At 35.1% G+C, this 72,089-nt stretch overlaps 1 long non-coding RNA gene across 2 annotated transcripts; it reads right to left on the bottom strand.

Annotated features, from left to right (window-relative positions):
* Positions 1-32,423: 32,423 nt before the first annotated feature.
* On the bottom strand, positions 32,424-44,418 carry LOC122156068. 2 transcript variants are annotated; one of them, XR_006167376.1, is made up of 3 exons: positions 44,378-44,418; positions 33,761-33,836; positions 32,424-32,759 (listed from the first exon to the last, which is right to left on the bottom strand). It is a non-coding gene; the product is annotated as an uncharacterized LOC122156068 (long non-coding RNA). The 2 variants fall into 2 exon arrangements; XR_006167375.1 differs by lacking the exon at positions 44,378-44,418 and adding an exon at positions 42,100-42,139.
* Between the last annotated feature and the right edge of the window lie 27,671 nt (positions 44,419-72,089).

Genomic DNA, 72,089 nt, shown 5'->3' with positions numbered 1-72,089 from the left:
CTTGGTATTTTAAACTTCAATCATGTTTTTGAGGTCATAAACCTACTTATGAATGGTTTTAATAATATTGTTATATATTACAATGCATTCACTATCAAGCTGTAAGCCATAATTTTCATTTTTCTTTGTTTTCACTATTTTTTTAGTATTTGTTGCCAGAACAAAATTTCCGTATGTTGGGAGTTCAACGTTGCTTAATGCTCATTAGAGACAAAGAGAGAAGAGAGAGAGAGAGAGAGAGGAAGAGAGAGATGTATATATATATATATTTTCTGTACTATATATATATTGTATAGCAACAATGCTTTTGTAAGTCAGCTCCTAGTTTTAATACTTGTTGCAGTCACTAGACCATTATATTTCTTGAAGGTGTCATATGCCTTCAAATAGCATCATTTCTTTTTAGTAAGTAAAACACTTACAAGGAAAGGTACAACCATTTTCAGAGGATATAGTTTATTAACCTTGATTTGTGTGTAATATGCACATTTCTTCTTGTCTTATCTTACAGACAAAAATATTTCATGCTATGACGTACAACATAATGAACACAAATTGCCTCCATGGCCTTCTAGTCATTCTGTTTTCTCTAAATTTCTTCATTAAAGAATTTATTTTTCAACTTAGGAAAAATTTCTGACTTGAATGCTTATTTGCAACATGTCTTACTTGCTGCAGGAACTAAAGAGAGTTTCCTTCACTGACCATGGGAAAGAGCATCTGGCTTTCAGCTTACAAGATTATTAAGTGCATTTTACAGAATGTTGTCAGACTTTATGCTGCTTTTCTCAAGCTCTAACTTCTGAAAGGGTATCATGTTTTTAAAAGTAAAGGTTTACCAATGATGAGACAATTTCCATGTCAGAGTGCTATTAGGAGACTGCTAAAACTGAACTGTAAATGGAAAGACCTTGATGGCTGAAACAGTAATTAGCTACCAGAATTCATACAGGTGGAAAGATACTATAGCAACCATCTGTCTATCATTCAGTTAAAGCTTAGGTGGTAACTCCTCTTAAGTGAATTTAAAAGGAGGAAATCAATTCAAACTCCCAGGATTTCAAAGATTTGTGGGTGAACATTTGTAAAGAATTGGAAGGATAGTATCCAGTTCTTATGTCAAATCCAATTGCATCAGTGACTCAGTGCATCTGCAAAACCAGAGTTTTATCCATTACAGCTGATCAAGATTTACCCAGAAGTACAAGCTTTTGAATTATTGCATATGCACACTTGCAGAATTGCCTGTGGTTTCAGAGAAAAACATATTCCAAAATCCCTACGCAGCAAAGTTTGACAGAGAAAGACCTTTTGCAATCAAACAAAACTTGCTGAAGACACAATTTGATCAAAGGATTTGTAATATATCTCTTTGTAGTTTGAAGACAAAGGGACATTTGAAACATGATGAATTTTAGTACAGTTTTTTTTTACCACTGATCTGGCAAAGTAGTAGGGGACAGACAATATACATTGCACATCTGCTGCAGCTGACAGAAAAACAAAGAGATTGAACATAGTCAATGAATATGTAAACTACATGGAAGTTTGATTTTTTATCCAATTTTGAAAGTACAGGCTTACTGTTTCCTTGCCTTCAAAAGATTTTACGATGTGCATTTTCAGTAGAGTTTCTTAAATCTAACTTTATTGTACTATCCTTAAAAAGCTTACCAGAATGGTGCAGCATTTCAAAACCCATCTTCAGTTATCTTGGTTTGAAAAACAGCAAAGAAGACTTAAAGGAAAATTCACTGACATGCTAAACTTGAAAAGTTGTTCCTTGCAGTTTTTGTGGTATCAAAAAGAAAGGAAGCACATAGACTAGCTTTACATCTGGTCTGTTAGTCTGATATTAACCACTTTATTTCCCTTTGTTATGAAGAAGCCTCAAAGTTACAAACAAAACTGAGAATACTCAAACATAGGTCCTTTTAATCTGAAGGTAGATTAAATTCTAGTTTGTGCTTACAAATGGACAGCTCTATCTTTTTTGCTTAACCAGTAACACAAATTCTGTAGAACGTAGGGATATAAACTATATTTCTTGTGTGATATCATGTAGCCAGAAGACACCAGCTCACCCAGAAGCACTTCTTTTTCATGTAGATAGTCGGCTGAAACATGTAAAAGACAAGTTGACATCAATGCAAAGATAAAACAGAATAGTGATAATAGTAATAAAGACACCAAGAATGTTTCAATTATTTTATTAGGGTTATTTTTAGTAAAGAAAACTTGTTAAATATTTCTAATAACAATAATGGATTTCCTCTGTAAGATTCTATTTGTTGGAATAAAAACACACTCATATTTCAGGAAAAAAAAAAAAAAAAAAAAAAAAAAGACCAGATTTTTTTTAATTTGGAATGTATGGTATTTTGAACAGTAATAATACAATAATTAATATTTTGGAGCAGAGAACTTAAGTAAAGACCAAATGAATGAACAACAACATAACAGAAATTAAGGCTTTCTGAAAAAATAAGAATTATACCCTAATTTTTCCACAAGGTATTACTTTTTTTTCCCAGAGAACATTGTTTGTCATGAGTTTTCAGCTAGACTTCGGAAAGAAAAACAATTCACCATTTGCTTTTACATTTTGTGTGTGTGTATCTGAGCACTGAAATATAATTGTGTATATCTTATTTTCAAGATACGATGTAAAAGTTATTTTCAATGAGACTATAAGTTGAAACATGTATGCTTTCACTAAAAATCAAACAATAAATCAGACTTTAGAAACAAAGCGTAACTTAAGTCATCTTGTAAAGCAGATTGCACCTTCTACTATTTCAGAGAGAGGAGTCCTTTAAAAAAAAAAAAAAAAAAGTGTGTTAGTGTAATTACAGAACTGTTTTATCCATTGCAGAGCATAACTCCACAAACACAGCCTTTTGTCAAGAAAAAAAGAGGTCTTCATAAACAACAATCCCCATGATGTGAAAATAAGGATAATATTGTTAGGAGTTATGCTGAAGGTTAGGAGACTTCTATCACTCAGCTTTGCAGGTAGCAAACTGATTTAAAAAAAAAAAAAAAAAATGTTGAAAGAAAACTCTTGTTAGAAATCAAAAATATGTATGTGGGCTTACTTTCCAACAAGTTTTCCAGTTGTCGTAACTTGTGTTGTCTGTGCAGTAGTTATTCTGTTTCATTTTAAAAGGAAACAGTAACTTCTATTCCTTTTCTAGGTCAGAGACATATAAAAATTGTAACTAGAACTAGAAATGATTCTTTTTTTTTCTAGAACTGAGATAAAATATCAACAATTTTTTCTTCCATTTATGCCAGGAAATGTTACTGTCAAGACCTGAACTCCAACTCCCACTCAACGTCTCTGAGATACTAATAAATAAACTATTCAGAAATGTTGTTTAAGACATGTAAAAAGAACATTTGGTCATTAGAAAAAGTAGAAGAAGATGGTATGGTTAATATAAGGGTGGAGGAAGAAATGTTTTGTAACAGAAGACTGGCTCTGGAAAGGATGATGTTTATAATTTGATAACAGTTCTTTGTATGGGAAAAAATTCTTAGTAATCTTCACTAAAAAAAATACTGGCTTTCATTAATAAATTGTGAGATCTTGGTAGTTATGTTAGCATTTTTACTGTTTACTCTACTTTTATGGAAGGAGAAAATGAAAAAGGAAATATAACCAGTATGCTTCAGATGAGTATTTGGCAACTACTTAGCAGGCATTCCTACAGTGCCCTCTTGTGGTAAGAGAGCTGTGGGTTATTGAAAACATCTGTGATAGGAATGCAAAGACATAGTACTTACAAGGCTTGATCAGAACTGCCAAAAATTTTTTAAGGCTCCTATCCTGATAATGTTTCAAAAGACCACAAAAAGAACACAGATGCCTTCCCTGTCAGAAGTTTCATCTTAAACTTTGTCAAAGATGAATTCCTGTTAATTTACAACTGTCATCATCATATTTAGCTATGAACTTTGTTACTTAATGCAAGGATTTTTAACTAATATTTAAAAGCTGATGTTTAGTAATACATTCTGTCCATCAATCTATATATTCATTTCTGTTGATTTATAATTATTTTAAATTTCACTGCTATCTTCACTGTTTCACTTGTAACAGAAGAAAGAAGATATGTAGATAGAAGAAAGATGACAGGCATCGTTTAATTTCCTATGCCATTAATCTTATTAATAAATTGATTTCTAATACTTCTTGGATCCACACTGGCTTGTCTTCATACAATCTGTTCACTTCTTAGAAATAAAGTGACAAGAGGATCTGACAGTATTCCATGTGAAGACAAAACTTTTGTAGTTCAGATGCTATTAGCTACTTAAAAATTATTTACATGTGTACATATTTTATAGCATTTCTGACTTGTCGAGTCATTCTCTGATCATAAATGACATGGATATTTCTATCAAGATAATAAAACAGCCTTGGTGTTACCGTAGCTAATTTTAACTTGAAACTCAATAACTTCAAGCTAATTTAAACACATTTGCTGGAACCAGTTAAAATTCTGAACAGAAAACATATTATTTTTTCTACAAATCTAGGTGAATCCCTGTGGAAAACTTACCATATTAAGTAAAGCATGGTTAGATTGTTAAATCTGAGCTAGGAAACTAAAGTTAATTACAATTCTAATGTATCTAATTTCTAAAACAACTGGTAATACAGTAGCTGTTCATGTCATAGTCAAGTCTTCCTATTATTTTGTATTGACAGAATATATTTTTCCTAACAGAGCTTTTGTGATTTATTTATTTTTTCCTGCATCTACATTGTGCTTCTCCGTTTCAGAAACACAGAAGTTGGAAACTCCATCTTATTCTTGGTTTATCTAATTAAGTCTACCCAGGTCAAAACCTAGAATTTAAATCACACAGAAAATAGATCTTTAAGGCAAACCCATTAAAGACTAAGCAACAAAGTCTTAATATCAGGTGAGCTTATTGATGTGCCTCTATTGACAATACATTTTCAAGTTTCTAAATCTGTATGATAGCATTAATATTTTTCAACAACTGTTTGATCTAAATACTTTGATAGCGTAATTTCACTGAGTCTTACACAATCAACTAATTTTACACCTTACTTCATTTCTGATCTTTACACTGAACAATCCCATTTTAAGTACAACATTTGAAGAAGAAAAAAATGATTAGTATTTTATGACAGCTGGTCTGCAATATAATTCCAGCTTTTCAGTGCATGTGCCTAGCACAACTTTCTACTCAATTGCTACCTATTACAGTCTGTAATTATAAGAGCAATAGATGATACTTCTTTTTTCTCTGAATTAATGTAAAACAAAGCAATATCCATTGCTTTATGACATTATAATAGATATGTTTATTATTATTCTGTATTCTAAATGTGTTTATGATAACTGAGAGGAGCATTTCATTATTATTAAATTATAGTACTAATATGTATCCTAGGTTTTAATGTTACACAAGAATTTATCAAATACTTCATGTACTCTAATTTTGAATAGATAATACAGCATAAGATGATGAAGAAATCTATTATATATATATCTATATCTATCTATCTATCTATCTATCTATCTATAACAAAAATCAATTAACTTGCTGTCAGGATCACCAGATTAACTCTGGCAAGCAAACATTACCTTCTGTGCTTTTTCTTGCTCCTTCTGAAACTATTCTGACCCTCCCTGTAGATCTTTTTGTAAGCCGCCTGGATACAGTCCTTAGCAACCTGTTCTCAGTGTCCCTTCTTGAGGAGGAGGATAGGATCAGAAGACATTCAGAGGTCCCTTCAGACCTCAATTATCCATGACGCTGTAACTATGTACGTTATAGTTATTATATTCATTTTATTGTGGCTACATTTCTGATGCTTTTCAATGTATTTCTTCCCCATGTTTAAAGTGGCAAATCAACTCCTTTTAGTAAACATTTTTTTCTTCTATTTCTTTTTCCTTTTTTAAGCTATTATCATTAATATCAATATTATTAAACAAAAAAAAAAATTCTGATGTATAGATTGCATGGGTTCAGCTTCAATTTGAATTAAATTTGATTCTAAGAAAGGAAAATAAAAATGTATCTATTAAACTTGCAAACATGAAAAACAGCTAGAAATATGAATTATAACAGAATTCTTCAAATTCACATTTTGGATGACATACCTATATAAAACAGGCATACTTTTTGGATACTTAGTAAAATACAGATAGTTGAAATTTCAGTTAGTCATCCTGATGATAAGATGAGATTTAAGGTTAAAAGCATTTTCCTAATGAAAGAGAAATTGAAAAGAAATTTAGGAAAGTATGAAAACTCAATATAGTTAAGTCCAATACATGAACGCTGAAATTATAACGAAAGAGATGAACTTTATTACCACTAGGCCATTTCCCATTTTTCTACAAGTAGTAATAACTATCCTTTACGTACACTTTTATGTGATTGCTATACAAAGTCTACTTGCTCATTTCACATAAATACACATATTAGTATACGTAATGAAGTGCAACAATGTGAGCTATTACTGAGTTACCCATGTTATGCAAAGTTTTAATATATAAGCCTGCATAAAAACAAATGAAATCAATGAAATAAAGCAAAACTCAGCCTTCTAACAACATTCGTTGCATGTTTTTATTTTATCTCTTTTGTTAGTGAAACTGTAGTAAAGAAAACATGCCTGAAGACTTGACTATACCACAGACTCTAAACCATGGTGATCAGCATACATGCACTGAGGATGAAATGTCTTTTGCTTTCATCAGTAACCTTTCAAGCAGAACAGAGGGTCATGCTGACACCTGAAATGAGCAAGGAGATGAGGCAGTCTACACCATAAACAAAGTAACCTTGAGATCACATCCTGCTTGCATCTTCTTTACATTTGAAATACAAGCATGACAGTTTGTATCATGATTCTTTGTGTGAAATGTAAAAATACCACAGTGTATGGTTCCTTGGAAGACAGAGAATTTACTCTGTTCTTGGATGCACCTACAGGTAGCACAAGTGAATAGTAATATTTTCTCATCAATATTCTCACTGTATTCTCAAAAGACCCTGATTTTCTTTATGGCTGCATTTTATTGCTTCTACTCATTATTTCTTGTGTTTCTTCATTTGATACTATTTCATGCAGCTAGTAGAACAGTTGCAAGAGAATATCTAATAGACATCTGATATTCTTTGCTAAAGCACCTTCTTCTTTGCAGCGGAACGTGCTATTACCAGTGTGTATTCAGTAGTATCATTTCTAGTTTCAGAGGGATACAAAAGAATGCCTTCTCTTATTCTTCTCAAGAGGGATGCAAAACACGTACAAACTTGTCTCTTACAATGCTGGGTAATGTTTCACAGATTTAAAAAAAAAAAAAAAAAAAAAAAAGTGACCTGCATATTACATTAATGTTTGACAAAAATGATTGATAAAAATCATTGCCTTCCCCTTTCCCCGGTCACAGGGGAAGGGAGACCTCATGGTAGCCTACAGCTTCATAGAGGGGAGCTGAGGGGCAGCACTGAGCTCTGTTCTCTGGTGACAGCGACAAGACCCAAGGGAATGACAGGGGACTGAATCAGGGGAGAGTCAGGCAGGAATATTAGAAAAAAAAGTTCTTCACTTATAGATCGGTTGGGCTGTCAGGCTCTTTAGCAGTCACGGCACCAAGCCTGCTAAAGTTCAAAAAGCATTTGAACACCACTCTCAGATGTAGAGTTTAATTTTCAGATAGTGCCATGTGGAGCCAGGAATTGGACTCAGTGATCTCCACGGGTCCTTTCCAACTTGCAATATTGTATGATTTTACAGTCTGAAAACCTGCATCTTCAGAAGGCTGGGAAGGTCCTGTCCTTGTGATGATACTGATTTGGAGATGTGCAGTACCTGGGAAAGCTCAGGAAATGATTTTGCAATGCCGGAAAGATGAAAGTGGAGATAATGCTAGTAATCAAACTGAAGTTTTAATTTTTTTTCTTTTTTTTTTTTTTTTTTCCTTTTTTTCTGTTTGTTTTTCTGTAGGAAAACTGGTATTTTCTGAATAGCAATTATATTTAATGTTCTATCATAGTACTATGTCTCACATGTATCTGAAATATTACCTTTTTTTCAACCATCACGTATATAGATTGATCATCTTTCATGTTTTTCATGAGATTTAGATTGTTTGTATTCAGCAATACTGTATTTTTAAGTAAACAGCTTCTATTCATACTCATTGTTTGTCACATTCACTTGACTAAAATTAGGTTATTGATTAGATCTGTGGGGCAAGGAAATGCTTCTATTGTACTGATATAGCAGCTGTACATTACTCATTTATTATGATACTAAAAACCTTATGCTGTATTCCAGAAACTTTTGACAAATATCATAAATATCCTATGTTACCAATGCAATTAATTAAGATCCTGCAGAATCACTGACAATTTAGACAAGATATAAATTAATTTTTCTTCTTCTTTTCCCTCCATTAATCACAAAGTTAGCCATCTGGAAATTTGAGGACAAAATTATTATTCAAAAAATTACATTTTCCAGGTCAAAAACTTGCAAAAGAAACACATTGGATCTTCAAAATCTGAATTAATCAAAATAAACAAATAAATAAATAAATAAATATTTAATAAATCTGTACCAGAATATGATGACAGCAAAAGAAGATTTCATTCAAAGTGAGTCAAGCCTGGTTGTTATGGAATTTTTAAACCTTTGCAAAACATTATGATCACTTTACAAAACAGTAAATATAACAACTCAAAAATTTGGATAATAGGAATGTTAAAGACTGATCAAGATATGGATATGTGGAGCCCAGAGAGCTAGTCAGAAATACCTATCCTTACTGGCATGTATGAAGATAGGTAAAACTCCCAAGGGATTGAATGGTTGTATTATAGGGTACTGAAAGATATAGAGAGCACTGATGTCTCCCGATAATTTTTGCAAATCCAGATACAGAGAGAAGCAAGTCTCAGATATATAACTAACAAGGTGATAAAGTAGGTTTATTAGTTCCAGGAACTGCCTACCTACCATTGATATTGTTCACTAAACTACAATCCTGTGTAGGACATCTGCTCTTTTCTCCATGGATGGTGACTAGGTGACTACACCACTTCCCTGGACAGCTTGTTCCAATACATTACTACTTTCTGAGAAGAAATTTTTCTTAACATTCAATCTGAACTCCCCTGGAGCAACATGAGGCCATTACCTCCTGACCTCTCACTATTTACCTGGGAGAAGAGGTGGATATCCATAAAAAGTAATTTCTTTAAGGCACACTAGGATGAATGAGGAATCTTACGTCAGAAGAAGATGGAAGATGAAGAGGGAGTTATTGATCATTTTCCATAAATGTCAAAGGCCCAGGAGCATAAAGAATTTCAAATCAGGAAAATTCTTTTGTTAATGCTTTGTTAAAACATATTTTGAATGTATAGCTAAAATTTCTCATACAACTTAACAAACTAGCAAGAATACATCATTTCAAAATGTGTTTAGATAAAGAACCAAAGAGTAAATGTGATGACCTAGAGGGCTCTTAATCTGATAGCTGGTTGAAATCTAAGGCATAACACACTCTGTTTTTATTCTGCTTTACCAAAGCTATCAAGACACTTGGTAGTAACAAAACATCTATTAGTTTTTATGTCACTGAGGTCTATGTGTCTGAAAAATAAGTTGATCAGTTCCCACGGGGAAAGTTAACCTCTTTTCATTCAGATTTCAGCTAATTTTCCTGAACCAATTCATTCAGAGCTGCATGATGATGAGAGAAGAAAAAGTTCATCACACCTTATTTAGAATATGTTCCAATGTTTTAGAGGCTTTCTACTAACTTTGAGAGATTACAACATTTCAAACATGAGAAAAATAAATATGTTAAAAACTGTATATCATCCATACAAAGCCATTTCATTCTACTTAGTTTATTCAGAACATTGAAGCTTTAGGAAATATTTAGTGAAGGGTTTCAGAAATAAGTCAGTACTGTAATACATATTTCAAGCAACAAATACAAAGAGAACAAATACAGAGAACATAGCTGTTGCCCATGTTAGTGCGGTATTCTTCCATTATTATTCCATATTTCCAAACATCTTTAGTGTTGAAAAATGTTATCTGCAGTATCAATATATTTGGTGGAGTAAATTCCACAACTTATCTAGACAGAGATCATTGGAAGGACAGCCTAGTAAGCAGGAAGAGCAGCTATAGCATAATTCTTTCTATTCACACTCATCCTCCCTTGCCTAATTACTGAATAGAATAGCATTCATGTTCATTATTTATCAAGTTTTCCAATGCTCTGCTGTTTAGTTCTATGATATGGCCATAAATGTCATTGTGTACAAAACTGCATCCTATTCCCAAATCCTCACTGAAATCACTTCTGGTGCAAGTATCAAGATGGGCAAAATTCCATTTTTCAACTGTTAATTGCCATCATTTTCAATTCTCATTTCTTGTAATTTCATAACAAATGAAAAACTAGCAAATTGTAGAAACTTCTGAAAAAACACTTTTCGTTGACACTATTTATTTCATATGACAGCCGTATCTTACTTTTAATGAATTTCCTTGTCTTCCTACAGGATTCTTAGAGCATAATGGACAATATTTTCTGGGATCAAAGTACTCTCACATTCTTTCCTGACGGGGGAAAAAAAAAGATCAGTGAAACAAACAAACAAAAAATGGAAAATAAAATTATTTACCTAATGAAAACTATACCTAACAATAAACCTCACAGTTTTCTTCCACTATAGTTGATTAGTGTACTAATCATTAACTCCTTTTTGGACCTTCCAAAAATATTAGCTGAAATCAAATTTTCTGATGTGCTGTCATCTTCAATATCTAAAGAATTAAAAATGTCTACATGGGCCAATAAAATCAAAGATTCTGGAAGCCATTAAATAGTACTTTAATTTCAGCCGCTGTAATTAGTAAAGACATTGTTTTTAGTAATAGCTTTGACGAGAGAGAAGTATTATTTATTTTTTCCTGAAATCTCTGAGCATGCATTTTCTGATTTACGTTTACGAAGACAATCAAATGTTTTGTGAGACATTTGGATATTGCTTCATACTAACAATACCTCCACTGATTGACATCTACCTTCATTTATAACACTACATTTGTAAATAAATGTAGGAGTGACCTTGCATGATCTTCATGACTTAGATTCTAGTGAAACACAGCAAAGCACAGTTCAGCAAGTACAGTTCTTTAACACTTTTTGTTGCGTTTTGTACTGGAAGTGTGAATTTGTCTCTTTCTCAATGGAAGTTTCTTTTTCTATAATAACACATATTTTGTTGTTAGAGAAACATAATATAACATACTGAGATTACTGTAAACAAAAACGAGCCATCAATAGATATCCAGGAAAATGTCTGGTTCCACAAGGATCTCCCTGTCTCTAGGGCTATATAGTGTTTCCTTAGTAAGCTGGAGAATGTAAGGAATAATTTTATGGAGAATATGAGTTTGATTTGGAATGACACAAAATAGGAAGAAGCAAATCTCTTGGAGTGTGAGATTGAAATTAAAAATTATGTTTACAAACTGGAAAATAGCCCAGTAAATGGTATGGAATTCTGTTTGAACATAGGAAATGATAATCTGCTTCTCAAATATCAGAGGATGTTCTTCAGAAAGTGTTCTAGGCTTCTTGAGAAACAACAATAGCATAATGTGGAGTGAACACCATACTATTACTGAGCACATAATGAAGTATGACATGGAAGGAACAATAGTACTGTTCTGCTTAGCACTGAGCTAACCTGAAGAACAATAACTTTGCACTTGTCAGAGTCTGCAGAAGTATACAGAAATGTTAAATTTTAGGTTAAATTTTACAAATTTTGAGGTCACTTATCCAAAAGAAGAAAGTACAGCAGTAGAGAAAACAACTTGAGAAGTTTGGGAGTCAAACACAGTGACTGTATTAAGAACTGCCTGTATGAATACCTGAAAAACACAGCATATAGTGAGTTAATTGAGCTTTGTGTAAAAGTAGTACACAAGATAACTTGTTTGCTTGTTTTTTCTCCAGTTTTTCTGTGGTTACATATATTGCAGATTTTGGGTTCATTCTGAGAAGAAAAAAATACCTGTTAAAGAATGGATCATGAAATTCTTCATGGAAACGTCTCCACTTTCAGGAAATACAAAATACTGGAACACTAACTAACACTGGAACACTATGGTGAAAATTTTCCGGATCATAACCAGAAACCATTTATATATTTAAAATACAGACAAAGAAGGAAGGTTTTGGTCATACTGCATGGAGTCTCTAAGTCAGTGTAGTTTCCTGACTTTTCTGAAAGTAAATATTGGAAAGACACATGATTTGGTATCTATTAAATATTACATATATTTTACACTGGTTGCTCTGAAAGTAATGCCTCTTATTTATTTCCATGGGAAAGACAACAGATACAAAGAGCACAGTAACACTATTTGATAGAGCATTCTCAGCTACAAAACACCATTTCTCAATGTAGTCACCACAGTAAGCCAGTTTGCACAGATGAACAAGACACTCTTCATTTCATAGTGTGGTATCTCTAAATGGCCTTCCAGAATGTGGCTTGTCTTTCCTGTCAGTGTCACCACTGCTGAAATGAACCACCCACAGCCTCGCTGTGATCACCTCTCACTGTTTTGTCTTTGCTGAAATGTTCAGCAAGCATAAATGAATATCAGCCAGTGCAGTGTTTTCCTTATGGAAAATTAGACCATTACAGTTATCCCCACTTGCTTCATGTGCACTTCCATGCCAGACACCAGTTTGTCACACTGCCCTTCTACTGCTTTCTGTCACATGACAACAAAATGTAAAGGTATACTGGTGGGAAGGTTCAACTTCTACTGCCCATATCACCAACATCTACCTTTGATGTAGTGGGTCAACATAATAAAATAGGAGACATCAGTTTCAGAGTGGCCCCTTCTATATATGTGCATACAAACATGCATATATATATTCAAATAAAATCTTTATGTAACATTTACTCTATACATATATGTATGGAAACATATTTTAGCAGGTATTCACAAAAAATTTCATCATAGCTACAGAAAAAGAACATAAGGAATTGAAAAAAAAAAAAAAATTTAAGAGATCATTTATTCCTCCTCTCTCTTTCCAAAGACAGGATTGATTATATTTGACTTAGAAATATCCTTACTAACGAAGTCTCAGGTAATGCATACTCACGTATCACAGTCATTGACTTGTAGAAGCCTTTCTAAGTTGCATTCTCAATGTTGCAACTTAATATATATAACACATATTATCATGACCATTAAGCACAGATTCTATGTCTCTCCAGCAATCTTATTCTATTTGAAGACAGATATGTGCTTGTCTTTAGCCCTTTCCTTTACCATTCCAAGTTTATTCCAACCTTTGTGGTAAACCATTAGACTAAAACAATTATATCTACTATAAAGAGAAAAAAAATACAAAAAAAAAAAAAAAAAAACAAAACAATAATAAGAATCAGAAGTACAAAAGCAAAACATAACAATCTAAGCAAACAAGAAAAAAAACAACAAAAAAAAAAACATTGCTGTCTGATAAAGCATTTGAGTGATGTCAGAATCAGATCTAAATAACTAAAAAAAAAAAAAAAACAAACCATAAAAATAAAGAGTGAGGAATAAATGGTATGTACTTATACAAACTTCCTGAAATATGCATCAGCTTCCACTAGCTTGCTCATATTGCCTGTGGCCATGTTCCTATTATGAGAATACCTGAAACAGTCAGATCATGTAGAATTATGAAAGAAGGCACTTTACCTTTCCCCCAAAACAGTGAAATGTAGACTAGGAGAGGGATTTGGCTCATATGAGCTAGCCATCTAGACTTTCATTTTGATAAAAATAACCATTTCTATGACACAATTCATCTATTTCAGACTTCTGCTTTAAAATGAAAAGAATCCTGAGACTATAGTTATTTCTCTCTAATTTGGTATGGCCTTCAAGGAAATCGGAGGTAACTCCATACCTGATATCTACAGTATCTTCATTTTGTCATGTGAAGGACATGCTAATTTCCTTTAGATATTAAGAGATGCTGAAGCCAACAGTCGCTGTCTATATCTATCCAAGCACTAGTTTCCACCTCTGTGGCATTACTGTGAGTTCATGAAGGCACAGAAATTTTTGTACTCATTTGATTGGAGAATGTAAGAACAATCCAGAGAGTAAGTAAATGCCTACTTCTTCAGCTGATTCGGGTTCACTGTTCTGATTTTCTCTATACAGTTCTATGTAATAAAACTTCGATACAGCAGGGAAAACAGTGACACTGGGAATAAGTTGCCATTATGGGATATTGCTATTCTATGATGTCATTGATTCTGAAAAAAATAATTAGCCAAGCTGTACTAGATTTATGATAAAAAAAAAGTTATTTTAAAGGATTGTAGTATGCTTTAAAAAAGTAAGAGCCTAAATTATAGTTCATTCCTTCTAGCCTGATCAAATTCATCTATTAAAATAGTTGGTAAGTACAGTAACACTTATAAGCATTTCTTAGGCTAGTGATCAAAAGATCGCACAATGTAATGGGAAAAGGAGTTGGCTGAAGTTGCGATAGAATCATAGAATCATAGAATCACCAAGGTTGGAAAAGACCTAAAAGATCACCCAGTCCAACCATTCACCTATTCCCAATAGCTCCCACTAAACCATGTCCCTCAACACAACATCCAGTCTTTCCTTGAACACCCCCAGGGTCGGTGACTCCACCACCTCCCTGGGCAGTCCGTTCCAGTGCCTGACCACCCTTTCTGAAAAGTAATACTTCCTCATGTCCAGCCTGAATCTCCCCTGCCGTAGCTTGAAACCATTCCCCCTGGTCCTATTACTAATGACACGAGAGAAGAGGCCGACCCCCAGCTCACTACAACCTCCCTTCAGGAAGTTATAGAGAGCAATGAGGTCTCCCCTGAGCCTCCTCTTCTCCAGGCTGAACATTCCCAGCTCCTTCAGCCTCTCCTCATATGGCCTGTGTTCCAGACCCCTCACCAGCTTTGTTGCCCTCCTTTGAACACGTTCCAGGGCCTCAATATCTTTCTTGCAGTGAGGGGCCCAAAACTGGACACAGTACTCGAGGTGTGGCCTCACTAGTGCTGAATACAGGGGAACAATCACCTCTCTGCTCCTGCTTGCAACACTGAATGATGAAATGAGGTTTTATGAAGTACTTTAGCAATAAGAAAGTGGAGGGGAGGGAAGGGGATTTCTTATACAGTCATATTAAAGACACTAGGACTCTTCAGTTTAAAACCCAGGTGATTGGAATTGTCCATGACAGAAATGATGAGTTGCAGGCAACTCATCATTAAGGGATAATTACTTGTTGCAATTTATTTTAGAAAATTTAGGAGATGTTACATAAAACTAAGTGAAGTAAAAAGATTTTTGCCACATAATATGAAATTGGCTTGATTTGCTAATAACAGAGAAAAGAAACTGAAATAAAAAATAATAGTTAAAATATTACACAGAAGACACACATGAATAAAGCTACAAACTCAGGTAATAAAATGCTGAAAATTATAAACCAGGATACTGTCAGGGAAGGAATCATGTCCTAATTAATCATTCAGTTACTCATCATCCAGCCATCCTTTTTAGGCCACCATCAGAACGAATTTACAAAACTTCTCTTAGTTTTATAATGACGAAACATGAGGGTTGAACTGTATACAGACATCTGTGTCTCCATTTGTTTTCCTTATTCTGCTTCCAGGTACAGTTGAATGTATTTGAGATTGAGTTTTGAAGTTTTTGACATGGTGAAGTGTATCAAGTCTGTTTCACTAATTATGTTACTATAACAACATTATTATTGTCCTGTTTTTTGGTGTATTTTTGTTTTGTTTTGTTTTTTTTGTTTTTTACATTTAACTTAACCCACTTAAAATTATGTGAAATACACAACAGCTTAAACGTGGAGATAGCTCACAGATGTAGAAGTCTGACCCCACATGGATGTAAGTATCAGCTGCAATTTAGACATTTTCTCAAGATGAAAGTTCAATAGAATAAAAGAATAAGCAAATAAACAAGAAAAGGAGGAGAATGGATTTAAAGATGATTGTTTAAAGTATTTGTCAAAATACATTATTGCATAATGAAGATTTGTATTTGTCGGCTGTGTGTCATATAAAATCTGGAGATCTCTGCATGCCCTTTTTTTTTTTTTTTCATAAAATCATAGAATCATAGGATCACCAAGGTTGGAAAAGACCTACAAGATCATCCAGTCTAACTGTTCACCTATCACCAACAGTTCTCACCAAACCACGCCCCTCAGTACAACATCTAAATGTTCTTTAAACACCTCCAGGGACAGTGACTCCACTACCTCCTTGGCAGCCTGATCACACTTTTGGAGAAGAAAGTTATGCCCAACTGGCGACAGCTACGAGACCTTCTGATAGACAGCAGAAGGGCAAGTTGATCTATACAGTCAGGTTACAATAATTGTGAAAACGCATCAAAGAAAGAAGAAAGCTTACAATATTTTACTTTCTTTTTCCTTGTCCTTCTGCTTTTTGTACGTTGTGTCTATGTTCATACAATAGCAGCATTGATGCTAATAAAGTATTTACGATGATAAATGCAATTTTTGTACCCTGACTAGAAGCCTAATAGCTTATATGCCACCTCCTCTTTATGGGCTCAAGATTATGCCAATAGTGGACATTAGAACAAAGAGGATATTTTCCATTCTTCTTACCTCCTAATCTTTTATAAAATGAGCAGTAGGAAGGAGATTAACCAAGAAGTTCACAACCCTTCACCTAACTCTCTCAAATCAGCCATTTTCCTGACAATTTCATTAACACCAATTATTACAGGCATAATCCCCCCCTTATGGTGCTAATTTACTAAAAAATGTAATTTTGAATAATGTTGAAATAAAGAGTCGATTAATTTACCCCCATCAGAACTTTAGTAATTACAACAGTATGCACCATATAATTATTCATGTTGTTTCTAATTTAGTTTTAAACAAATTTAAATTGATAATGAAATTTTAATGCACTTGGAATATAGGCAATAAAAACAGTCAGGGAAACCAAGATGTTTATCTGTCTCTTCTCCTAGACCCAGTTCTTAGAGAAATACTATTTAACATGATAATTTAGCAATGATTTTCTACATTTCAAGCCACTGAAATTTGTAACTGTACAGAATGAAACTGAAAAAATATTCCATTTAAGCAATAGTTTTTGTTACCTCAGAAGGATAGAATGTGAACTGCATTAGTAAAAGGCATAGAGCAAGTCATAACTCCCCATCTCAGTCTCACTACTTCACTACACCAACAGAAAAATGTAGCATTCATTTTAATTTAGTGGTGTAGTGTATTGAATGTTATCACTATTGGCAGTGACAGTAGCATTTGTCAGCTTAACCTGCAGAAGATACTGTTCAGACAAGAATCATTGTATTAGTTTATTCTCATCTTCTCTCACAATTCTTTCTCCCATACAGAAGAACTGGTAGCAAAATGTCTTCTACTTTATTTTAAATAAATAAATAAATAAATAAAACAAAGAACTTATTTAGAATCATAGAATCATTAAGCTTGGAAAAGACCTCTAAGATCTTCTAGTCCAACCATCTACCTATCACTGATATTGTTCTTTAGTACCACGTGTACATGTTTCTTGAATACCCAGAGACAATGATTCAGATTGTTCCAGTGCCTGATCACTCCTTCAGAGATTTTCCTTAATATACAACCTGAACCTCCCCTGGCACAACTTGAGGCCATTCCCTGTAGTCTTATCTCTAATTACCTGGGAGAAGAGGCTGACCCATCTTGCCACAACCTTCTTTCAGGTATTTGCAGAAAGAAAATAAGGTCTCCCTTGAGCCACCTCTTCTCCAGACTAAACAATCCCAGCTCCCTAATCCACTCCTCATAAGATTTGTGCTCCAGACACCTCACCAACTTTGTTGCCCTTCTCTGAACACACTGCAGAGCCTCAAAGTTTTTCTTGAAGTGATGGGCCCAAAACAGAACACAGTCCTCAAGATGTCTCACTAGAGCTAAGTATGGGGGGGACATTCATCTTGCTGCTACTGTTGGCTATGCTGATGCAACTCAGGATGCCATTGTCCTTCACCTGGACACACTGCTTGCTCATGTTCAGCTGAGCATTGACCAACACCTGTCCTTTTTCTGTGCACAGTCTTCCAGCCACTCTACCTCAAGCCTCTAACATTGCCTGGGGTTTTTCATACCAAAGTGCAGGACCCACCATTTGGTCTTGTTGAATTTTTTCCAACTGGCCTCAGCCCATCAATTCTGCCTTTTCAGGGCCCTCAGAAGGGCCTTCCTACCCTCAGGCAGATCAACGCTTCCTTCTAACTTGGTGTCATCTACAAACTTACTGAAGGTGCACTCAATTCCCTTGTTCAAGTCATCCGTAAAGATATTGAATAGGATAGGCCCCAGTACTGATCCCTGGGGTCAGTACTGCTATTCAGTTTTGCTGAACCCCCTTCTGACTTTACCAAGAATTCTACTGTTTTGTAGTCACTCTGCCCAAGACAGCTCCTAGCCTGCATATCTCTCACCAGTTCTTCTCTCTTTGTGAGCAGCAGGTGTAGCACGGCTCCTCTCCTGGTGGACTCTCTTTCCAGCTGCGCCAGGAAGTTATCTTTCACACAATTTACAAACTTTCCAAACATTTTCTGTGCCATACTGATTTCCAGCATAGATCAGGGAAGATGAATTCACTCATGAGAACAAGGGCTGGTAACCTCACAGCTTCTGCCAGCTGCCTGTAAAATCCCTCATTCATCACTTCATCATGGTTAGGTAGCCTATAGCAGACCCCCACAAGGTTGTCAGCCCTGGAGGCTTTCCCTCTGGTCCTTACTCACAGACACTCAACCTTATCATTCCCCACCCTGAGATCAACAATACTGAAAGACTCTCTAGCATAGAGTGCCTCACCGCTGCCCCTCCTTCTTTGCTTATCCTTTTTGAAGAGTTTTAGAGGTTTTCTTTAGAAGCAGTTATTTAACAGTTTATTTACAAAAATGTCAGTACTCAATGCATTATCCAGCGTACCACTACATAAGAGGAACATTGTATTTTTCGCTTTTTCTTTCCTGAGAAATGGACTTGTGAGTCAAAATTTTCCTTTACTTTCTTTTGCTGAAATCTGACTTAAAAAGTTAAGAAAATATTTGGGATATATCTTGCACATTATTCATTCCATAGTTTTCAAGACTGATTCATAGCAGTAGTAAGACATCTATACCATAGAATCACAGAATCACTCAGGTTTGAAAAAACCTCAAGGATCATCAAAAGTCCAACTGCAACCTAACCATACAACCCTTTCTGTAAAGAAGTGTCTCCTGATATCCAACCTAAACTTACTCTGGTGCAACTTAAGGCCCTTTCCCCTTGTCCTGTCACCTGTCCCGGTGAGAAGAGACCAGCCCTGCTCTTGTTGTAAGCACCTTTCTGATATTGGAAGAAAGAGCAATAAGGTCTCCCCACAGCCTCCTTTTCCCCAGACTGAAAATCCCCAGTTCCTTCAGTCGCTCCTCAGAAGGCACATTCTTCAAGCCCTTCACAATATTTATTGCCCTTCTCTGGACCTGCTCCAGCACCTCAATGTCCTTTCTATACTGAAGTGCCCAAAACTGAACACAGTACTTGAGGTGAGGCCTCACCAATGCTGAGTACAGGGGCAACATGAGTCACCACAAGCATTTATGTGGACAAAAATATTTTCCAGATAAATGTCTCTTCCTAACGAGTAGTGAAAAGTGATAGTTTCCCAAGATAGCTGACCTGCGTCCGCTGTGCCTCTATAAACACACAAATCAGAAATGAAAGTCTTAAATTGGAGGTCTCCATCCATGTTGACTAGGAATGCTTATGATTTTTCCAGTTAATGATATGCAGTATTTTGTGTGTGTTTTCTAGAAGAGCTTCTGTATATTAAACTACTGGAATTTCTGTATGGCTTTCATTCTTAATCTTATGTAGAATTGTTTGCTGAAGACATAACACCCATTACTATACATAGAATTGCAAGTAAGATGTGAATAATTCTTCTAGTCATTAGAAAACTATTGAAGATAATCTTGATCAAGCATCGTTGTGGTTAATCTGTGGATCAGTCTTCAAGGCAGACCTACCTATTGCATTTGATAAGTCAGAAGAAAAATTATCCAAAGGTCCTGACAGCAGTCCTAACCCTAACCCCAACCCCAATCCTAACCCTAATCACTGCCCTGTTTTCTGATGTGTCCTTAGCACAAATATACTTGTTTCTTTTTGGAGAAGCTTACTTTCCTTAAACTTCCTGACAAAACAAAGGCAAAATGGATGCCCAGTTTCCTGCTAACTATGAACACGTCTATTTGATGAAGAAACTGATCAAACCAAGTTGGAGATCCAAACAAGCATAGGCTTCAGACAAAAGTTATGCTCAAGATCAGATCTACCTACCTGTGAAAGTCTGCTCTAGGCTCTAAGTATAGCTATTTTGAGCCAAAGGGGAACACTAAAACTTTTTTAGATATATAATTATATAACTATCATTACTACTTTTTGCTAACAAACTAACCGTAACTTCATATATTTCTATTTTTTTTTGTCTATGTGCTTTCACTTGCATTTCTTTTTAAAGTAATTACAAAAAAATTGCAACTATTATTGCAATCTACTCACGTACATTTGTAAAACTATTAAACTTCATAGATATTCACTTTTACAAGCATTTTAAAACATGCTTTATAAGTGTGAGCTAAACAGAATAATGCTAATATCTCAGTTGCACAATTAAAGTAACCATGCACAAATTTATCCTTTGAAAGCAACTTACATTTTAGTTTTGACTCCTCCACTTGTATTATTAGTTTGATGGTTATAGTGACAAAGGCATTCACAGATAATTTCTATTAATATTTATTATATAAAAATTTTACCTAAAATATATATTCATGGGAATTAGCTATTAACATTTGGGCATTTACTAAGTACTAAGTATTTACCAAAATCAGTCAGAAAGAATAAAGTCCACATTTATTGAATGTGAATTAGATAATTGAATGAAATTAGAAATACCTTAAAAAAAAAAAAAAGAAAATTCAGACCACACTGCTTGCTTTGAGAGTCCCCAGATGACAAATAGAGTCTAAAATAACTTCAGCTATTGCTTAGGATGACAGATGAGCTGATACCATGTTGAGAAAACATGACAGAAAATGAATGCAGATAGGGAAGGAGTACTGCTATTGTCTGGAACTTTCAAAAGATGCTGAAAATGGCAGCTTTTAGAACTATTTACAGATAAGCATTAAAAACAATTGCCACATAAATCATATTAAAAAAAAAAAAACAAAAAAACACAAAAAACCTTCTATCTTTGGTAATAATTAAAAAAAAATCTGTGACCTAGGGGCAGCAATACAGACCAGTAGTATAAAATCATACCGATCTTCAGTAAACAGAACTAGAAGATTTTTCTATTCAGTAAGGTTTCTGGATAAATAGGACCTGATAGTATTAAAGTCCAATGAAGTAAAGGAATATTTGGTTTTATTTTGCAAGCAGTACTTGGGATTTTTTTCCCTCTTCCTGGATTAGTCTTACCAAGTTTAAGATTTCCTTTCAAATACATCAGTAATAATTTATTAAAACTGGGAGAAAGAAATTATAAAATGCAGTGTCTCTTGTGCTACTTCTTATAATATATTATGATTATCTGTCACAATGCTTGATACTGCATACATAAAATGTGCCTGGTCAAGGTTAAGAGCTTTTCCCACTTCTGGAAAAGAGGGTAGAAGGCCCATCAGATTAAAAAATTGAAAGTTCTGAGTAAACCATCTCATCTTAAAGCAAAAAATATTAAAAATTAGTTTAAAATAAAATACTTAATTTAATATATAAATTTAATATATATTTAAAATATATAATATTTAAATTAAATTAAATATTTAAATTAGTATAGTATAATTCTAATGATTTCTGCAGAATACACTGCTTAAACTACAAAAGCATTTGGTTTCATATGAACATCACAAAATTTGATCTAGGAATTTGTGCACAAATTGCAAAACATCATAGAATTATTCCAGAATTCATGTTTTCAAAGTAAACCTATTTAACAACATTTATAGAATAGGTGGTACATCTGGTACCACATACATGAAAATATCTGCCCAGCAGTGCTTTCTCTGGTCCTTCTCACTACATATGTATACACCTTTATCTAAAGGAAGTTTAAAAAGAAAAATTTTCTCAAGTGCATATATATTACTATAACTATATATATATATGTAAAAAAGTCAACTAATGGTATGAAATTAAATTCAAATATGACTGAAAACTGGTTGGTTGTCCTATACTGTCAGGTGAAAGATATTTAATAGATAATGATGATGAATCATTTAAAGTGTAATTACAAGAACAAGAAAACCACGAAAGTACTATAAATTAATAATAATTCTAGGATGGAGATGTTGTTTTGTCTCAACAGCAGACTTTATTTTTTTCATTCAACACAACAATCATCACTTTCTTTTGCCCTTGTTTGTGCTTTATCAGCAAATCCAAGTTACATAGGCAGGACAATATCTGCCTTCCATATCGCAAAATTGAACAATTTATTTACTTAAAGTAAAAATTGGAATAGTTTCCAAAGTCCAAAAATATTCTAAGAAATAAAGTAAATTGGTGTAGAATACCTTATATGCTCTTGGATAAGTAAGACAACACAGAATAAAAGAGAAATTGCTTAATGAAGACCTACTTAAATTGATATACTAGACAAGATGATCAAAATGTTCAGTATTGCCTCTTTAGTACTCATCTGAATGGTAATTCAGAGATTTTTTATGCAACAGAGGTTAAGTAGGAAGTAGTAACACTGTCTTTAGCAGGAAAGTGAAGTATTAACTACACTCAGCTTGAAAATCCCAAAACATGTTTGCCTAGAGTGAGTTTGAACTGAAATTATGGGAAATATCAGAACAGAAAGCATATGCTTTAAATAACAATGTATAGTAACACACACTGACCTTACATAAAAGCATACTTCAAAGCACCCTCATTTAGGAGAACTGCATCAATTTTTTCTCCCTGAAGATTACCACATTTACTCCTTATTTTCACTTATATAATAATGATTTAATTGCCAAAATAGATTGGATGGGCTAACATGTCATCACAGCAGCTGTGCAATATCTTGAGTCGATCTATGGACTTGAGCCCATATTCTTATCTTCCTGTGGTCTCCTTGCAAAATTGGTGCAGGCATGAGCATGAACTTGTCCTCAGAAACACATTTTCTTTGCAAAAGTTGCATGTAGGCTCAAAGTGCTTACAATAATCATAAAGTCGATATTGATATTAACTGAGAGCAAACAGCAGTTTAAGCAGTGCTCAGTGGTTTGTCTTTCCTCATAGCAGCTCACTGCCGTATTATACATGCCTGCTCATGCCAAACTCATGTTTTCCTGCACAGCATGTTGTCTTCTACCACTGAAAACATTTGCTCTCACAGAGAATCATCCGGAATTTTACTTTTGTCATATAGAAGAGGATTACTGGTTCGTCAAAATCCTGTTTTCTTGCACTATCTGCTTTATTTTTGTTGTTGTTAGAGCCAAATATCCTACTGAGCCCACTGTTTTAGATCTTCTCCATGATGGTTTGAAGTTTTAACATTAAATTTACTTATCTGAAGATACTTCACCTTATACAGGACTGTGATTTGGTAAAGTGATACAGTAATGTTTTTAAGTTACAAGCCTAGTATAGTAATTGTAATATAGAGTTCAATCATTATTATCAGCTGATTCCTATTGCAGTCTGTGTATGCTCACTATCACAAGACTTGCTATCTTCAGTAACCAGAAAAGAATAGGCTGAAGCCAGCTCATGCCTTTACTCTCTTCACAATTCATTGTTTGTTGCTCAGGTTTTAGATTCTGCGCTGGGCTGAGCCATATACATATATCCCATTTGCTAGTTTGGCTGGCTTAGACTTCAACAACTTCTTATTCAACTCAGAGATGGCCATTTACACAAACAGTTGATTCAGGTGATACAGGCATACCCCTTTATTTCATGTTCAATTTTTAAACTTTTTTTTTTTTTTTTTTTTTTTTCCCCAACATCTATAGCTTCTCCCTGAGAGGCCTCTTCCCTGAGCTTCAATGAACACATCACCTTTATCACCTTCGTCTATTGACTCTCAGACTTCTTTCTTTGTGGAGGTGCGCTGGTAGGTTGCATTAGTACAGGAATCATACTGTATATACACTTCTACATAAATAATAGTACAGTATAAGAATGCAGTAACAAACCCTTTTTAAAAACTGCTGCTCAGTTTGGATTTTACCATAGAATGCCAATTATCTGCATATAGTAATGTACTGAATAAATGCAGAGTTCGAAATAACAGGAAGTGACATTTAAGTAACAATAAGTAGCAAATATATACCTTGTATACTTGTTTCCAAGTACGTACTTAAATGCTATTACAGTTAAGGTATTGTTGCAGGAAAAGGCACAAAGCCTTGAATTTACTGTCAGTCCAACAAATGGTTTAATAGTTTGACTGTCAAAATCATCCAACTGAACCAGAAAAACTTCAGTGGTAGTAGGGTTACATACAGTTATAAAACAGTTACAGAAAAAAACCTTCCCACTATCTATATACTTTTCCTTAGTCTTATGATCACTCTCCCAAAATTCTTGAATACATTTCACTGACAGTTTTTGTCTTCCTCAGAAGAACAAGGGACAGGTGTTCAGTATCCCTCCCTCCTTCCCAGGGGAGGGATTCAGTCGTTCCTCCTAATTAATGGATCATAGAATTATAGGAGAAATTGGTTTGGATGAAGGGGACCTTAAAGATCACATAATTCCAAACCTCTGCCATGGGTAGAGTTGTCACCCAGTAGTTCAAGCTGCCTAATTCTAATTCTACCCTCTTTTAGTTTAAAACTATTACTCCTTGTCCTATCATAACTCTGTCTGATAAAGAGCCCCCGCCATCTTTCCCCTCGGTCCCAGTGAGGTCAGTGAGGTCTCCCGGGAGCCTTCTCTTCTATGGGCGCTACAGCCACAACTCTCTCAGCCTGTCTCTGTGGGAGAGGTGCCTCCTATCCCGGCCTGCACCTGTCCTCTCTTTCCAGGGCAAGGTGATGGCTGGCCTGAAGCCCTCTGCCCCTGGGACTGTGTCCTTCATAGGGATGGACTGGGGCCATCAGCTCTTCCCCTCATGGCATTTCCAGAGCTGAAGCTGAGAGCCAGACTGGGCAGTGGGCACTTGACCACTGTGATATCCAGCTCAGTCCCACCGAGGCTAATGGTGGTCCAGCTTCCCCTAGATCATGGCACAGCTAGTACCCTGCTCATCCAATGGCAATACCTTAGTTGCTGGGCTAGTACATATTTGCATGTTATTTAGTGCTAATGCTCTGTTTATTCTTTTTATCTTCTTTCACCTGCTGAAATTAAGAAATGAGCATTTGGAAAGCCTATAATCTTTATCTCATTTTGTTTCTTCATTAGATCTAAAGCTATCTGTCTTTTCATCCTCTTTGCACTTAAAGGGAAAAGGGTAAAGACATGAATATTAATTGCTGTAATAAGTTTTGGTTCAGAGCATATAGATGAGTTAGAGAATTTCAGAATTATTAAAGAGAATCAGCCAGAGATCATTCACACAAATTGATTGTTGTTTCCCCTTCTGAATAGATGAAGAAATAGAGGAAATAAAAAAATTACCTCTCATAGACGTGCTTTCAGACTGTAACTAAAGGTTTGCCAGAGGTAAGTATCCCATTCCCAATTAAAATATACAAGCTGAGCATATTTTGCACCTACTCAGATAAGGTGTTAGAAGATAGATTGCAAGATATACATAGGACATTTTGCCTACATGCATACTTAAATAGAACATGTAAGTCTACATTAAAAAAATGGAGCTCAAAATACAGATTTTTATTAATCTAGGAAAGTTTTGTAAAAACTTTTCCACTATAGTTTTGATTTTTTTTCACCATGTTTCTTTTAATTTTGCTGAAGAGAGTGAACTGAAATTACTTATGAAGCAGAACATGAAACGAAATACAAAATAATTATTAATGCAACAGTGGGACTTGCCAGTCAATAGTGAAATGATCTCAACTTGCAATATGTTCATAAAATTAATTTTACTGACCATAAAACATCAAATATGATTAAATGGATCAGAAAAGAGATAAATTCCTGTTAGTAAACAATACATGCATTACACTTCTAACTGTCCCTTTCTTCATTTTCTTTAATGCACACTCTGAGGAATCAGGTGATCTTAGTCTTGCAGAGTTTCTCTGCGCAATTAAGTACTCAGAATATAATTTGCTAAGTTCCACATTATGTTATATATAGGTTGCTCTCAAAGTAATACCTCCTATTTATTTCCATGGAAACTAAAACAGATAAAAAGAGCAAATTCTCAGCTACAAAACACTATTTTTCAACATAGTCACAATGATTAGCCATGCACTTTCACCAGTGATGAACAAGAGCCTGCTTGCCACATTCATAACCATCTGCATAGTTATCTGGAATGCTCCATGTCACCACTGCTGAAATGTGCCACCCACTACATCGTTATGCTGATGCCCACTGTTCAATCTCCATAAATGTTCAGCAACTGTCTGCGAACATCAGTGGGTGCCATGTTCTCCATATGGAGGAAATCAATTCCATGCCTTTGATTCATCCTCTCTTCTATATCAGAAACCATTTTGTCAGATTGCCCCTCTGCTGTTGTCTATCACAAGGTGACAGAATAAAGCAGAATTTTAGTGGGAAGGTTCAGTCTCTATTGCCAAACCACCAACATCTGCCTCTGATGTTATGGGGCCAGCATAATAAGGTAGAAGACATTACTTTCAGAGCAGACATTTCATAAGACTTCATTAACCATGTCCTTTTTCTTCCTCTATTAGCTCTGTTATGACCATACTGAAATTAAAAAATGTTTATGTTTTAGCACATGGGCATAGTAAACAAACAAGTAGATAAATAGATATATAAAAATAACAACAACAACAAAAATCATTATCTTGCTGTATTCTTAAGGAAAGACATCCTGTAATGTCTGTCTACTTCAGTGACAAAGATGAAACCAAACATAGCAAGTGTTCAAAAGAAAAATCATTGTATATGCATTTGTCATATTAGTTTACATTCTGATATGCATGTGTATGTACGTGTATATGTATGTTTATGTGTGGATGCACATGTGGAGACTTTATGTATATTGAGTCACATGAACAAGTTTCAGAATTCTGTAAATGGAGTAGGAAAATTGACATTCACTAGAGAATTTGGTCACAGAAATCATCATCTCATTCTGGATGAAGTTATAGGAGCCAAGCATATATAGATTATACTAATTATATAGGTTCTCTCCAAGGCAGAAAAAGAAAAGTGGGATGACATTTTCTCTGGAGGGACATGTCTACATACTTCACTGACTATAAAGAGATCCAATGCACCGACTTAGGTTAAATGCTTTCATCTTTGATAGTTAAAAGTTAAGTGAGATGAATTCCACATTGGCTACCAAAATAGTATTGAAAATTTAGCCTAAGTGATTTATATAAGGTCATATAGAAATGGCAACATATTTAATTGAATCCTATTTTCATAAAGTTACTAATAGTGCTTCAATATTTGGCCCATCCTTCCTCTATGTAAAATAAATAAATAAATAAATAAAAAGTTTGTTTTGTTTTTAATGTTTGAATTCAGATAAGAATGTCAGGCTTTAGATCAGTTCACAAAACCAGATAAGAGGCATCTACAAGTTACACCACATAATTTTTCACCTCCCCTGTCTTCTTGTCTTGAAACTGGAGACAGTAACAGAGACGCATGAACTACTGAAATAATGTGAAGAAATGTTTCTCTCAATAAACATTTGGCTCTCATGCAGAGGCAAAATTGCTCAGAAACTTTATTTTTATTTATTCTGTTTGTTCTTCTAATTTAGCAGTAAACATTCCCTGCTCGCTCAGGAAAATGAAATATTAGATAATTCATACAGAAATGGCTTAAAGTGTGGACTGAAATGTCAATGGAACAACTAAGAAGGTAAAAGAGTAACATGGGTTATTATTTTTTATATTGTATCAGTATGTAAAGAATTTAAACCTGGAGTAGGCCAGGAAATATTTACAGGGGAACTTTGTAACTGGTTAGAACCAGTTGAAAGATTGTCAAGAAAAAATGTCATGCAAAAATTTGTTTTTTGTCTAAAATTTATGAAATTCAGAAATATCAGTTCCAAAATATTTTCATTTAGAAAAAGTTTAGTTTAGTTTCTAATTATCCCTTTGTACAGGCCTTTCAATTTGAAATTGCATATGAAAGATGAAAGTATCTGCACTGAATAAGACATAAGACTTTCAAGAAGTCTTTTGCTTGATAACTTTTTCACATTTTTGCCCTTTATTTCCAGATCAGTGGGACTTTTATTTATTTACGGTGATTTCTGGACAGAATCATAAAAAGACTGAGTAGATTTTAAAAAGAAATTTAACTATTAGCAGCTATCTGCCATTTCTACATGAAAGCTAAGAATTATTTTTTTCAGCAAATTTGGAACTTTTTAAAATAAATATGAGGACAAGCAGAGTTCTTGAACACATAAAATATCATTAAAGCACATCTTCAAACAGGCACATCTAGAAAAGCCTCAAAATTTTCAAATTGAAAGTTACCATGTGACATTTCAGAAATACCTTCTATATTAAAATATCAGCTATACCAGGCAAACTCTTCAAATTGGAAAAAATGCTTACATATAGAAAAGTGCAGTGTCAGACTTTTCAATATGGAGTAATTTTTGAGATCTAGCATTGAGGTGTCGGCAGAATTATTTTTCTGGGAAAAACCACTACCAAACAAAGAACAAGAAAAAAAAAAAACAAAAACCCAACCAACCAAGCCCCACACATTCTCACACTAACAGTTATCTAAATATTTCCAACTACAATAAAAAAAACTATGATAAAAAATATTGGTATTTCTAAGTCAGATTCAGGAAAACTTATTTTTAGGTCAGACTGCCTCACATAAAGATTTCAGTCAGTTTTGATAGTAAAATAAAAGAAGAAATAAGAGACTGACTATTAGTATCCCAATGATCTTAAGGGGGGGGGGGGGGGCCGAGAAATTATTTTTTTCCCCCTAAGGAAACATTTGATTTCAAATTATTACATTATTATAACCTCATGATATGCTTTACTTGCAAGAGCCACCATTTATCAACAAACACACACAATTATTATTATTAAAATATTAAAATTCCAACATCTGCTACAAATAATAAAATGTGTTAGAACATTACCAACACAGCTCCAAGGAGGTCTGCTTTTTTTTTTTCCTGCAAGCACAGCAGCTCAAGTAAATTACATTAACGGAAAATAAACAAATTGGTGGTTTGGCTGTTATAATTCCACAGAGCTTAAATGCCTGGATGCAGATACGCAATTGTACAAATAGCAAAATTAAAATGACACAAAAAGCAAAAGCAATAAGAAAGACAAACAAAGAAACACTTCACTTTTTTTAATGAGAAAAATCTGAAAGATTTATTACTGAGTCCTCCTTTGTGGAAATCACACAACAAATAATTATATTGGTGACAAAGAATATTCTCAAAAGCACATTACTTTGTCTGATTTTTGCTTTATTACAACGAATTTAGTCAATAAACTCTGAATTCATTACAATATGTATAAGTTTTAAAAAAGATTAGGAGCCCCCTGACTAAGACTATATATATAAAGTATGTCATACACCCATAAGAAGAATTTTCTTGTGACTCCTTAAATACTTTGTTTGCACATGATGGCTTTGTGGAAGATGCCAATACTGTTTTTCTTAAAAAGGTAGGAACATAGCACATTTCTCAATTCTCATTCTCCCTCTCAGATTCTAGGTGATTTTACGTCAACTTTCATTTCAACCATTTGTTTAGGAAGCCTCTCCTGTATTCATTTGGATCATTTAGCAATCTGCTAAATCATAGAAGTTCTTGGGTTGGGAAGGACCCTAAAGATTATCTAGTTCCAGCTCCCCCATAGCGGGCAGGGTTTCCACCACTAGTTCAGACTGCACAGTGCCCCAGTCAACCTGGCCATGAACACCTCCAGGGATGGGGCATACACAGCTTGTCTGGATAACAGGTTTCAGTGCCTTACCTCTATCATCATCAATAATTTACTCCTTATATATAAATCTATCCTCTCTCAGTTTAAAACTATTACCCGTCATCCTATCACTACATGTGCCTTCCCATCTTTTCCTTTATGTATTAGAAGGCTACCGTAAGACCTTTTCACAGCCTTATCTTCTTCAGGATGAACAAGCCCAACTTCCTTAGTCTTTCTTCACAGAAGAGCTGCTTCAGTCTTTTGATCATCTTTGTGGCCCTCCTCTTAACTCACTACAACAGCTCCACATTCCTCCTGGGAACCTCAAGCCAGGACACAGACAGTACTCTAGGTGGAGCTTCACGGGAACAGAGTAGAGAACAGTCACCACCCTTTCCCTGCTGGCCACCACTCTTTTGAAGCAGCCCAGGATACAGTTGACCTTTTGAGTCACAAATGTATACTGTTGGCTCATGTTAAGCTTTTTGTCTACCAGCCTGTACACGTATCTGGAATTGCCACCCTGGTGTATTGGAAAGCCTGGAAGATATCAAGCATACTTCTAGCATAGAAACTCCTGTGATCTAGCCTAGCCTGAATTCTCATTCACTGAAGGAATATTTGTAACTGAATAATTTTTTCTTGCCTTGCACACCAAGGAATGTTAGGTAAATGCACAGAATGCTCACCGTTTCTGTTTTCTTCACAGATGTGGGATGAAAATATACTTGTTAGATATTTGTCTGAGCATTACAATGCAACTGCTTTAAGATTGTCTGTTAACTGTATCCTTTCTTGAAAAAAAAAAAAAAAAAAAAGCAACAACTGTCAGCAGACAATTTATTATTAAAAATAAATTATGTTATTGCCTATTTCTTTTCCTCAGAAAGCCCTGTTGTTTTGTTTTTTCTTTCTGAATATTACATACAAATTATTGCAATTTAAAAAATAATAATAATCCTGCTCTGTCTTATGAGGATTGCAGTTCGATTAGCTTTGCTCTCACATGTCTCTTCAGACCACATTCTATGAATTCATTCTGTTTCCCAAAGGGTGCACTCACATTTTCTCCAAGAAAGAAGATTATGGTGAATCATCAGAATGGTACATTACAGGAAACAATGTCCAGTTTGAGAAGCTAGCCCAAGAGAAAAAAAGTATAGAAAGACAAATGAATTACAATTTCCTTGGAACCCTATGTAATTCAAAAAGCATATTTTCTGGAGGAAAAATATATACATATATATATAGTAATATATAATTATACATTATTTTGATTTTTTCCTCTCAATAGCAATAAAAGTATTTTTTCCTGAAGAGAATAATTATTAGTTCTTTAAGCTGTTCATTATATTAAAAACAAAAATTTCAGTTGGAATTTTATTTCTATTTTTGAAGGAAATTTTCACTGGTGTAATATACAAAGTCTTGACAAAATTTGGGATGAGTTACACCTCCAGCTTTCTGTTCTCATAGCCTAGTTAGAACATCACTGGTCATTTAAGCTGCCAAATACCACAAGGTGTACTGCATATTTAATGCAATTTGAGTGGGACCTAAAGCCCACACATGTAATATTCAACTTTAGAAATCACTGAAAATGCTTAATATGATGAGGAAATATTACTGCCATTTATTATAAAGAAAAAGTTTCTCAAAAGTGAATTAATTCCATCAAATTTAGAAGTGAATTTATTCCATCAGCCAAGTGAAAAAAAAAAAAAAAGAAATCTAAAGAAACTGCTAGATTCTTACAGTGAATACCAATACCAGTCTATTACTTATTTTTCTAACAGACTGTATTTCAGAGTGCAGTTTATAAGGAAACATAGAATATTGTATTGGTACAAGACTTCCAGTAAGATTATTTTTTTGTTTAAGAGAGAAGTAACTGAAATTTAGATTTCAGAGTAAGTTAGTAATATTTTAATCTGAAGATCTCATTAGTAATAAGCAAAAAACAGGAAAAGTGTTTTTTTCCTTAAATTTCACAATACATACATCATTTTAAGATTATATTGCTACAGTAACATAAAGATACTAAGGAAAAAGTACTTCTCCACTAGAAAAATGGAGAAATTGGGAATTTCACCCCATCTGTTTATTCATCCTTCTTTTATCAAACCAAGAAAATAAGGGACAGTTAATAAGCCCCCTTCTGTGTTTGAGTCTTTTTTTTTTTTTTTTAAACATAAAACAATGTGTTTATATATGCTTTTCCCAGAGCTTCAGAGAATCAGAGAAGTTAGAATAGTATGAAGTAAGTTCATACTAGAACACAGAAAATGTGTATTTTCACTAACAATGTTGAAAAAAAATAATGCTACTGTGTTTAGTGGCTGTCACTGATAGCAAAGCTTAGAAAAACAGTGACTCCTTTCCTTTCCCCATAAGAAAGGATTCAGTGAAGTGGCATTCAGAGGAGTAGATTTTCTTGCACCCATAATTCAGAGCTGGACCCCATGGGAAATGTAGCAACAATGACATGATCCAAAACAGCAGGATCTCCAGAAGCCTGAGGATCCTGAAATGGAATGAGAGAGAGGAAATATGAGAGGAATGGTGCCACCAGTGCCACAGTGTGAAGCTGAACGTAGATGAACCTCTTTTAAAGCAGCTGTAGTCATGATGACATACCCTGTACAACATGGTGTGTCTCTTCAAAGCCAATAGCTAAGAGGATGAAAAATCTTGTAGGATGTTTACTGTGCTTGTAGTTGAGACACAGTCAGTGTATTCTGGGGAACAGACTCAAGATGGGTGATTGCAAGACTATTATTTATTAATTTATGCATCAAATACTTTAATATTTAAATATTTTTAATATTTTATATTTTATAATCTGTAATCAATCATGTTATGGTATAATAATCACCGTATGGTATAATTTTTAATATTTTGTATTTTTAAATATTTTAAATATTTATTATATTTATCAATATATTATTTTTCCCCCCAAGTTAGATACTGGCAAATACAGACAATTTTTATTCAGAAGTGCTAATACAAATTTTGTAGCTAAAACTTCTGAAGTGTTGTTTCAAATCCTTATACCTGGTCATCTCTGTGCAATGCAAGTGACATTACACACATTAAATTCAGTACTTGACCAAGTCTAGCCAAATTTAAATATCCTTACCTCCTAATCTTTTGCAGTGCATAAACATAGGTTGAACTGAATTTTTGATTTGTGATTTTGGAACTTGTTAATTCTTCTAAAAAACATGGAAATAAATGCCAGTTTCTTGCTGAAATATTTTATCAGCTGAAATATTTTATCAGCTGCAATAAATAACATAGTGCTTCAAGCTTTATTTGAAGATACTCTTTGAACGCATATACGTTCATTTTTTCCTGATTTACACTGGCATAAATTCTATTACAAATATAAAGCTTTTTCTAGGGTTTGAAGCCCAGCTACCATTTAAGTTAATATCTCTCTTGACTTGATTAATACCTAATTAGGAGAAAAGAGAAACTGTATAGTTCAAATCCCTCACCGTATGTCTAAGTAAAGTGACTCACTGTTTCCACAGAAGAACTGAGAGCATACAACATCACGTGCGTGGAAGAGAAATCAAGATCATGCACTGCTTTCATCCTATCACACACACAGAAATCCATGTCAGCATTAAAATAACATGTGACTATAAAGCCTGAATGCTTATATATGTTTACATATATCTATATACAGAAAACTCTTTAACATCACTTTAATTTAATTCAGAGTTTTCAATTACAGTCCTTATGAAGAAATTTAAAACTGTAACTCCAGTCATTTTTCAGCTCAAACTTGACTAAAAGGCCCCAATATCAAGATAAATAATCCCCAAACTAATAAATAAGTGTACAGTCAGTGAACATTAAGATGTTATAATTACAAAATAAACAAGAGAGTTTGGCAAAGTAGATAACAATAACAAAAAAAAAATAGATAGAAAAGCTTACCCCTATCCTGGGCTCGCTTACAAAACTACAGCAGAGGCAATCTCCAGAAGAGATCCTTCCCTACTGGTAGCCAACTCTTAAATAGATCTAGGAGCCTGGCTCCACCCCTTCTGGCTTCACAGGTGAATTGCCTTCACCTGTGCTCCTTTGGCTGACTCATTGCTTTCCTCAGGTGATCAATCAGAGGTTCAGGTTGTGACTCAGCAGTTCCCACACAATAAGAAAGATGTTTATATGAATAAAGGTGAGAAAATGAAAGGGATTTTCAACCCTAGTAAAGTAATAAGAATCTGTCTTAATAAATAGACAATTTCAAAATTAAAAATTTCAGTTCTTTGTTGTCTCTTCTTTCTTTGCCCATGACATGTTTTCCCTTTGAGTTGTGAGGGTATTTCTCATTTGTTATAGCCAATCAATTGAGAAAGCACTGCTACAGAAAAACTTCATGAATCGAAGGAACAACAGGCAAACTTGTATAAGCACAGGTCATTAATTTAAATGAAAATGTTTGTTTAATGCTTTTTTGTTAATTCTCTCAGATCAGCAGGACAGTTGTGTGACTCTGTCTTACAGCCAATAAAATAAAACAGAATACTTGAATCCAGAAAAATGATGTACTTAAAATTATGTTCATTACGTTCAGATGTACTTATGTCAACTGTTGAAGGGATGGTTTGGCCCAGTTCCGTGACTCGTGGGGTGCGGATTTGCAAATCTGCACCTCCGGAAAAGGGAAACAGGGGGCCCCAAAATAATTAAAAACTGTGGCAACGATCTGAGGAGAAACAAACTAATTTACTAAATATGGTATCGGAACGCAAGATAACACACTATAATACATTATAATTAGAATTGAAGCGAACAAATCAAATATAATGACAGATTGTCCAAAAGCTTAAGGCCTTTCACTAATGTTGAAGTGATGCGTGCTGTTGGGACGAGCAGCAGGGAGCAGAGCCTGACGTAGAAGAAAAAGGAGGTCAGATGACCTTATGAAAAATCATAAAACCGTGACAACTTATTCTGTGTTCATAACACTGGCGTGAATAACAACTCATACCCCCCTAAGTACAGAAAATGGGGGAACTTTAATGCTGAAATCAAGAATGCATTATATGACCACGTACTTCTTAAATGTTTCACAGTTGCTGTTCTGTTATTTTTTTTTGTTAAAAAATAGCATTAAGATATTTTCTTTCATAATTGTCTCAAATTGAAATTTAATTTAGATTAATTCAATTTTAAGGAAAAAAAAAAACGGTCATTAAAGGAACCCTGTTAACTTTCATTGATCTTGGACCATTTACCCAGACACTTATTAGAAGACAGACATTTTTAGAATAAGCAATATTATTTGGTTTATTTTGTTATAAGTTTTTTTTTCTTCAAAATTAGAATGAATTATTCTTTATGAAATTTTTATGGTCTAATAGATGTAATGTTATAAGTTGGCTACAAACACATATATATGTACACAGTGTCAAAGCTTTAAAGCTTTATAACACATTTCAAAATTTTGATTATAAGTTATCAGAGGGCACATAATAATAATATGTAAAAATAACAGGATTTTTTTTAAGGTTAAGTGCTTACTAGTGCTGGATCCAAAATTAAAGTTCTCAGGAATGTATAAGAGATTATTCTTTTACATCATTGTCTCAAGGCTTTCTGGAGACACAGATGAACAAGTCCAAGCAAGTCCTGGGCAAGGGTTGAGAAATCCTTTGTCTGAGGGACACAGATGGACAAGGTCAGGGGCAGCAAGAGAGAGATAAGATGCAGCTTAATGGCTGTGAAGCAGCCTTTTGTGTGGACTTATCTCAAGGAATATGGCCATCTCAGGGGTACTCACATGACTCTTGCTCAAGCGCCCAGGGATGTCATGTACGCAGGAGAACAAGTAGGATAAAAGAGGAATTGAAAACCATGAGGATAGGTGTCTGCCTCCTATGACATTCCTGCATGCTGATGGACTCTCCTGGGCCTGCTGCCTGAGTCCTGCTGCTTCCTCCCAGATTGGCTCTGTGACTTCTTCCTGCTTCCTGCTTGATCCCCAAGACCAGCCATGCTGCTGCTCCCCTTCCCACCCCCCCTCACCCCCCCACTGCTTCTATCTTGGACCTTCGAAACGTCGTGCAATGGGACGCTGCTTGAACCTGGTGGTGACTCTCCCTGCTTTACACAGTTCTTGCTTCTTTCCTATCTTTTCTATCACCCTCCTTCCTTTCCCCATCACTCTGATTAGGATTTATAATAGACTGGTTGGACCAACATTTGAACCATTGTTTCTTAATCTCACGCCGGGTATGCAGATATTAAAAGAACCTCATCTCCCTCCTATAAATTGGAGTGAGACAGAATGCCAAAGAAAATTTCTGACTGAATATAGCAAAACGTTGAAGAAGAAAGATTTCAGATCTGTTTCATGTAATACATGGCACGTATGAACACCAAATTTGAATTACTTCTACAAACATTTTGTGAAGAATTTTAAGAAATAAACTTAAGAAATTGTTACAGAGTGATTGGTATTTTAGTATTTTTGAAGTAAAGTCCAATTTCTTGCATTGTGGCAAGACCTGCACTGGAGCAAATGGGTCATCCTTCTTAACTCCTTATCAAGAAGAAATACTTCAGGAGTTCAGTAGTTTAGCATTAGAGACTTCTGCATCTAATCGATGTATATTCAAGACGTGGTCTCACAAGCATTATTAAAAGGGAATAATCACTTTTTGAAACCAGTTGCCATACTGCTGGCACTGTTACACAAGCTTAGTCCATCTCAAGCCCAGAACTTCACCTTCATATTGTTGAGCTCAGGGTGATCTTTTCACTCTCTAACAGTCTCTTTGACCAGTTCCTCCGACAGTGTGGTATCATCCAGACTGCTTGATGGTGCATTCTATCCAAACACTGAGGTCATTAATAAAGCCATTAATCAGTATTGTCTCCTACAGTAATATCTGGGGTCAACACTTATCACAAACCGCCAGTTGGACTTTTCAACCTGATATTCCAATAACCCTCCATTTATCCAGCATGTCCAATTTGGCTGTAAGAATACCGGAGGAGGCATTACTGAAGGTCTTCCTAAGGTCATGAAACATGAGATGATCTGCTCTTTCCATGTCCACAAATCTAGTTATTTCATCAACTGAGTCAACTGAGTTGGATAGACAATATTTGCCTTCGATAAATCCAGCTGCTTTTTCTCAATCACATTCTTGTCCATCATTCACCTATCATAAACTTTACCAGACGTTTTCCAAGAAAACATTTCTGTTTAACTATTATGGAAACAAAATTTTCCTTTTTATATTAGAGAAATATTAAACATAGCTTATGCTTTGATAACATTATAATGCTACACATTCTATGTCACATTTTGACCATTCTTCCTGTATACTCTCACAAGGTACAAAAACTGGCATCCAAGAAAAGTGTTTTGTTCATCACTCTATGAGAGTCAGACTTTCTGCCCTAGGGCTTTGGTCTTAATGGATTTATTTTGCATTAATATGTCCTGAATTATTTATAATATCTGCTAATAATAATTGTCAAAATAATTGCATCCCAAGTAGCTATGGGATATGGTGAGTGTACTATTAAATTTGAGATAATTATGCAAATGGATGCCTGCAAATGTAACCTCAAGTGTACATTTACCTAATTAGTAGAAAGCTAACACCAGGAATTTGCCCTCATGGCAGTTTTGTTCCCAAAAATGGCATTGCTAGTTGTCACTTCAGAGTATTGTAGTAAAGTGTCAGAGCAACTACACCTGCTACAGCTGATTTTACAAATATCAAGAAAAATAATTGGAAATGTCAAAATGGATGCTTTTTATGAACGTAAGGGGAAGAAATAAAATGAAGAATACTCACGAAATTGTGAAAATACTTTCTATAGAGAGTTTCTGGTAGAATGATTCTTTATAAGTTTATTCTCTCTTATTTCCATTCATATTAGGAATTTTTATTAATACATTTATGAGAAGATTAATATTATCAACTGAAAGAGCAAGCTAGTTTATTTTAGTGCTGTAAAAGCAGACATTTAAAAAATTTCCTGTCTACTGAATATAACTAACCGTTAATTTCTTCTGTATTGTTTTATCACCTCATCTATCTGTTGCATTCTCGTCTATCCACCAGTTATTTCCATTCCTGTTACAAGATTTTCCCTTTCCAAACAAAAAACGAGGTCATGATACATGGCTTCCCTGATTTTTCTCCAAGAAATAGAAAGGCCTGAATTAATGTTTTCCAGATAGTCTTACCTCTTTCACACACTTTTTCACACCAAAGTTATGAGAAAGCAGAGAAAAACTTTTTGGAATTTACAAAAAGTTGCAGTAAGTCTGGGAGCAGGAAATAATGATATAAGGAGAAGATGCACCTTCTAGGAAAGGTTTGCTCTGTTGTTTTTTCAATTTCTTTTGGAGAATTGGGAAAGAATAGTTTTGTTCTCTGTTTATAAGGGTTTTGTTTACAGAATAATAAAAGAATCTGGAATTAAAAAAATGTCGGAGTCAAAAAGATGAAAGAGTAAACGGCCAGTATCAGACTGCTTAAAGGAAAATTTAAATTCTAAACGCTAAACTACCAGATATTAAAAGCTGAGCTATCAGAGAACCACAGAATCATGGAATACCCTGAATTGGAAGGGACCCACCAGAATCTGTCGATATCTTTCATAGCAGTCAGATTAAAGACAAGTAGGTCAAGATAGATCAAGTTATTCCATTGTTAAAAGTGAATTCTCCCATGCCATGCTTTTCCCAACAGAAGGTACTTCTATTTTGACAGTTTATATTTGTCTTATTGTAATACAGCAAACACTATCAAAACACCTGTTATTTTGGATGATATTCTTACTTGATGAATTCATTTCATTGATGATACCGTTATTTGTCAATTTAAAAATAAATAAATGGATGAATGAATTAATGATTGAATTAAAACAAACAAACAAAAAAACCAACAAAACCTGATCACACTTCAAAGCATACAAAATATTGGTAGAAGATAGATAAATTTCTCTCTTAGTGAAAAAATAAACAAGAAATTATTTTAAAAGATTTCTTTGTACTCTGAGCTATAATATTTAAGTGAAGAAAGAAATAAAATTTATTGAAAACTTTAAATAATAAAGGATATGTTCTTAAAATAATACAGCACATTGCTAACTTCTCCACGTTATGTATAATTTCCTTTTGAAACTGTTAGAAGAAAATAAAGGCAAAATGACTTTTTTTTTAGATTGGTCTCCAGAGTGTTAGAAGACTTTGCTTGTCTTAAGTAAAGCTAAGTTTTGCAAAGAAACTATTTGAAGAATTAAGGATAAAACAGAAAGCATGAATTTAAAATATATTTAAAATGCATACTGAAAGGGATATGGTTGAAAAGCAACAGGAATACAATAGTATTTCACTGTTGAGGATTTTTAAAAACAATTCAAATACTAAAGACTGCATCAAATTGCAGCAGTTTTCTATGCAGCAAATAATAAAAAAAATAAAAGACACAGAAAAGAAGATATAAGATTATCCTCTGCCCATATTAGATTGTACAGGAGCTGCACTTCTTAAAGAGAAACACTACTTTTGTATTCAGAATGTAATCCTGAGTTGAGATGAGACTTAGTACTCTTAAAAGTAAAATACTGTGAATTTCTTAAATTTAACTATCTACGTACGCACAGAGAATGTTTTCACCACCTCATTATCACCTGAACAAAACAAAAGCACCCCAAATTGCTCAAAGATCTTTCATTTTTCTTCGGAACTTAATCCATTAGAGGAAGAAATCACTAGATAGATCTACTCAAGCCATGGTATAAAATAGAAAAGGAAGAAAAATAAGAATAAACTGACAAAAAAACAACCCTAGTGCATCATGTACTTATGTGATATTTTCAAGTTATGGGGTGAGTATGCCAATGTATATTATTAATATGCATTCAAGGCAAAAAAGAAGACTAGCAGACCTTCACAGCCTAGAAGGAAAAAAATAAAAACTTGAATGAATGGGAAAAAGATACTTAGAGATAAAGATACCTAGACTTCTCAGAGAAAATTCACATTTTACTTTTTTTTTTTTTTTTAGTAAAGATATCCGCTTAAAGTCTAGTAACACAGAAAAACAGGGTATCACAGAAATCAAACAAATGAACATATGGAAATTATCTTTGTATTTATAGAAAATGCATTCTCTACAGAAAGAATCACAGAAGATACCAGGAAGAACCATAAGAACATTTTCAATAGTATCTTGCAATATCAAGGATATGTGACATTTAGTTATATAGTCAGGTAGTACTTCAAAACACTTTTCCCTAGATTACATGATATTAACTGAGCAGCTCATTTTTGGAGACTATCAAAGCTAGAACATAAAGAATTTCAAAAAGGACAAGACAGATTTATCAAGGTCTATGTTAGGTGTCGCTCAATTCTTTTGATCATCTCTGCTCATTTTTGTACTTTTCTGATTAAAAACATTCCTTTTTTTAGAAGTACTTCAATCATAAACAATGAGACTTGTCAGAAATTGGAAAGGTTTGTTAAAAACAAAAGAGAATGAAGAAAATGAACAAAAGCATCTACTTGCTGATTTTCTTGAGCATCCACTATAGCATGTATTATAGAATCATAGAATGCTTAGAGTTGGTGCCATGGTTCTCTGGTTTCTTTTGTTTTGTTTTTTTTTAATTTCGGGTTTCAGTATTCCACATCAAAACATCATGTAGTGTACGGGGCATTGAAGTGTTAATGCCCCAATTCCAAGTACCTATCCCTGTACATTACAGCAGTCACAAGATCTGACCCTTCTGGGTGGTGGGGGGCGCTCTCTTGCTGCCTTGCAGTGGGTGCTGGAGGTGCTTTCCTAGCCGTTCCAAGCTTTTCAGGTTTGACTCGGTCCCGGGAACTCTCTCTCTCTTATCTTGTCTGATTTATTAATCTCAATTTCAACTAAATTGTATATATTGTGTTATCTTGTATTCTAGTATTATAATAAAATAAGTTTACCTCCATAGATTGTTGCCGCTGTTCTTTTTCTCCCTTCCTTCCTTCCCATTTTTGTGGGACTGGGGTGGAGGGGGGAGGGGCAGAGGCCTGTTGCCCCCTGTTATGGACATAGATTGATCTGATCAACTCCGTGACAGTTGGAAAGGGCCTTTAAAAGTCATTTGGACCAAATCCCCTACACGGAACATGGACATCCACAGTTACATCCAGTTGCTTAGAGCCTTGGCTAGCTTGTCCTTGAAAGTCTCCAGGAACAAGGCATCCACCACATTTCTGGGCAATCTGTTCCAGAGTCTCACCATCCTTGCAAGGAAAAGTCGTTTCCCTTGTATCCAAACTGTCAATGTTTTACGGGCTGATTAGGCTTGCTTTCTTGACTAGAGGGGTGGAGGGACCTGTGGAACTGTGCCTCTGGAAAGGGATAAGGGAAAAGGGTAGAGAGATGGGACTAAAACAAAGCAGCGGCAACAACCTGAGGAGAAACAAACTAATTTACTAAATAAGATATCAGAATGCAAGATAACACATTATAATACAATATAATACAACATAATTTGATTTGGAGCTAATAAATCAAATATAATGAGAGGGAGTGTCCAAAAGCCAAAGGCCTTACAATAATGCAAGACGTAGTCAGGATGAGCAGAAGGGAGGACAGCCTGATTTAGAGACATTGCCAGGGGCTTTATCTTGTCTCTGAACATAAAGTCCTCTGGGGTATGTAGTTCTTCTTCTCAGAACTGAAGCATTAACTCTTTAACTACCAGTGCACTACATGATGTTATGATGTGGAATATTGATAGCCGAAAACCATAAAACCACAACACGACCTAAATCTACTCTCTTTAGTTTTGAAACCATTGCTCCTTGTTCTAACACCACAAACCTGCAAATGACTCTGTCCCTTCTTTCCTGTAGCTTCCCTTTAGATGCTGAAAAGCTGCTATCAGGTCACCTCAGAGCCTTTTCTTCTCCAGTCTGAAATATTCATAAGTAGAAATAATTTATCCAGAAATAAATTAGTTAATTTCACCTCTAGTTTCATGTGGCATAGCTTTCCATGCATTGTTAAAGGATATTATTATAGATCTTAGATATAACTGCTTATCCAAGGAGTGCAAATTTATCCTAATGATAGAATTTTAGGGAGTAGAAGGGACCTCTGGAGATCATCTTGTTCAACCCCTCTGCTAAAGCAGGTTCCCTAGAATAGGTTGCACAGGAAAGCATTCAGGAAGGTTTTGAATATCTCCAGAGGAGACTCCCCAACAGCTTGTTCCAGTCCTGTCAAAGTAAAGAAGTCCTCTCTCACATTTGAGGGGCACTGCACTGCCCACCATGTCTTGAGGGACCAACCCCTTATGGTGGTAACTGTGACAGGTACCAAGATCCAGACACAGTGAGGAACAAGTTGGGTCTAGATTCACTTGGAAAAGCCAGTAAGTGCATTGGGACCAGAGATGATGAAGCAGGTCCAAAGAAAGGCAACAAGGCTGGTGAAGAGCTTGGAGAATATGCTCTATGAGGAGAGTGGTGCTGTTCAGTCTGTGGAAAAGGAAGCTGAGGGCAGACCTTACTGCTCTCTCCCAATATCTGAAAGGTGCTTACAGCAAGATCGAGATTGGTCTCTTATCACTGGTGACAGGATGAGGGGAAACTGCCTCAAGTTGCATAAGTTCAGGCTGGATATTAGGAAAATCTTCTTTACAGAAAGGATTGTTTAGCACTGGAATAGGCTATCCAGGTAGGCGGTTGAATCGCTATCTCTGAATGTGTTTAAAGACCATTTGGATGTGGTGTCCAGGGACATGATTTAACAGAGCATTGTTAGAGTTAGGGTAGTATGAGTAGGTTGCAGTTGGACCTGGTGATCTTTGAGGTCTTTTCCAAACAGAGAAATTCTATGATTCCATGCCTCTGAATACAGAGCTAGTACAGAGCTCCTAGCCTGGGTGATTAGAGATGGGAAGTGTCCCATGTGGGGTTGGCTCAGGTCAGTGATGCATGTCTGACAGTGTTCTCACAGTCCTATAATTAAATTTCTACAATTATCACTGTTTCATGTGCAGCTAAGGTCTAATGCAACTGTAAATGAACAGTTTAAAACCTGTCATATATTGGAAAAACATTATCCAGATTTCTTAAACATAGCATCCCAGGTCGTTCACTAGCAGTAGAAATATTATTTATCCAAGAACACATTGTGCATTAGATTGTATTTGAACAGCTTGAACTTTAAATTCCTCTTTGGGAAAGGGAAAGAGCAAGAGCTTTGGAGCAGGACAAGCACCGGGTAGTGGCCGTCCACCTCCCCTCCATGGGGAAAAACACACCACAGTACAGAATGAACTACTGGTTTTAAACTCTGTGATGGTGAATTTCTCATGAGATGTTTATAAAGCCATTTTTTTTTTCCCTCATCTCAGAAGAAATTGGCTCTTTGGAAAAATTGGTTCAGCTATATAGCCTCTGATGTACTGCCTCCTGTAGCTAAATGAATTAGCATAGTTCACAGAACTCTCCTACATTGCTGCCAGTCCCTTCAAACTTACTATTTGTACCCTGACAGGTTTTTTTTCCCTAGTAAAAATGAAACTAGTTCAGAAATCCATTCAACCGCTCCCTTTATTTCATTATATTTTAATTAATTCTTTTGAAAACTCCTATGAGAAAAGGATCTGAACTTTTCCAGCGCTGAGTTTAAAACTAAAATTAAGGCAATGAATCAGGTTGTAGGATGTTATTCTAAAGGAATTTGCAACACAGCACAACAGAATTGGAAACTGAACACATTTGTTCTGAATACTGAAGTACACAGCATTTTTTTTCCTCGAAAAAAAATTCCCACAACTTGGTTCTGTTTAGGATGAGACCTTTGTCCCATTTTGTACTGCAAATAGAAAATGCCCCTACTTTTCAATGTTACTATAACAAACTTTAACAAAATCACTCTTTAGTATAAAATAACACAAATTATTACATCTAGGATTGAAACAATTATACATATGTATATAGTACATATATACATATTGTATAATCAAGATGTTATAATTACAATATAATTGTATAATCAATAGATATCAAGGTGTTATGATTACAATATAATCAAGAGAATTAGGCAAAGTAAACAATGATCACAAAAGAGAATTAGTGGAAGAGCTTACCCTTCGGCTGAGCTCACCAGAAAACACCAAGAGGGGTGATCTCCAGAAGAGATCCTTCCCCTCTGGTAGCCAGCTCTTAAATAGGTCCAGGAGAGGTGGAGCCTGGCTCCACCCCTTCCAGCAGCAGAGGTGAATTGTCTTCACCTGTGCTCCTTTGGCTGACTCATGGCTCGCCTCAGGTGATCAATCAGAGGTTCAGGCCATGACTCAGCAGTTCCCATACACATATATATAGTGAATGCATTTGGTTAAGGAGAAAGGACATATTTTGCATTGTTATTTTTCCATGTAATATACACAAGTGTCACATAATAGAGCAGATTATTTCTGATATTATTTCTTATTTATTTCTTATTATTTCTTATATTTCTTATTATTATTCTAATTATTTCCACATTATTTCTTTTAGTAAGAGACTGATTTCTAACCAGTCTTATTTCCAACAGATAGGTTATGGTAACTCTACCCATTGTCATAACTATCATATTATCAATTCAGTGGTCCGAAATTCATAGCTTATTATTGGCACCTGTAGCCAAATATCTCATTTGCTCCAGTATTCAGTGGACAACATATTTTGGAAAATTTTCTCCTACTCTCATGCAAAGTAAAGCAAAAGGATGGCAGAGGGATTGCAGCATAATTTCTATTGACTGAGATATCAAAGACAATAAGAATAGTCATCTTCCGTGAAGTCTAGGCTGAGTCCTATACTGAAATGCAAAATAACCGGACATTAAACCACTCTGCTCAAAATGACTGCACTACAACGGGCAGCTTTGAGACTATTGATCCTGAGATCTTTGTGGAAATTTAGTGCTTGTCCCACTTCACAGAAAAGGACATTTCAAACCAAACCCAAAATCTGGCTTGCCACATATTTCCGTAATATTATCCCACAAATTTTTTGCTCTAATTGTGTTGTGTTTTCCTGTGTTCTTTCACAGCCAGAGAACATTATATTTAAAGTAACAAGACCATTGTTTAAGTCTTAAGATTCAGTATTATTAGCTTACACTGTGCTCATTTGAGCCTCTTCTGTATGCCCCAGAGGAAGTGACAGAGGATCTTAACTCTGAAAAAATTGTCAGAACTAAGTAAATAATTGGATAAGGTCTGGGCAACTCAGGAGAGGGTCATTTGTCCTGTAGGACAAACCATAGGAGTGTGACAGGACTTAGAACATATTGATTATTTAGAAAGAGAAATAAAGAAGTTAAAAAAAAAAATCACTGGTACAGAAGATAAGGTGAACTAAAGTGAAGAAATTTTTTTTTTGATTGATGTCATGCTGTTTTATCTGTTTTCCTTTGTATTTATGTTATGACAGGTAAATATTTTGTTTTGAAGAGGATCTCCCAAGTCACCACAATTTTAACAGGTCACATACTACAAATGGGAAATCCATTAAGGCAGCTCAACAGCTTTGGACCTGAAAATGTGATACAGTTTTCTAAAGAGTACTATTGTCACTTGAACACATAGTTGAAAAGGAGGGATGAATTGTAGAATATCATCCAGAGGTACAAACATAGGGGCTGACACTAGGGAAGCAACCAAAATGAGAAAAGGACCTGTAGCTGCTTAATAGCTCAACTTCAAGCTTAACACTGTCTCAGTTCTTTGTGTACAAAAAGAGAAAACTTTTCTATTTTTCTTGGTAAGAAGTTATACTGGTGGTTTTTTTTCCTTGTTTGCTTGTTTTCAGAAAGAGAATCAAATATTACTATCCTTATCATTTCATTTTTTTTCCACATTTCCATATAGCAATTTTTTACTATTTAATATTGTTTGTTTTTATTTAATTTAATATTTAATGATGAACACAATTAGAATACTTCAAGATTCAAATACTAGAAACAACAAATTGAAAACAAATTATTAACTTAGGATTGACTAGTTAGCTATTTAGAAAGATATGAATTAGAAGTAGCCATACTATACATTATACTAACCCCAGATACGTAAGATATTTCTAAAGGGCTATCGATATCAAGAGGATGGTTAATTAGGATATAGCTATTCACTGATTCTTACCTTCAAGGTTATTGTTTTGTTTTTACAATGAAGTAAAGGAAAACAGCATTTGGCAAATCTTGTTATTTAGACAGAGATACAGTGGAAATTCCTCAGAAATGGAAAAATGCTAATCTAATAGAAACTGAACCTCATTATTACAACTGAAGGAATTAAGACTGGATTTGACTTTTAATTTATATAGCAGTTCTGAGAAGAAGCAGAAAGAGCAGGTATGTCAGAGAACTGCAGAAATCTGCAGTGCATTTGTCAGACTCCATAAGCCAACTGGACAGATAGTACCCACTAATGTCCCCCTGCAAGGGGCTAGATCAGGGTGGAGGGGCAGGAGATACTTCAGAACGCAAACGCTAATATCAAGTTGGTGTTTGTCTTCCAAGGGGAAGGAAGTAAAGGTAGAAAGAACAAAGCATTCTTCCTAACTTACACATTTTTTGTTCATATTTCTGCCAAACTAATTGGCAGCACAGCAGTGTGCCAGTCTGTGTCAGTAACATGGATGTCAGTGACCACTGGAGATCTATCCAATCTGTGATTTGCCAATTTATGTCAGTCACATGGATATCAGCAACCACTGGAAGTATACCCTGGCCTCCCTGCCAGTCATCCCCCCCAAAAATTAAACAAGTTTCACAATTCTGACCTGGTTTGTCTTTGTTTTGTGACTAAATGGAATGGAGAGATCCACAGACCCAAGCCCTGAGATGAACCTAAAAACAAAACAGTGGCAGTGAGCTAAAGGTGAAAATTAATTTACTAGATATGATAGTGAAATATGAGGTAAAACAATATAGTACAGTATAACTGGAAACTGAAGCTAATAAATAAAATGAGAGAGAGCATGTTCAAAAAACCTGAAGGCCTCACTCTAGTGCTAAAGGTGAGATGGCTAGAGAGCACACACCACAGGGATAATAATAAAAAAAAAAAACAAAAGAAAGGCACAGTCTCATAACTCCCAGTTTAATCTTTCCCATGGAAATGAAACAGTGATGTCTTCTGGGATATGTAGCTCTTTTCTTCAGAGAAAGGTATACCTGGAACTATCAACAGTCTATGGTACTGGAACATTAACTCTTTAACCCCCAGTTCACTACATGATGTTATGGTGTGGAATATCAATAACAGGATTAACAAAACCATGATAAAAAGATGAGATAATGCGTTTCAAAACAATGTAGGCATGGTATAAATAAAACTGGAAATTGCTTATTATAGAGAGATGGCATTTGAAAGTGTAATCATTTGAAATGTCGTATTTGATAGATAGGGCTTCACATTTTTACCTGTCAAGTTCTGTCAGCAAAGTAATTTCTAGAAATCTATTCAGATACACAAAAGCAGGTCCAAAAATGTCAGATCCCAGCAGAAGGAGAAATAGACATGTCACAAAGTTTATCTTTTCTTATCATGTAAAATGTGAAATAAAGCAATAAAACTATTTGCTCATTGTAAAAAAATACCTATTGGAAATTATGAAAGCTTTCCCAGTGTTATAGCTGTATGGTCTCCGGAAGGGTAAAATATGCAGTAAGAATCATGTTGAGGAGGAGGAAGAGGCAGAAAGGTGCTGTTATGGACTGACAACAGCCCCCACTTCTCCACTCCTTTGCACAGATCACAGTTGAGAGGGAGGAGGTAGAGGAGCTGGGGATGGAAAAGTGAAGCTGAGCCTGTGAAAAAGCAAAAAAAAAAAAAAGCAAGGGGTGAAGGAAAGGTGTTTCAGTTTTATCATTGTTTCTAACCATCCAAATTTATTACAAGTGAAAGTAAATTAATTTATACCATGTCCATTTTTTTTATTTTTATTTTTTTTGCTTGTAATTGACCTCTCAAATTTAACCCATGAAGTTTTCTATATCATTTCTTGTTCCCATCCCACACAAGAGATGTGGGATAGGAATCTGGCAGCTAGACAAGGTAAACCTACTGCACTTTGTAGTTGATCTCTTTGCTAAGTTCTGCCATCTCTAGCCTTTGCTCCTGATACTGGCACTAACTCCAGCAACTGTCTTCGTGTATTTTAACGCTTCTAAAGACTCATAATGACACTACCCTTTTCTCTTTCAAATACTTTTAAAAGTACTTTTAGTAACTTAGTTAAATCACTGTGGCTAATAGTAAATAGGGAGAAAACAATATCTGTAATAAAAAAATATTAAATATTAGGATAGAATACATTCAATAGTTTAGTTGACTGCTATTCAGTGCATTCACTGTAGAAGAATCTAACCCCATATAGGCAGTGAGACAGTATTTAAAGATTTGACTCCTAGAAAGAAAAAGATTCACCTTGCTCAGAAGATGAATCACCGACTAGTTTAAATGGCTCTCTTAGAAGTCCAGTGATATTTCATTTATATGTAGATTGTGCAAATATCAGTACAAGTTTTAGAGATCACATTTAATAGGTATTTTTTCCATCAGAAATTGGAAGAGAAAACGAAACAGTCTCAGTTACACTAACTACAATCTCATATAAAAATACATTTCTATTTTAGACAGGATTAAGATATTTAATATTATCAGCATACAACAATCTGAAATCTTTAAACTGGAGTCTCAAAACCCTTTTTTCAGGCTTCTTTCAATGTGTTGAAACAATTAATGTTTGATTGAATTATTATCCTTGTATACAAAATGCAAAAGATCAAACCCTTACATAAGCCTGGTATTTGTAGTACTACTTTGAATGTTCATGTCATTTTCCTGTAATAGCTAGATTCTATGAAAGACTTTGAAAGAAAATAAAACAAAAATCAATTTTTGATTTCTTGTGTAGACTTTAAAGAAGCAGAACGTTCAGCTACATTTCAAAGCCTTAACATCTTAAAACTACAGAAGTGAAGGGACTTGGCAGGTTTACTCTGAACAGGTGTTTAGTTTCTTTTAGGGTATCATCAGTGTTACATCAACTCACACCTGAAGCCAAGTCTCAACTATTTAAAGCCAAAAGACATTCAAACCAAACTTCTATCACTAAATATCTATAGAATACGACAGCACTGGATATAGATTTCATACACAGAACCTCCCTCTCTCTCTCTCTCCACAGTATTTCGTAGTCTGCATTCATATGGTTCATTTTTTAATCACAGCGTGCTAAAAATTAACATCCATTCTAATGAATGTAGAATTGTGAGGATCTAGGATTTTGTTTGTGACAGTCTATTTTTTTAATATGAACAGGAAATTATTAATCCTTTATGAAATATAGCCTGTGAAACATATACATGATTTAAAAAAAATGTATGTAATTATTTTAATGTCTTCTCCACACTTCAAGTTTCTTCAACTATTTCCTACTTTGATCCATGTTTAGACAAATATTTTGCTTAAGAACATTATCTCAGAGAAATAAAATCTCTTATCAACATATACACAGCAATTATCAATATAGATTAAAGGTGTCTAGCAAACAACAAACAAATTCACAAAATTGAGAAAACAACATCAGTCCATTAAAATCAGTCAGATTTCAGGAAGAGAAAGGAATAATATTGAAGATACAGAATAATCTACTGTGAGTCTAAATCTCAAATTATTTGAAACTCTATAGGAATATTACTGACGTACTTCCAGAAACCTTTGATCAAAAGAAAGATTAATCTGAGAAAAAACAGAAGAGGAGGAAGTTGTAAGATCCTCACTCAGTAGCATCTGTGTTTTCTTGGGTAATCTCTTATTTACATACTAATGAGACCATATGGCTTCAAGATTTAACCAGAAAGGTTTCAGGCTAATACATCACAGGAAGCAAGCGGGCTAGTTTTTCAGTCAAATTGCATTATAAATCTAAAAATAATGTCTAAAATCGTATTGGAAGCCTACAAGCAAATCTTAAACATCTTCAAGGCTTTACCTATTTATTCCACTTCTTGAATATGTTCCCCACAATAAAAATATTATCATCAGCAACAACATCATTGCAAGAATTCAGAGCTAGACAACTGCTTAATTTGACATAATTTGACATTACATAAAAGTGAAGGTGGATTTGGACTTCTATGCCTAAAATTTAAAAAAAAAAAGATGAAAAAAGTTTGAAAATATTTAGAATTACTTAATTTCATTACAAATAATTCACAAATTTAATTAGTTATATCTTTCTGAAAGATACAAAACAACTGGGTAAGCCTGTCTGTCTTTTAAAAAAAAAAAAAAAAGCATTACTGCTAGTGATTGTGACTACATGGTTCTGGGGACAACAAATCCTAAAAACAAAACAAAAAATTAAAAAATCCCAATAATTTATTGATTTTTTTTTAAGATAAAACAAGAAATTATGTAAGAAGTTCTATGCTTTGCCATTTCAAATACTGTGCAAACTTCTACTAAATGACACTGGAAATCTTTGACTGTCAAAGCTCAAGAGTGTTCTAAATCGAAGAGAAAGCCTAATATTCCACATATTTGAATAGAAAAGACTTTGAACTTGTAAACAGCAGATATTAAATTGCATTCATTTTGTAAAAGCTTTAACAGCATCTTCAAATAAAAATACAGTAACCAGGTAATAAAACTGTTGCAGAAATTGAGGTGAAGCAGCTCAATATTCTGATATATTTGGTCTTTGAATGGGATAAATTAGTCTATCAGCTTTAATGAAAGGATTATAACTCTGTGAACATCAGGTATTTTCAGAGATTAGCGAACAAACTATACAGAATCAAAACATTTTAGTGTCAATTGCAGGGTCAAGTTCTGCTCTTAAATTGAAGTACTTACTGATAAAAGAGGATACATAAAAGCTGTATTTGGCCTTTCTGTGACACTTCTTTCCGAAATATTTCTTTTGTAACAAAGCAAACTACAAAGAAGTACCTTCCACATTAAGCTTGACTACTTCGCATTAATGAGTTACTAATGCTTATCTCACACCACGGTCATACTCTAAATTTAAAACAAAGTTCCTTGTTTTCCATGAATGTCACACATGCACTCATAACTATACAACTTAAATTGTGAAGTTCACCCACATAGCATATGGTTTAATATTCATATCATTTATAGTAGTTTGATAACATTGTGATGAGTTTAACTATTTGATTGGACTTCGATTGGTCTTTGTGACCAAGCTTACAGACCCTTTGCCTTCACATACTATTCTCTCTTCCCCATTTAAAGGTATATATTATATCATCACTCTTGAATAAGTTTTATTTAATACAAGAAATAAAGAATATCTTTTCCTTTCTTCTGGATTGTTACACTTGCTTATAACAATGAGCTTAAGCATCTCACTGTCAACTTTCTTGGTTTTCAGATCTGAACTTAAGTTGATCTGTTCTTTTTGAAGTATGATTAGGTATTTCAGTTCTCCATCAGTCTTGTTGACAACCTTCCTGAAAGAATCTTATTTTCACAAGATTCTTCTTTGCTAAAACCATAGCTTCCTGCATTTTCCAAATCAACTCTGAACACTTAGATGATGACGTAAGTTCTTAGGAGACCCTCTAAGCCTTGCAAGAAACTTGTTGAGTCAACCAACTAGTCTAACAGGTGTCTGAGAATGAAAGAATGGAGCTTTAATGACTTTCATGGTGAACATTCACATTTACCTTCATTGACCCACCACCCATGGATCAAGACTCAGACTAAAGACAACACTGGATCCAGGAGTGGTGAAATGTTTCTACCTTGAAATCAATCTTTTTTTTTTTTTCCCCTGCCTGTTACTCTCCCTTCTCTTTCCTCTCAGTCTTTTATTCACTTCTCTACAAGTAGTCATTGCTTTTATTTGACAAAGTGTTTTTTTTTTTTTTTTCCTTGCAATTTCAAATTGAAGAAAACCCAAAGAGATGAGCTGTCAAAAGGTCTGTCGAGGACAATTAAAAAATGAAGCACAGCAATTTGACTACAAGCTGTGAAACAACAGCTTTCCACATCTAATCTTAGAGGCATAGAATCACTCAGGTTGGAAAAGACTCTCAAGATCATGGAGTCCAAACACAACCTAACCATACTACCCTAACTAACAACCCTCTGCTAAATCATGTCCTTGAGCACCACATACAAACAGTTGTTAAATACATCCAGGGATGGTGACTCAACCACCTTCCTGGGGAGCCTATTCCAGTACTTAACAAGCCTTTTGTAAAAAAGTTTCCTAATATCCAACCTAAATTTACCCTGGTGCAACTTGCAGCCGTCTCCCCTCATCCTGTCACCTCTTACCAGTGGGAAGAGACCAACACCACTCTTGTTGTAAGTATCTTTCAGATATTGAAAGAGAGCAATAAGGTCTCCCCTCAGCCTCCTTATCCCCAGACTAAGCAGTACCAGTTCCTTCAGTCACTCCTCTCCCACTCCCACTCCATAGGGCATATCCTCCAAATCCTTCACAAGTCTTGTTGCCGTTCTTTGAACCTGCTCCAGCACCTCAGTGTCTTTTCTTTACTGAGGTGCCCAAAACTGAACACAGAACTCAAGGTGAGGCCACGCCAATGCTGAGTACAGGGGCAGGATTACTTCCCTAGTCCTGCTCACCATACCATTCCTGATACAAGCCAGGATGCCATTGGCCTTCTTGGCCACCTGGGCACAGTGCTGGCTCATATTCAGCTGTCCATCAGTACACCAAGGTCACTTCCCATCAGGTAGCTTCCCAGCCACTCCTCCCCAAGCCTGTAGGGTTGCCTCAGGTTGTTGTGACCAAAATGGAATACTGGCTTCTGAGTTACCAAAAGGAGAACATAAATATAATTACAGTTGATAAAGGAGAAAAAAATACAAACTAAAAGAGGTCTAAAACTCATGGATGACTGTTAGTTCTTATCCTCTTCTTTTATATATATATACTTCAGTACAGAAAAAAGAAAATGTTAACCTTTGAAACAAAGGATGGAAAATAATAGCTCAATGTTAATAGAATTACAAAATCAAGGTTTTTAGATCTTTTTAAAATAAACTATACTAAATCATGTAACAACTTGTAGGGTAGAATATAAGGTTTAGAAGATTTACCCGAATGACAGTAGCTTACTAGAAATCTCAGAAGACAATGATGATTACAAATTCCGTTATGGAAAATATGTTGAATATTCAAAAGGAAACATTAATTTACATGAGGATAATTTGGTTCAGAATTTTGTTATTATAAATTTGACAAAGGACAGTATGTAATAATTCTATTAAAATTTCCAAGTTCGCTGCTTAAAACCTAATGGTTCAGAAAGGCAGAAAAGATAACTAAGGCTTATATAAAATTGAGAAGCTTGTTCATTTCTAATATCCTCATTCTGATGCTGAACAAGATGAACAATTGCATTGGGCTTACATAGCAAGGCTGCAGAGTCGACCTTTGTGAGCAGACCTAGATCTAGCTGCTCCAGCAGGAACCTGGCTCAGCTGAACCATGAGAAACACTGGTTGCAAGTTTTGGAGAGCAGGTTTAATAAAGAGAAAAAAACGCTGCACAACAGCAGCTCAAGAGCGAGAAATGTGAAATAGCCCTGCAACCAGCAAGGTCACTGCAAAAGGAGGGCAGGAGGTGCTCCAGACACAGAGCAGAAGCTCCCTGCAGTCCTGGAGAGTCCCATGATGGAATACTCTATCTCCACGGTCTCGGTTAGCTGATGCCTATGGCTACTTGAGCAGCACCACCCTGAAGGGTTGTCCCTGTGGTACAGAGCTGTGCTGGAGCAGTGCTTGGAGAGTTCTAATCTGCAGAAAGCCCATGCAGAATCAGTTTAGGGAGGACAGCATCACATAGCACAAATCCACGTGGAGCAGGGTCAAAGTGACCACTGGGGGGGGGTAACAGAGACATTATGGGCTGACCGCAGCACCCATTCCCATTCCCTGCAACTTGGGAGGAGGAAGTAGGAGAGAGAGGATGGGGAAGATGTTCTCATGTGTTGGGTTTTTTTTTTTTTTTTTTTTTTTAAATCTCTGCTCTAGTATATGATCTGTAATTTAAAATCAAAAAAAATTTCCCTATGCTTAATCTGGTTTGTACATTATGGTAATTGTTGAGTGATTTTCATCCTTATCTCAACCTATAAGCTTTCTTTAAAAATCATATTTTCTCCTTCTGTTCTTTTGAGAATGGGGAGTGAGAGAGTAGTATAGTGCAGCATATTTATATGCTTAATATTTTCCAACAATAATAGACAAAGATTAGAAGTTGCAGGGATAAGAGAAGTCAACCTTAGTGACTTATATTTAATAAATTAAAGAGTTTGAGGTATTTAAAACACGATATTCAAAGTAGCTAGTCTGCTCTAAAAATATTCCTTCAAACTTTTCCTTCAGTAAAATAAACTGCTTACCATTTCATTTAAAAATAGAACATGGAATTAAGTGTAATCTTCTAATTATGTCATATCTATAAAATCCAGGGCAGAAAAATAGAAAAAAAACCAAAGTACTAAAATGTAGCACTACAACTTTACTCCTACAGAGGTGCATAAAAATTATTGCCCATTATGTGCAAGTTTTTCTCTAATCATAAATGATATTTTGTTTTCTTAGAAAAGATTAAAATTCTGGTCAGACTCTCCTCTGTATAATTCTAGGAGTGCTATCTTGAATATATTTATAACAAATTCATTGTAAATTACTGTGATTTAGCTAAATTAATTAGAATAATGACACATTACCTGTGAAATCCATCATCCTCATTGCTTTCAACCATTATCATCTTCAGAATATCTTCCAAAAAACCTGAAGTACAATTGGAAAAACTGGTACCAAAAGACAGAAATAACAATTCATTCTGAGTAGCATCCTTCAAACATCTAGGATACAGCACTAAAGTAAATAGCCAATTCTACACTTACTGTTTTACAGCCTTTTTGTATAAATACAGTTTTAGATAGCTATATTAGTTACTGCTCCTGCTGGCCTCAAAACCCTTAATGGAGGTGGTGGACACCATCAAACACTTCACACAAGCTTAATGGTTGAAGAACTATGATAAAGTCTTCCAAGGAAAGAGTAAAAGAAAATCCATCAAATCCCAATTGTCTTTACTTACAAGTCTCTTGTTTGTTCTTTGCATAGTTAAGCACATTGAAGAAAAGAGTCTTTGACCATATAAATCTATGATCTGCTTATAAAAATATTCTTTCACGCATTTAAGAAATAGGCTGTCATTAACTGATCTGTGCCCAGATAAGTTTGCTGGCTGCTATTCTTACAGATGAAGTTCTCAAAGAACTCAACTTTCAGGTTTTCCTGTCATGTTTAATGTATACCTGTGAATAATTTTGGACACTGACACCACAAATACTATAAAAGAAGAAATATACTAAAGTGCAATTTTTCAAAGTTTCATCTATTCTACCACTGACTGTATTTATTTTATGAATTTGAACATTTAGATTCCATTAGTACTTCAAATGTTAATAAGATGAAGACTCCTGTCGTGCTCTGCTGAAAATAGATTCCCAATATTTCTTTTTATAGAAGGGATTCTTTATGTATCTCACAACCCTTTTTTTCCACTCAAGTTTGCCAGTATTCTGTTTTGAAGTAACTAACACAAAGATAATTCCAACTGCTATAGGCCAATATAAAAGCAGATTTTCTTATGCTTTCTACTTGTCATGAAATATATTTTCATTTTAAATGCTATATATTCAAACTGTTTACAGAAAGGATTGATCTGTATATGCTCTACTTCCTTGGTGAGCACATCAAGATATGACACGCCATAAATCATTACATCACCCTTCTCAGGATGGTATTGTAGAATAAATTAACACAATATGACATGACTATTTACAACCAGATGCAATGCTGAATGATATCACAAGTCTAACTGAAGTATTAAAAAAGACAATTTTCCTTCATCTATAATCAGAGAACTGATTTGCGGGAATTAATCCATCCCCAGTCTGTCACAAAGGTCATAAAAGTAGCAGTTTTTGAAATTATATTTGCAAATGCATGTCTGCAACCATGTTGTGGCTTGTATTACTTCATGCATGTATTTCACACGGTTTTTCTTCCCTCTTAAATTGCTTTGAATGATGGACTCAAAATTCTCATATAAATATTACAATTTATTTCTCACAGAAATATACATACGTAATGAAACTACTCACTTGAAAGAAATCATAAAGTTTAAAATAAGCACATAACTTGTGAATTTTGTTATTCATATTTTTGGGTTCATAGCCTCAATACTACCTCAGCTGACTAGTAAACCACTTGTGAGAATCTCTTTTTTTCCTTTTGGCTCAAAGCTTGCTTCCTGAGGTATTTCTTGTGAGAAGACTGACTTTTCTAGGAGATGACTAGGAGATGAGTGATGGGTGTTGCCGTGGGGCAAGCAACATCACTGTATGGACAGTTTTAGCTGTTTACCAGCGGAAGATCTAACCTGTGACCGAATAACTCCAGCTTGCTATACAAGATTGGGGGGTGACGCCATTGTATCCTGTGAAGCCAAGATACAAATAGGCTCCTCCCTGCTCCCTCTTATCTGCTGGTAAGGCCTGGAAGATGGTAACAAAGGAGTTTCTGCTCAGATCCCAAAGCCAGAAGCTGCCACTCCAAGAAGAGCTGACTCAACCACTTTATAAGCTGGTACTACCATTGAAAAGTCACCATCATTGCCATGGTCACCATCATCCTCAATAGAAAAACAATGCCTGATGACCCACCACTACTGGAGATCAACGACTGAACTACGAACCATGCTGAATCCATGGTGGTGACTACCCCCCTCTTGCTTCCTATAAAGACTCCTTGCTTCTTCTTTCTCACCCTTTCTATCACCTTCCTTCCCTTCCCCATTACCCTAATTCATAATAGCGTCTGTCCTCCCCTTCCTCATCTCCCTGATTAAGATGTAACAAACTGGTCAGACCAACATTTCAACCATTGTTTAATCTCATGCCAGGTATACATATATTAAAAAGAACCTCCTCCTCCTCCTCCTCCTCCTGTAAATTGGAGCGAGACACCACTCAAGGCCATAACCTGAAGAGGTCTTGCCAACAAATTTGCTTTGTTTAACAATAAAGTAAATGGAATATCTGCACATGCTCTGCTTTCTAATATGGATTTCAATAATGAGAAGGAAAAAAAGTCAAGTGATTTGCTCAGTTTATTCTAGGGAGTTGCTCAGCTCATGGGAAGAACTACACATAGGCTGAAAAGGGAATAAAAGTGCTTGTTTCAGATGATCATGAAAATGCTGGAAGCCTTCTCCAAAAAATATTCTGTGCAGATATAAGCAAGTTGTAACTTACACACAATAGAGCTCGCTTAAAACTATACAGATTACAGCTTGAAACAATCCTGTTCTGCTTTCTACAGTAGCATAAATGTACATAAAAGCAAATAAGCACAGAATTGTTTGCCTTGCATGAGAGCAAACTATCACTTGTCAGATTACATGTCTGTCACCGCTCCACAGTGTTCTCCTTAGTGATTTTACCAGAAATTCAGCCATTTCCAGGACCTTGTACTATACAGAGCAGTTTCTGACATCAGCGATATATCATGTAAGGAACAACTTAAGAGGAAATAGGACGTAGTGATGCTGGGAGAAATAAGCTAACAGAGTGGCAAATAAATAGATAATGTACCGTTACTGAGGTGATTAAAATTACAAGGAGATTAAAATGGAAATCAAACACCCACATCTCTCTCCAGAGGAGGAAAAAAAAAACCCACAAAAAAAACCACAAACTAGAAAAACCTACCACGATGACATTACCAGAATATTTCATCTCAGCCTTTCCTGGACTCTTAAAATTAAGCCCTCAATTGCTGCTCTTTGCTGCCAGGGCCTATAGAAAGAAGGCTGTCACTGCCAGGGTCAGCTGTTGTCACTGTTCTCTTCTCCTACCTTCCTTCTCTGTCAAGTCATGAAATAAAACTACAGGCACCAGTGGCTATAAACAGAGCAATGCTTCTGTAATACCTCTGATCTTTTCAGTTTGCAGAGAGAATGAATAACTCATGGTCTACTTATGGTTCACTTGTACCCCTCAGAGCCTTGGAATTCTATCTGTCTTGATCAGAGCTGAAGCTACACTTACCTCAAGCTTCTGACTTTCCAAAACAGAGAGTACCTCCCTGGACTTTGCTCTCAACTTCCTGGAAATCACTGAACATAAAACTCAGTTTTGTCTACTCTACTGAGGTCCATTGTGCCAGCTCTGAGTGTCTGGACTATGCATGCCAATGGTCTGATAATGATAAACACTTGAGATTACCAATCTTGAAAATATGTGGAAAGAATATTCACACCAAAATAGATCATGGAAAAGTCACTAACAGGTGGCATTGAGTTACCCAAATTTTTTTTTTTTTTTTTTTTTTTAAAGATTACAAAGGGCGCACAATTAAACTCTGACCAGTCACAATCAACACCTGGAAAAAACTTAGTTACAACACCTCTTTTCCTCTCTTTATTTTGTATGTTGCCATATATGCCATGCAGTTCTCCTTAGCAGTCCTGAGAAGTGAGTGAACATAAAATATTTAAATACAAAGCTGTTACCTATTCTCATTTAATATTAATTTTAAAATTTAACAAATTAATATCGTAGTTTTTTATTCCACTATGATTGGGAAGTATATAAAAGAATGAGACCATGAGCTCAATTATATTAGTTTTTTTGATCTTTGTGTTATTGTCAGCTTCCTTGCAAGACTCTGACGTGATGATCTTCTATAACTGGAACAATGTATACGTAAACTTGTAACTTCTTTCTAAAAATACCATCCAAAATAGTCTAAAGATGATTGAATCTAAAACTCAACTGTAAGACATTAGAATATCTTTATGAGAGAATATAAAAGTGTAACATTTATCAGTTGTTTTAACCCTTCATTTTGTTTCTCCATTTTGTATCTTAAAGCAAGAGCATTTGTTCTTCTCATACTTGAAAGCAGAAAATAGTGGTGGCTTCTTAAAGCTAGAATATCATACTAAAATAGGGATTCCTTGCATCTTCTTTTGGTTTTATTCAGTTATGATATTTAAATTCAGTAATGAAAATACAACTGAAAATTGAAAGAATTGGCACAATACATGCATTGGACAAAGTTTTCTCAAGTAATGGTGACAACAGCTTGGAGTTTAGATGAACTAGTGACGTAAGACTGATTGATCAAGTGAACCAAACCAACAGTTCACTGCTGCTGAATCCTTGGTTTATCTCCATCAGCATCACACTTCCACAGTCTGCTTTATCTAATTTAGTTCACATAATTAAACCATCACTTTCAAACACTGAAATGACTTAAATCCAAAGTACCATATCAGCAATGGTATAAAAACTTTAAAATTGCAAGTGCAGACATACAGTTTCTGTAGACAGAATATCATTGCAAACATTCATCTTCTGATTTTAAAGATTACCTTACTATATACATGCCTTTTCACAGCACTGATTGTGACACAAGCTTACATAATACTTTCTCCAGAAGCCTGACCCAGAAGGCAAGGCAAGGAAGGGAGACAACTTTATTGCTACTATAAGACAAATCAAATTTGAGAATAAGTGTTGAGAAGCCACATGTGCATAGTGAAACAGAGTTCTTTTCTTTGGTTCCTCATCAATTGTCAGTAAACAGTACTTTGGTTCTGTATTCCTGGAGATTTTATGTTAGTGAAACCAGGCACCATATATAAAACGTGACTAGAGAAATCTTTCAATTTGTCATCAAGAATAGTTAAAATATGACTCCATACAAGGGTTAAACAGAAAGTTACACAACAAATTACAATATATATATATATATATATATATATATAAAAGCAAATACTTAAGAATGAACTCTCACCTTCTGCTGACATTGAAAACTTGTTGCATTTTAATTGCAGAACATAATCATTAGGCTCACATGCAAAAATATTTGCATTTGATATTGCGTGCATGTGGAATATGGTGGAACAAGCACCTATGTAAGAAGCAGAGATTCAGCATCGAATGACATTTTCAAGAAGAATGGAAAAAGTAAATTTTGTGATCAAAGTGTATATCTAATCAAAATCCACATCAGAATTTTTCAGTGCTTACAACCACGCTGTGACTATAATCGAGTCCTAATAAGGAGGTAACTAACTGAGACAGGCATTTCTGAGTAAATCCAATGTGAATTGGATTATATATGAAATTCTAAATGACCATAACAAGACAAAGAGATCAGTTTGAGCACTACATACAGGCAATATATTTCACAATAGTACATTGTTTGGAAAAAGCAAACAAATAAACAAACCTCAAGCAGAGCCTGCATATATCATTACTTATTTCTTTATATAGACTCAAATAATAATTCCATTTGGAAGGGATTAATGGAAGTCATACCATCCATTTTCCTGCTTAAAGTATGATCAACTTACAATTAGTTTATTTTGCTCAGTACTATGTCCATTTATGTTTTGAATACCACTGAGCACAGATATTTCCCTGCATCTCCAAACAGTCTGTTCCAGTGCTTAATGACCCCATTATAGTTTTTGTTAACTTTGTGTTTTCCTTGCAGCCATATGTGACCACTACATTATATCCTTCCACAATTCACCTCTGAGAACAGTCAGATTCCATCTCCTCTATTTGTTTACTAGATGGTGAAAGGCAGTAAACTAGGTCCCATCAAGCCTTCTGGCTGAAAAAGCCCAGATCCAGACTAAGCAACCTTGAGCAATCAAATGTAGACCCTTAGCATTCAGACAATAGGTGTCCAATCTGGAAAACTTTCTAGAACATCTGCTCTGTTCACCTATTTCATCCACAAATAATAATGAAAACAAGAGTACAGTCTGCTCTACCTCTTATGTTCAGGTATAGTTAGGTTGTATTCAGAAGCATATGAAAAGTTACCAGTCAACCTATTTTTCCTCTTTTTTTTCTTGTTCCTGAAAACAGACAGAAGACTGTCCAAAGCACAAGGTTAATAAATACAAATTCACTAAAAAAATCGTTGCTTGTGGAAACAAAAATTTTACACATTACTCTTCTGTTTTGAATTGCTATCGGCTTCATTAATGAACCTTTCTGAGAGTTTTATTTTGAAATAAAGTTGCTCCATAGAGATTTTCAAAACTAGGAATGAGTTTTCTGAGTTAATAACTGCTGCAAAGAAAAATCCACCCATATCAAGCAAATAGAACAGTTATATTCTTTAATAAGACAACTTGCTAAAAATATTAACCCTACACAGTAAAGATGTTAGATGCTTTTACACAGCTATTAAAGAAAATGAAAAATGTCCCTAAATTATCTAAAATACTAAAATATAGACTATTATGATCCCAAAAATATCTCTAATGGTGACAGGTTTTAGTAAGGTCAAATATATTAATGTCATAACTAAATAAAACAGAAACCTTTAATTTATTATACTTTTATAGAGTAGTCCACCACAATTAAATAGGGGCAATTCTATGCGTATTTTTCATGTACCATATAAAAATGTAATTGTTTTGATGAATGATTTGCAGGGAATCCATAAATGTTATTGATTTTGTAGGAAATGTGATGCAAAAATGATTATTTGGGTTATTCAAAGCAGCTAAATTTACAAAAGAACTTCTAGGATTCGTTTGTTTAAAAGTGCTAGAATAAGTGAAGTGCAAAATCGCAGCAAATTGGACATGTATTTAGCAGAAAGCTTAAAACAGCAAAAATTATCCATCCATAATCTCCAAAACTGTGTGAAAACACCTCCGACAATTGAAGCATTCCTCCTTTTGACATAGGAGTGGTGCTTGGGTAACTTTACAAAATTGTGTTGAAGCATGCTCACTGAAAAAAATAATTCTTCAGCTACCACAAGTTATGCAACCCTTCAGATTTATTGTGTCTTGGAAGTTCACAATTATAGAATTTGGACTTGGGAAAAACAGTTAAACAGTTGTTTATGTGTCTAAGTAGAAGACTAACATGGATTAAGAAACACATTGTCAGAAATGATTTTGTCCTCAGAGAAATCTAATACTGAAAATACGCTGCTTTCACTCTTTTCAAATCAAGTTTTAGGAAAAAAATGCCCAAGAAGGAGTTTTGACATAACAGGAAAAGAAACTAATGTAAATGACACATCTCTTGTTTAAAAACAGATGTGCGCGCGCGCACACACACACACACACACAAAACAGATATATTTCACTTGCAGAACAAAACTAAGGTTAGAATAGAGGAAGATGTCTGTAGAACTGCAACATGTTCACAGTCTTCCTCTGTTTACTATACCATATAATCCCAGGACATAACTAAAAAGTCAAATATTCAGCTGAAAACCATGAGTGAATTGAAGCTGCTGAAATCAGTCACAGCTGCAAAAATTCCCTCTTAAGAGTGAATGTGAGAAGCAACAATGTATCAAAATACTGTGTTTTGCAACTATTTTCAAAGCCATCTAAGAAAGTAACAAAGTCATTTACAACAGTAAGACTTGTTTGTTAACTAGAGCTCCAAATAATTTCACAGACTCATTATCAAATTCAGCAAGATTGCAACACTGTGGGGATATTTAACAAGTGTCAGTTAGACACCTAACAAAATGGGAGATGACATTTATGAGTGTTCTCATTTTGAAAAAGAGCTCTGTATGTACGTGTTTACTCTTCTAATATTTTGCTTATTAGTTTCCCCTGTTCATTTTCCTAAATAACAAGTTATACATAGGTCATTTTAAATAGTTATTTGTTTATGTCCTTATTATATTAAACAAATGGTAAATATTTATCATTCTTATTCTTCACTGAGTAATGCTTTAGGTACACAAGAATTATTGTATTCTAGTCTTAGGACTTAAACATTATCTCTCTGATGTCACTGACTCTGTTTAACCAGCTCAGATTGTTTCAGAAAAATAATTGCAATTCCTAGCTATTAACTTTGGCTTCCAATTCCATTAACATACAATCACATTGATAGTCCCAAAGCCAAACCTCCTTGCAGTGTCCTTACAATAGAGCTTGTACTTTACCCTCCCAGAGAGCTATACTGTACTATTTAAGAGGATTACAAAACCAGTTTATGCAAGCTCCCTCATGTATGTGGCTTTGTTTCCTTTGCTTCACCCAGATTTCTTTATTTTTTATTTTTTTATTTTTTTAATTCAGCAGAATCTCTATCCAACAATTTCTATACAACATTGAGAAGAATTTGTTTCTCAATTTTGTTTTGATTCAGCTTACACTAGATTCTATCTTGGCAGCAGCACCTCTGTAAGATGAAAGTTCTGTTTTATTATTTATGGACAAAATTCAGTTTAAATAACAGCCTAAAGTAATGGAAAGATGTAGCAGAGAAAAATGAAAAAGCAGCAAAAGTAGCTACAACGAACAAAAATGTGCAGAAACACACAAGTAACAAAAAATGCAGCAAAATTAAACCTTTAAATTATTAAAAGTTTTACACAGTTATGATTGGCAGCAAGTACTGACTACTGTCTATATGAGTGTCAAATGTTACTGAATTTATGGCCAAAATTATATTTATGAAGCTAGTATTACACACCATTAGTATTTTTTAGTATTGAGTCTCAATAACTTCATATTTAGATCTAATACCTCACGTAATTTTTGTTTATTTCTTATGTTCATCACTTTTTTAAACAAGCATCCCCAAAATTACATTTCCATTCCTTAAATTAAGAGCATGAAAATAGCTTGGCGTTTCTTTTCCAGCTCACTTATTTCTTGTATCTACACTTTCACTTTTTTTGTCTATTCAGTTTACTTTTGTCTATTCATATTTACTTTATGTTCTCTGTTATTAACAAAAGTATTAGGAAAAAGAAAAGCTTTGTTATTCAAGCATACCCTTGATTTTATTGTCTCTTAAGGCCTTTTTTTTTTCCTGTTGGAATGGTACAGCTGAAATTCAATTAAATGTGTTCCTGAAAAAATATTTTCTGTTTGCATAGGAGAAAAGGTCATCTTCCTGTATCTTGCACAATTAAATTAAAGACATGCTTGCAGAATAAAGAAACGTAGTTGTGAATTCATCCTTCTCTTTCGAAGAGAAGTCATTACACTTACTAACTACACTGAAATTTTCAAAATTTAACTTATATTAGATTCGTATGATTTACAATACATTTTTCATATGCTTTTAGAAACCATTTTATAAAATGTTACTTGAGTGCAAACATACAAAAACATGAGCACATTTAATATTAAAAATATGGGAAATGGAAATTTTGACAGCATATTAAAGTCATTAGGACCTAATTTTAAGAAGTGAAATTACTAAATGATCACTTTTTATATACATGCACAATCTTTAAATTACTAGAGAACTATCTCACTAAGAAAAGTCCTTTTCCCACTGTAGCCATTAAAGAAATCCCTGAAGACTGTATTGTTTTTCTATAGTCATTCTTAAATGCAAAGACTTGCTGATTACAGACTGAGGGGAAAACAAAATTTGCTTTTCAAATTTCAGCTGACATTCAGTCTTCCACCAACCAACTAACCACAGCAAAACAATTTGTGATTGGCCTTTTTAAATTCAAGGTTAATTCTGATATGAGTTTTAGAAAATAAAATTTGTATCAAGTGGAATATTTTATTTATCCCTGAAGAAATTTGGGTATTTTCATTCACTAACATTTTTTTTTTTTTCGTTTTTCCCCATTGATCTAAAGACAAGCTTTCAATAATTAACAAGACCACTCTTCAGCAATTATGTGCATTGATGAAAAGACAACCATAGCACTGAACCTTGACTGATATAGGATGTGTTTATGCTGTAGGAAAGAAAAAAAATCATAAAATAATGGTAAAAAAAACTAATGCCTTACTTGCTATTTCTTCAAGCCTGCAATGCAAGGCACTGTAGTTTGTGCGCAAGAAGGCACATACTGCTCCCAACGCAATGGTTATTATAGTTTTTAAGGTTGCTATAAAGAGCATTTCATGAAATGAAATGATTTTGTTTCTACATTATAGATAAGAAGGTGAAAAATACACCATTAGTAGTACTAAAATTTCTTTTTACAGCTTGTAGCTAAGAAAATTGAAAAGACGTAATTTCATTTACTTCATAAATAAGCAATTCCAAATCCTAAAATAGTTAGATTAATGAGAAAAGACTTTTTTTATTTCCACAATAAGTAATAAAGAAAAGGAATATAAAATACTTATCATTGTAATAGATAGCAAACAAACACTTGACGGTGTTTGCTGCAAGAAATTTCATTCTCATGTGTATACCTATCTATGATTCTCCAAGATTTTGCTAAAAAAAAAAAAATTTACAATGCTCTTAATTTTCATCATCTTCTAAGAAACAGATATTAGAAACTAAACTACTTCCGTACTACAAAAGCAGTTCAAATACAAAAGATAGAAAGCATTTTTTAACAATTTCAAAATAGGACAAACTTATAGCAACCTTACACAAAGTACGTTTATGAATATATTTAATAATTATTTTAAAAGGCTTTAAGCCTAGACTAGAAATTTATATCACACAACAAATACATCTGTATGTATATCAGGAGATAACTTTATTTGCCTTTTAAAACTTTGACTCTTCAGAAATTCAAAGCTGAATGTTTTACATAGGATGTTTAAAACGTCAAGGCTACATTTGCCTGACATAACCAATTATTATAAAGAAGAGCTATTCTAATCTATAAGGCAATTCCACCCTTTTCCTTTAGAGAGAGAAATATTTGGTATAGATTATAAAGAATTACTACTATTTTCTACAGATTTTCACTAGGGTTTTTTTTTTTTTTTTTTAATCCTTCAAATTTTGCTTTCCTGAAAGCAGAATTTTGTTTTATTATTTTCCATTTTTCTTTGAAGTTTCAGATATTAGCCTCCGTCAGAGAGTGCAGGCCAAAGAAAATGAATCATGTCTGATTTAGCACTGGACTTATTTTTTATTTCCTATGGTTGCTGATAGATAATTAATTCATTGAAAGACAGGTGAAATGGAATCACAGGCTCATAGAATTGTTTGAGTTGGAAGGGACATCTGAAGGTCATCTAGTACAACTTCCCTGCAAAGAACTGGGACACCTTTAGCCGTGTAATGTTTCTGAGAGCCCTGTCCAGCCACACCTTGAGTGACTCCAGGGATGGAACATCCACCACCTCACTGGACAACTTGTTCCAGTGCTTAACTGCCCTTACTGTAAAAAAAACTTCTTCCTCATTTACAATATAAATCTCCACTCTTTTAGTTTGAAACCATTTCCCGTTATCCCATCACAAGAGATCCTGGAAAAGAGTCTGTCCCCTTCTTTCTTACAGCTCCTGTTTAGGTTCTGAAAGGCCTCTATCCAGTCTCCCTGAACATTTCTCTTCTCCAGGCTGAACAGCCCTAGCTTCCTCAGCCTAGCCTCATAGGGGATATATTCCATCTATTAAATCACCCTTATGGCACTCCTTGGGATGCATTTCAACAAGTCCATGTTTCTCCTGTACTGAGAACTTCATATCTGGATTCAGAACTCTAGGTGAGATCTCACCAACACAGAGTAGAAGGACAAGATCCCTTCCCTTGACCTGTTGGCCATACTTCTTTTGACATAGCTAAGGATACAGTTGGCATTTTAGGCTGAGAGGGCACATTGATGGCTCACAGCTTGCCATCCACCAGTACTCCCAAGTCCTTTTCAGCAGAACTGTACTCCATCAATACATCCTGTATAATCAATTAATGTAAAGATGCTATAATTACAAAATAAACCAGAGAGCTTAGCTAAACAGTTTATAGTAACAAAAAGAGAATAGATGGAATACTTACCCACATCCTAGGCTTGCGGCAAAACTCCAGAGAAAGGATCTCCAGAAAAGACCCTTCCTCCTTGGTAGTCAGCTCTTAAATAAGTCTAGGAGAGGTTGAGCCAGGCTCCACTCCTTCTGGCAGCACAGGTGAATTGCCTTCACCTGTGCTCCTCTGCCTGACTCATTGCTCACCTCAGGTGATCAATCAGAGGTTCAGGCCATGATTCAGCAGTTCCCATACACATCCCTCAGGTTGTATTGTTAGCAGAGATTCCCACAACCCGGGTGCAAGACCTTGTTAAAACTCACGAGGTTTTCCTGAGTCTCTTGAATACTGTTGATGTCATTGAGGAAGATGCTAAAGTCGGTCCCACTATTGATCCCTGAGGAGCAGCGCTCATCACTGATCTCCATCTGGATGCTGAGCTACTGTCCACTACCTTCTGGGTATGATCCTGCAACCTGTTCCTTTTCCACTAAACGGTCCACCCACCCACCAAATCCATATCTTCCAATTTGGATAGATGGCTGTTGTGGGGGACCACGTCAAAGACCTACAGAAATCAAGATACATCAATAGCTGTTCCCTGAAAAAATAAAATAAAATAAAATCAAACAAAATAAAATCAAACAAAATAAAATAATAAAATACAATAAAAAATGATTGCAGCTGGACCATGTGGCAGAATCAACTAAACATACAAAAGAATCATAGACAAAGACATAAAAGAGCAAAATTATTGGCGTTACATCTTCCAGTTAAGGAAAATCATAAGTGGGAAAATCAGACTACAAGGAGGTCACTGGAATACCTAAAAATCCCAAACTAAGTTATTAGCTACTGTATTGGGCTTACATGGCAAGGTTTTGGTAGAAGGGGGCTGCATGGGGGCTTCTATGAGCAGAACTCTGCGCTGTCCCAAGTATGAACAGAGCCGCTCCAGCTGCTTCAAGAGAAACCACCGCTGCTGGAGCAGAGCTATAAGTGAAGCCGAGTACTGTAGGAGAGCGGAGTTAGGGAAGGGAAACTGCCATGCAGCCGCAGCTGGGAGAGGGGTGCGAGATGTAGGAGGAGCGGCCCCGCAGGCACCGAGGCGAGCGCAGCAGGAGGCACTGAGGGCGCACAGCAGCAGCTCCGTAAAGCCCAGGACCCTGCAGTCCGCGGGCATCCGGGCTGAGCTGAACTCTCCATGAGGCCACGGAGGAGCTCGCGTGGACCATGCATGCCCCCAAGGGAGCTGCCCGGCCGGATCTACAGACCATGGGGAGGGGTTGTGGTGGGGCGGGAGGGCTGCGGGAGTTGCCGCTCAGGGGGATCCGTGTGGGGAAGTGCCTGAAGGGCTTTGCGTTATCGAGCCGTGTTGGGATGGTGCTTGGAGTTTTGAAAGCCCATGTTGAAATATTTTGTGAAGGGAAGCATCCTATGGGGAGGAGTGCATTCACGACCATGAAGGGGAAGCATATAACAAAGAATTATGTGCTGATCACAACTCCTCTTCCCCATTTCACTGCACCACTCATTGGGAGGAATTAATAGAAGGTGGATGAGGAAAACGTATTGGTAGTTTACTTTTAATTGTTTCTGCTCTAGTCTGTTAACTGAAGATGTAATTAAAGGCAGGATCCTCACATACCAGGTAGAATTTGCCTGAAATGTGACAGAGTAACAAGACATTCCTCTTTGTTTTCGTAATCTGTACGTGCAGAGATTTCTCCCATTGTTCTTGCATTCCATAGCAATCTTTGGGACAAAAGGAGCGTTGGGAGGAAGTAAACAGTCACTCCAAGGACTAACAACAGACTAACAGTGGACCATCACTATGCTGGAAGGATACTAAGTGATTGCCAAATATTGCTGTGTTAGTTGGGTAATCATTGGAAGTGTTGGTTAATGGATTTGGGAATGTAATGAATGTGTAATAAGTATGAAAATATAATCTGTTCACAAACAATCAACTGGTGGAGCATTCTTGGAGAGCTGTCTCAATGCTACTCCTGTGCTGCCAGTAAATACCTTGCTTAACGGTAACAAAACTTCACTGTTAGGTTTCTATGTATAGATTTCTTTGATTCATCTGCTACCTGTATGTAAGAAATTACTTTTTTCTCTGTATGCTGAGTCTATTTGTCTCGTTATGGTAAATGCTGAGTGATCTCCCTGATTTTACCTCAATCCATGAGCATTTTTTCATCAGGATTTTCTCCACCTGTTCTTCTCAGTTCAGAGAGTGAGGGATCAGCACAGTAGACTTTTCCTAGTTATTGGTGTGAAACTGCTTCAGATGTGCAACTTGACCAGACATGAAAAAAAAAACAAACCAGCATAGATGAAAAACAAAACACAAAATCTCTGCTGCAAAGGTTAGCTTAGATCAAGACATGTTTGTTATATCTGATTAATGTAAACAGGGCTGGAAGCACAGAAATCAGTGAGTTAGCTGCAGAGTATAGAATAACTTTCTGAGCAATTAGCATTAATAAGTTGCAATTGTGACATTGAAAAATGTTTGGCAGCCCTGCTCATGGCAGAAGGGTTGAAACTATATGATTTTTGAGGTCCTTTTCAACCCAGACCATTCTATGAAATGAGAAAGTTCTGTTAGAATCTAATATCTTGCATACTACATTAGTTAGATATGATAATTGGAAGTCTGGAGTCAGTTGCTAAATAGAATCATAAATGAATTAATAGAGACCAAATGTCCCAAGCCGTCTTGATCATTTTTTTTCTGCTGCTGATACAACTGCAGAACTATGAGAATGGCATGCAGGAGGTCTGTTTGGATTTCACAAAATTTATTTGATACTATGTCACACCGTATCCTAGGGGGAAATTAAATCAAATTGGTTTGGAGAGAAATACAATTAAATGGATCAAAAGCTGTCTGTCTAACTCAGGAGAGGCTAATTATATAAATAGTAATTCCATCTAGATAAGGAAATAATGTCCAGCAACGTCCCCCATGGATGCCCTTGGGCTCTTATTTTATCCAACATCTTTATTCTGAAAATTCATAAGGCAAGGATAAATAGTTGCATTTACAACTGCTGAGCACTTATGCCCATGTTTCAGAGACCATGTATTATTATTCTAACCTTGAGAAACTCAGCTGTATCCACAATGCAGGCCCTTAGGCAATAAACCTGGTGTACCCTGCTGAAGATGCAGTGTAGGCAAGACAGGAATTTGACACCCCCTATGCCTTGATTTTAGTATGAGCAAACTGTTCCATGCTCTGCTCAATATTAACTTCATGTTATAAATGACTTTACCTAAGTCACGACAGTTTTCAAAAATGCCCTAGGCACTTTACATTGTGACCTGGAAAAATGAGAGGCACACACAATCATCATCCTCCTTATGCATCACTATACATACTTCATGTTGTAACCCAGTTCCAACACAACAAACACACAACATTCATTGGAACTATCTCTGCCACTTATGTAGCATTTTTTAGAATTAAAAAAAAAAAAAAAAAAAAAAAGTGAAAGGAGAAGGAAAGGTTTTAGCTAACAATGACTTCACAGGCTTCTTTTAGCCACTAGTCCTTTCCCTACTGAACAGGCTCTTTAGTCCTCCCACTGCTTCTTCTCATTTCTCCGCTTACAAAAACATATTCAAATGCTACTTTGGATCACTTCCTCCTGGCTCCCAACTGTCTATTGCCAAATGCTGATGTTTCTCTGCTGTTCCAAGTTTAGACTCTCAGCAGGATATGATCAGTAAAATGACATTATATAATAAGATCGAGCTTCCTGTAATCCAAATTCAGGAATCACTTCTTCATTCTATCCTTAAAATATCCCTTCCTGTAAGACTATGTAAGAAAGTTTATAGTCCTGTGAGGAATTTTTATTATATCACTTAGTATTTCCTCCAGGCAGATTCTCTTGCTCCTTATTTCAACTACTTCAGTGCTTACCAATTCTCTACCTATCTCCTATTCTGTATTCCTAATATTCTGGTGTAACCCTTTATACTAAAGAAATGCAAATAAGCTGTATTCTACCTGTCTTTGGGGCACTGCATTTATTTTTCTTAGAATGAAAGGGATGTGTGTGAAAACAGCACTTATGTAACTTTCAGAAATATTTAATGGAATGTTTGATTATTTGAGTGTTTACTTTTTCTTTTTCTTTTTCTTTTTTTTTTTTTTTTTTCAAAATAATTTCTTCCGAGTGCTATAAATAGGATATAAAAGTAGAAGTTCAGTTAAATATTAAAGATATGGTATTGATTCTTGTTATTCTAAGGTAAGTGTTCTAGGTCCTAGGAACCCTTTCTGTGGCCTAGTCCTGCTATTTCACAGATATTAGGCAAGTGAGAACAGTTACATCTTCAATAATAAGACAGATGTTCCCATTTGCAGTTAATGTATCACCACTGCTGTGGCAGACCAGTTAAGGACAATAAAACATGCATGGGAAGGCTGCAAATCCTGTAGCCTACCCTCATCCCAAGATTTTATAAATAAAAATAGATGCTCTTAACAAGCTCAGTAAGCGCTATGCAAACTCTCCCAAAAGTTTTACAGAGTGGGTTTCTTCTTCCTTTTTTTAATTCAACAACAATTTGTGAAACTAAAAGCTAAAATTTTGCATACTCCTAAAGTAAGATTATATTTTCTTCTCTGCTTTTCTGTTGCAGTTCAAAAAACAAAGCAAAACAAAACAACCCTCGCTCCCTCAAATGCATATAAAATTTTTAAGAACCAAGCTTTCTCCCAGAAGAAACACCCCTCAAAAAATCCAAGATACTGAAGCAAACAAACATATACAGTCACAGAACAGTATATAGTAATGTAAAAACATTTAAGAGTAGATAAAACAATCAGATCTGACTTGGTTGCACACAGTTGCTATGACACCTAAACCTGGCCCGTTACAAAAAAGGATGCATCTCCCCCAGCCCTTTTTTTAATATCTGATCTCAAATTGCCCACACCACAGCACAGCCTGGTAACCTTTGGGAACACTTCATGGTGTGTGTATGGTTACAAGTGGAGA

This window comes from Centrocercus urophasianus, unplaced genomic scaffold, assembly GCF_019232065.1.
Source record: "Centrocercus urophasianus isolate 14NV4802_14NV808 unplaced genomic scaffold, USGS_Curo_1.0 seq_12, whole genome shotgun sequence".
Taxonomy (NCBI): domain Eukaryota; kingdom Metazoa; phylum Chordata; class Aves; order Galliformes; family Phasianidae; genus Centrocercus; species Centrocercus urophasianus.
Note: the sequence above shows the minus strand (reverse complement) of the source record. Positions and strands in the feature narration are given on the sequence as shown.